This window comes from Asterias amurensis, chromosome 6 (genome assembly GCF_032118995.1).
Source record: "Asterias amurensis chromosome 6, ASM3211899v1".
NCBI lineage: Eukaryota > Metazoa > Echinodermata > Asteroidea > Forcipulatida > Asteriidae > Asterias > Asterias amurensis.
In genome coordinates this window covers 18265180-18336464 of record NC_092653.1, presented here as the reverse complement: position 1 = coordinate 18336464, position 71285 = coordinate 18265180, and the positions used below count along the sequence as shown (strand labels likewise).

At 38.5% G+C, this 71285-nt stretch overlaps 3 protein-coding genes and 2 non-coding genes across 5 annotated transcripts in view; 2 read left to right on the top strand and 3 right to left on the bottom strand.

The window, feature by feature from the left end:
* Positions 1 to 856, bottom strand: part of LOC139938694 (neuropeptide Y receptor type 6-like) — a 1739-nt gene extending 883 nt beyond the window's left edge. Inside the window, exon 1 of the mRNA XM_071934310.1 lies at positions 154 to 856. Within this exon, the coding sequence (XP_071790411.1) occupies positions 154 to 856 (703 nt within the window). The remainder of the gene's footprint in view (positions 1 to 153) is intronic.
* Positions 857 to 22324: 21468 nt separating this feature from the next.
* LOC139939055 (uncharacterized) lies at positions 22325 to 30404 on the bottom strand. The gene is made up of 2 exons (XM_071934775.1): positions 30207 to 30404; positions 22325 to 22835 (listed from the first exon to the last, which is right to left on the bottom strand). Exons 1-2 carry the CDS (start codon positions 30307 to 30309, stop codon positions 22585 to 22587), a joined length of 354 nt encoding a protein of 117 aa, XP_071790876.1. The 5' UTR covers positions 30310 to 30404; the 3' UTR covers positions 22325 to 22584.
* Positions 30405 to 33222: 2818 nt separating this feature from the next.
* LOC139938521 (vacuole membrane protein 1-like) lies at positions 33223 to 61781 on the top strand. The gene is made up of 13 exons (XM_071934091.1): positions 33223 to 33393; positions 34622 to 34881; positions 41011 to 41101; positions 43752 to 43862; positions 44709 to 44788; positions 46293 to 46377; positions 47353 to 47404; positions 48459 to 48547; positions 50500 to 50580; positions 51958 to 52074; positions 54045 to 54106; positions 55066 to 55168; positions 56044 to 61781. Exons 1-13 carry the CDS (start codon positions 33307 to 33309, stop codon positions 56182 to 56184), a joined length of 1359 nt encoding a protein of 452 aa, XP_071790192.1. The 5' UTR covers positions 33223 to 33306; the 3' UTR covers positions 56185 to 61781.
* On the bottom strand, positions 35763 to 35835 carry Trnat-ggu (transfer RNA threonine (anticodon GGU)). The gene has a single exon. It is a non-coding gene; the product is annotated as a tRNA-Thr (tRNA).
* Positions 45580 to 45653, top strand: Trnas-aga (transfer RNA serine (anticodon AGA)). Its single transcript has one exon. It is a non-coding gene; the product is annotated as a tRNA-Ser (tRNA).
* Positions 61782 to 71285: the final 9504 nt, after the last annotated feature.

Genomic DNA, 71285 nt, shown 5'->3' with positions numbered 1-71285 from the left:
GGACGCCTGAAAAATATTGTCCAAACAATGGGAGAACAAAGAGAAGTCCTCGGTTTACACTCGGGTAGCATTGACTGCACTATTCGAGCCCTGGATCTGAGTAATTAATGTTGAGGGAATACCTGAAGCATTGTGACGTATGGCAAAACTCACCTGCACGGTCGGGTTGATTGTTGAGCCGGGAAATCTGTTTCTTCAGGCTGTTGACCATCTTCCAATTGCTGGTCAGCATGAACCCGAGCGGCCCAGCGTAATACACGAAATAATGGTAGAACGAGAACACAATTTGTACCTCCAAGCTCGGGAAGCCGATGTACTGGCAGACGTCTGGACCTTTAAGCTCATACACGGCAAAGAAAAAAGAGTTGTGTACAAGGGCGAAGAGCCAGCACCCCAAGAGCATCATGGTGATCTTACGGGTGGTGTACAGTCTCTTGTACTTCATTGGGTACACGATAGCCACGAAGCGCTCCAGGTTAATGAGCACCAGACTACCCACGGAGACCAGGATGCAGGTCCACATGACATACTTGCTGACGTAGAAGCGGCAGACGAAATCACCGAACTTCCCGGCCATCGATGGCGGGGACGGGAAGAGGTGAACCGGTACCACCATAATGCAGGACAGGAGATCCACCACGGAGAGGTGCACCACGAAGTAACTCGTGCTCGTTCGCATCTGACGGAAACGCAGTAGTATTAAGCAGATGAGAGTGTTTCCTATGATACCGGTGATGCTGATAATGCCGTATGCTGTACGGACTACGGCGCTATCCTCAATACCTCCAACTGACCAACCGGCATCCGAGTCCCGGGCAACGGTAAACGTAGGGTTGGAGCTTACAGTGTCGTTCATTTTTCTTTGAAGTGCCCAGTCGGTGCCTTGCCTGATGGAACAAAAGTTAAAACGTTTTAATCTTTTACATAAAGCGGGCGCAAGCGCTTTGTACCGATTTGCCCATAGCGGCAACTAAGGGCCGCAATATTATTTTTTTTGTGCCGTAAAAAAACGATTCCTGACATTTCATTAAAAATAAAGGAGTCAAAACATAAACAAGATAAGCAATGTATGGGTAGGACGCCTACTGTCGCATAGAACGGACATTGCAAATTGCACCATCACAAATAATTGCACACTTGCAATTTGAGATGTCCGACCAGCGCCACCACACTAATAATGTGAAAACTTCCGATTTTAAGACTGTATAAAATCATCCAGTACTCCAGATCTAAATACACCTCTCGGGCTTGATTTCTGTTTTTACATGGTTTTACGTGACTCTGGCAATTGTACTGAGGGTACAGTGCTTTCACACACATCGGTGTAAAACCATAAAGTAGTATTCATAAATACCTCAGACGGTTTCGCTATTCCTATTGGTGGAGAGCGCGTCAAGTGGGTGTGTATAAACCTTTGTTTATGACCAGTAAAAAGTGTTGAAACATGGGCATGACACGCGAACTTGCGCCTGTGTTTATAAGACAGTTTCTTCATTCCTATTGGTCGAGAGCAACGGCCGGGACAGCGTGCCACATCACGCAATACGCGCGACGCCCACAGCATTCCCTTATAAGGAGTTGTTTACCCGAGGGCCTTACCATTTCGTAGCTGGAGGGGTGTTGTGTTGAAAGAAATCATTGAACAATTATAATTTTTGCATTTATTTTACTTTTTTAACAAAAAAGTGTTGTGTTTTTTGACTGAAAAGTTATTTATGAATGGGAATCAAAGTGTGTTGAAGAGGTTTTAAATAGTGGTTTAAACCCGCCGAGGCCTGGTTCTTGATCATTTACCTCGACTTCGTCTCGGTAAAATGATCAAGAACCAGGCCTCGTTGGCTTTAAACCACTAGTTGAAAACCTCTTCATTGATTCCCTTATTCTTAATATTCTTTATCTGATGCAAATTTAATATAGGTTTTCTCGGCCAATTTCAGCGAAAGAGCAGCCAATTTAACCATCAAGCTATTCTATTTCGCGCGAAATCGAATGCTACTGAAAAGGGTCTTTCGATTTCGTTTTATGATTAGTCAAATGTAATGTTGCGTCATTCGATTTAACAAAATAATCATTCAATTTAACAGTTCATCAAAGCAGCGTTCAAATTCGCAGTCGCTTCTTGAGGCGTGTGTGTCTCGAAAAAGAATGACGATACACTAAATTGAACATAGTGCTAAAGGAATTTGACTCGACTCAAAACGAAATTGAATGGCCGAATTCTGGATTTGAAACGCAGTAACAACTTGAGAGGCAAAACAGCTTTAATTCGAACGCATGAAAATGAAATTGTCTGTTGATTTGCCGAATCTGAACGAGAAAACCTATATCTAAGCCTAAAATTTAATATCTAATGGACGTTCTTTTTCGGTCCATATTACATTTTGGGAAGAACTATTTAATAAATGGAAATATGTACCGTTGGCTTTTGAATCGTTTGATTGATTGATTTAATTCTGAAGAAATTACGGAAATTACTGTCAAATACAATTATTCTTTGAGAGTTTTGCCTGCGTGGACATAATCACTCCAGATTTTCGGCAATATAAAAAACAAATCCGACCTTTTGAAATGAAATTTCCACAGGATAGTTTTTATCGTATATTATCTATATTTGTATAGGAATAAAGGCCCGGTCACACAGGCCACGATAACGAGAACGAAAACGAGAACGATAAAAATGCACGCCCTCGATTGGTTGAATTGCTCCACGCAGAAACGCCCACGCTTATTCAACCAATCCAGGGCGTGCATTTTTATCGTTCTCGTTCTCGTTCTCGTTATCGGGGCCTGTGTGACCGGGCCTTAATGCAATCGGATGAATCCAATGACCAAATGAATACTTTGCCTTTAAATCCTGTTATTTTGATATTAGCCATCCTCTAAGTGATAAGCACAGTATACTCAGTGCTTCAAGACACTGTAAATACAGATCATGTTTGTATTTTTTTGAAGACTTATTTGGGGAACGTGTTTTTTAAAACGAATGGGTCTGCGGAAAGACGATTGCAGTCGGCGTTTTTAACCATTATTCCATATCAGCCGATCAAAAACACGCACACAACCTTGTCCAATTTCATGGCTGTGCTTATTACCACAAACTTTTCACTTATACGATCACCATTCTCCGCTTACTGTCAATATAGCTGTGTCTGCTGTTTACGATCACCATTCTCTACACAGTGTAGCTATGTATTAAATGAACACTTTGCCTTGGATCGGTCGAGTTGGTCTTTGAAAAGCGTTTGTATTCATTTGTTATAAAATGCATATGATCAGAAAGATATTTTAAAAGTAGAATGTAATGATCCACACAAGTATCACTCGAAATTGCGTGGTTTACCCTTTACCTCGTCGACAAATATGGTCGGACATTTTATGAGAGTCAATTTTGACTCCCATAAATTGCCGACCGTGTTAGTTCGCAAAGTACATGGAAAACCACACAATTTCGAGGCAAATGTGTGATAACTTTCCGTATGGCGCCACCACTTTTTCACTCATTTTTACAAAAAGGATATATCAATCAGGTAAATTAGATACTATATTATTTTATTTCGAATGAAAAAGTGGTGCACTGCAAAAACTGTGGTGTTAAAATGTACACCATCGGTGTTGATTTTAATTCTTTTCCGTCATTCATATTGGGCAAGAATTTCGGTGTTAAATAGCTCCTATTTTGGAATCAAAATAAGTTAACACCAATATCGGTGTAGAAGTCTAACACCAAATGGGGAGTAATTTAATTCTAAATTGGTGTTTATATTGGGCAAGAATGCTGGTGTTAAACAACCCCGATTTTGGAGTTAAATTAATTTAACACCAATCGCGGTGTAGAAATCTAACACCAAAGGGGGATTAAATTAATTCCAAAGTGGTGTAAATAAAAACAACACAAGTAATGACAAGACAATTTGTTCTGGTATATAAACTTTTGATATTATTGCTTCAAAAATATAAATCTGAAATAAATCATTCATTATTTAAACAATAATCATACAAATAATACTGATCAAATCCAAAAGTAATAAATGGAAATTTTCTGAAAGTGTCTAAACCATCAATAAAAGGCATTTGACATCATCAATTGGCAAGAATAAAATTGCACTTTGATTTCAAGGATCAAGAAAATTAGCACTACTGATTATAGTATGAAAAACACAAACTAGCGTAACACCCTAACACCATAACAAGAACAAACTGTATAAAACAGCTGTGAAAGCTGTAATGTACTTCCGAAAGCTATCCAGTATGAAAACAATCTTTAGTAGTCACACAACATGAGATTACCAATCTGTTAAGTAGTTTCTATATTTAATGAATAATCATTGACATTACTTTAGCCTCTTGAATAATCATGACAATACTGAAAAGATCATTGTCTTTTCCTTTCTCCGTCTTGTTTCTATTCAAAAAATAAAAAGGTTTCATAAAATAACAAAAAAATGTCTTTTAGCTGTAGGATATGCCCAATAAAGAAAACTTCTTTGTACTTATCTATAGCTAACATGTTATTGTCGTTTGAGTTTTACATTTTCAGGGTGGAAGGGAAGGTTTACACACTTTACTTTGATTTGATCCCAGTAAAAAACCTGTAAGGGAGATACTATAAACATGCAAATGAGTCACACACAATAATTACATAAATCATTGTAAATTTTCTGGATAATCTCAAACATCAACCCCAAACATTTTATAAATTGGCAAGAAGCTACATACAATAAATATCATAAAACTGCACTTTGATTTCAAGGATCACAACAATTAGCACAACTGATTTTCCCCAACTGATTACATTATGAGAAAAACACGAATTAACATCAAATCATAACAGGAACAATGTACATACATCAATCTGCTCATCAAATCATGGAATGTACTTTAATTCCAACCAAACCAAAACCATAGATTTACAAACAAATATGATCTTATGCTAATTGCTCTTCAGTATGACAGCAAAAGGTTTCATTTGTCTTTTTTCTGTCTTTTTCTTTTCAGATGAAAAAAAAGTTTAGGAACATGAAATAAAATACTTGGAAGCCCCTGAAGTAAAATAAATCATTCCTTTTGTTTTTTAACTGCAGGGTATAGGGTATGCCCAATAACATCATGTGAAAAATAACATATTATCTCAGAATGACAGAAAAAGTCTACATTTTAATTTTGATTTGACAGATGAGCATTCCCTATACTTCCTGCCATGTTGATTAAAAAGATGGACTCATGAACCTCTCTGCTCCTAAAATTACCCCATTTGGCAACGTACAGGGTAAGAATGAAGTTCTAAACAAAGTAATGGACATAGAGGTGGGTTACAATGTTTCAAAAACCTTCAATACAAAATACACCTTGTACTTAAACACCACAAGATGATGAATTTTGACAAATAAGGGTACTTCATTAGCATGATAGCACAAAACCTGGGATGATTTGTACCTACTTCCACAAAGTTTTACCCATGTAACATCATACACTTCAGACAGAAGATCAACACTAGGTAGTCTACCCGTCAGAAGCTCAACACAGCCAGCTGCTAAATTTTAAACCACACTTTCTTTGTCGAATCATGGTTGAATGTGTACCTCCTTAGCTTCAGCTTCTTCACCAACATAGTTTGTGTCCTTCGGGTTGGTGATATGAATCTCGCTCTCTTTGGTTGATATGGGGGGCTACTTTCTGATGAACCGTCATCACTGGGGCTGATAATTCTAGTTGTGTCACTGATGATGCTTGGCTCACGACTACAGGGAGCTGAAAAATAGAACGTACATTGACTTCGGGTTTCAGGTTCAGGTTTATTTTTCATAGCATTAGCAATACAATAGAAGGGTATTAAAAATAGATGTAAAAATACACATCAGGGGAAATGAATATAATTTTTGCTGTTACCCTTCACCGCTATGTGATAAGCACTATCTCTTTGCATTTTGGGTCCTGCAGAAGAAAAAAACATGCACTGAGTAAACAGTGCTTATCACACATCGGTGAACGGCAAAGAAAATGTATAGTTATAGTAGACATGGGTCTTTGTTTTTGTCCCATTAGCTTGTTGACAAAGTTCGTCCATGCAGCCAAATTAGATTGTTATACTTACTAATATTAAAATAAAATGACGGTTTCAGTTCGGGCCCAGTACAAAGTTGCTAAAATATTTATGCTTAGTACTCACCCCCACTCCTCCCCTTCCTTTAGCACCATCATCGTTATCCCCTGATCTGATTGGAGAACATCATTTATGACATCAGCATCAATGCCGGCACCATCTTTGTCATCAACAAAATAAACATCTTGATCTTTATCTATTTGAAATTTTGTTTTTACTGTGGATGAAAAGAAAGAAAATAGACAACAATTATTTTGTTATCGAAATTCATGAAGGAGCTTTTGTTTAATAAGTTGTGTCCAAATAGTGTTTACTAGGCATGTTAGGCCTAACAGTGTACATGTACTTAATGTAAATGCACTGACGAGCCCTGGCAAGTCAATACACACATGGTGCTACCGCAAAACAAATAAATATCAATTTTTTTGTCCACAAAATAACCGCAATATTTTTATGTAATTATTCATCTCTATTTTCTTATAGTTTTTTTTTTTTTTAAGTTTGTGACAAGTCTTTTAATTGGAAATATTACACTCTGCTAACAAAATAAAAAATAACACCCTCGAGTTGGCCCACCCTCTTGTCGGTGTTAAATCTATCATACGTATCTATGTATTAAAATTAGCACAATGGAATACTCCAAACACGTAAGCCAGTAACGGCCGACTAAAGTTGGTTTTCATGGTTTGACCTATGTTTCAATAAATATTTAAAAAATTATGAACTTTTGCCTTATTCGTCCCTCCTATCCTAAGTTACCAAATCACTCGGCCGGCCGGGTCTCGTTTGAGGAGAAAAGCTAAAGCAAAAATTCCTCAGTTTTTATGGAACTTCGGAAGTTTTGTAGAATTAGACTCCATGATTAAACAATTTCTAGCTAGGCTAAACGTACGTCTACATACATTACTTCCATATTTTGAGTACGCCATTGTAAGCCAATCCACTATGCATGAGACCACAAACTGACATTAACGTACTGTTTATTATGGGACGTGTTCTACATGACAATTGTGTTGCACCAATCGCCCCACACACTTTAGATCGTTAATTCGCCCCGCACCGCTCAGGCAAAACTGACAAAAAAAGCTTCTCATTTGGATGCCATAAATGACTTACCAAGATCCACAAACTCGTCGTGGTCCCCCCTGAATGGGACTAACTTCCGGATGGTCCTTTGAGCGTCACTCACTCTTGCTATAGGCATGTTGATTATCAAAAACAATTGATCAGAACACTATTTCTTGGTATAATTCTGTGTGGCAGCAACTTTCTCTGACACGCTGTCTGTTCTCGCCAGCGGCCGGCAGCGCATCCCATAATTTCGCCTTGACCAATCACAGGCCCCCATTCGACACACGCATGCGCTTTAGCTCGAAATTAACACCACTATTAGGTAACACCAGCGTTTGGAGTTCAAATTAATGCCGATGGTGTCAATATGACACCGACTTTAATTCCAAAAGAATAAATAAAACTTGGTGTTGAAAATTTAACACCACAGTTTTTGCAGTGTGGCGCCATACGGAATCTTTTCCCAAATGTGTGTGACTCATTGTATTCTACTTTTAAAACATCTTTCAAACCATATGCATTTTGTAACAAACGGTTACAAACGCTTTTCAAAGACCAACTCGACCGATCCAAGGCAACGTGTTCCTTTAACCTTTATTTTGCATATCACAGCCCGATAATTGTTCGGAAAATCCCATTCTTCGTCACTGTAAAAAAACACTTGTGCACATGAGTAAGTCCATATATTATTTCAAAAACCTGCCTCGTGTGGACATCTCAAGCCTCATTTACCCGAGAGGAAAAACAGTGTAAACCTTTGCTAACCAAACTTAGGCCTGCCATAAAAAAGCATCTTGAAAATTGTGTTCTAATTTCTTTGTCAGATGGAGAAAAACTTACCAGAATTCTCATTCACGGGTCCAGATCATGTGCGAGTCCACTTATTTTCCCGCGAACATGTTCGTCGTGACCGAGTCGAGTAGCTTTAAACAGTGGGGCTAAAATGCACCACAGCCGGGGGGAGTGGAGGAAGGAAATCAACGCTGCGTTTTCCCTGTCTCTTTGTTCGCCACTTTGCTATCGCCAAGCCTTTAAAATGAGAGTTTTACTGACATGGTCGACCAATCAACGGCTCCGGGTACCGTCTCAAGATGTATCCTTTCAATTCAACAGCCAATGGTTGTTGAACCTGAGTTTCCATGGCAACACCGGCTGACATCGCAGGAATATTTTGCCTTGTTCTGTAATATGATGTTTTTCTTTCGCCCACCCCCCACCCCCCCCCCCTCTCTCCCTCCTTTAGAATTAGGAATTTAATAAGCACTTGAAACCGTCAAATGGCATAGTTACGCAGTCCATTAATCCATAAATCTCACGTAGTGCTTTGTATAGCCCGTCATCATGACTTGAGTGTATGACTGTAGCAACAAAGATGCAGTTATCCCACGAGATTCCGCCGATAGCATTCGATTATATAGTTTTGAGCGTAAAGCCCCCCCCCCCCTGCCCTCCCCATTAACTGATTAAGCACGAAGTCTCTTCTTATTGTTTGTTGGACGAGATTACGAGAAATTAAGTGCATCTTTGGATGCCGACAAAGCAAGTCGACTAGCAGGAATAATGCCAGCGGAAACCGTAAGAAAGATACTTGAAACCATTATTGCTGCATCATTAGGATGTGACCATAGAGCATACAGCTATTTATAACACCCCTTGCAAGTATTCTGCTGCTCATTGGTTTAGAGCGCGTCACATGACATGTCTTAGTTTTGCTAGACGACGGCCGTGTGATAGTGCGTCGGTTTGCCATGCGCTAGTCCGAAGACTAGCACACGGCGTGCAGTACCCAGACGTCCGTTGCGTGTACGAGGATGATAAATTAATAGTCTGTAACCATTTCGGATTGCACGACACTACATGCAGCACAGTAAAAGTGTTTGCAATCTGTATTCGCGTCGTCCGTGGATTGTAGCATTCAGGTCTGTAACTTAATAATAATAGTACAGTATTTATAAATGTTTGGGGTGTTATAAAACAAATATTGACTGCTTTTACTCGTGCAATGGTTAAAAACTATGACTCCCTCGGTGATCCCCGGGAAAATAGAACGCTCCGGGGATCACCTCGGGAGTCATAGTTTTAACCATAGCACTCGAAGCAGTCAATATTTGTATACTAGAGGGCGCACGAGTGATGCTCTTCGTGCACAAACGCCACGGGACCGCAAGATGACAAGCGCGTCATTCTGCACGCGCGTTGAATATGAAATACACGTGTGAGGTTTTATTTTTACTGAACGCTCACGCGATGCTGTTTGTTCAACTTACAAAATGGCTGCACAAACACACGCTGTGAGATAGGCCGTGTCCGAAACGGCGACTTCGGCTACAGCTACGGCTAGATCGCGCGCGTCTGCTATTCTTCAACACTGGTAGACGCGCTGATCTAGACGTAGCTGTAGCCGAAGTCGTCCTTTCGGACACGGCCATAGCTGTTTTGTCAACTTAGAAAATGGCCGCCTGCTCGCATACCGGGGCGCGTATATAGGCCAGTGCGCCCTCTAGTTCTTATATATAACTCAATAGACCTTATCGCAAATACCAATGCGCAAGCGCAGACTGTTGAATGAGGTGCATTGTGGGATATATGAATCAAATTTTGCTACCAGCTAGACCACAATGCACCTAATTTCAAGCTTTACGCGCGCGCCCCAGTATTTGCGAAAAGGTCTATGCTCTATGCAGTTTTGTCAACTTAGAAAATGGCCGCCTGTGCGCATGCCGGAGCGCGTATATAGGCCAGTGCGCCCTCTAGTTCTTATGGATGGGACCATTGATCTCCATTACTAATGGAGATCAATGGATGGGACGTAGGTCTCGTATGTTGTGTCATGCACTCAAAAGAAATGGGTTAATGGCAGTGGCTGCTGAATGCCCCGCAGCACCTTATAAATCTTTAGACGGTGCTACATTAACGGGTAGTTCACAATGTCTATTTCAGTCTTAAATGAATTACGGGGCATTTTGATTCTCAAAATTACCTTTTTTCAGGGCATGACGTCATTTGAACTAGATGGATCTTTTAGGAAATTTTCCTCTGTCAAAATCAAAATGAATAAAAAGTCAAATTCAAGGCCGTTTCAATAACTTTATCAAAAGACAGGAACGAACCAGCACATCCCAGTACAAAGAATGTACAGACCTTTCTCAGAATGTAGTCATCTGATGTTTTGGGTTTTGACACATTTTGAACCGAATGCAAGGATATTGTACGCAATAATGGCATTGACGACATCATTTTCACATAAGGACTCTTACCATTGGAAAATGAGTACATCACAAAGTTGAATTGTTCATTACCCTTGCTTTTTAACATTCAAACTAGGTCATTTTATATTTAAAAAAATCGTCTACGGACCTAGAAGGTTGTATGTAAAGAGACAAAATGTAGATAAGCGTATTACATGGTATAATATGCCTCTCTACGGGTGCGTTCGTTTAGCTTCCCTGGGTCGACCACGGTCTGCCCCCGGTTAGTTCGAATTGCTTTGACGTCGTTCCAGGGGCTCACCCGGGCACCCGTGTCAGCCCCCAGTGCCCTGCTTGTGGAGTGGGTCACTTGGGGGTGACCCGAGGTGCATTACGTCACCACGAGAGGGCGAGTGTGATCGTTCGATTAGCAGATTGTCATCAGGGGCCCACCCGAGTGAGCACCTCGGGGTCGACCTAGGGAAGCTGATCGAACGCACCCTATATTGACTTGCTTAATATTTATGCATGATGTTATCATTGTATTCCAAAATGTGGCTTGTGATTGGTCAATGACAATGGGCAGGCTTACTGTGTATAGATGGCAATGCGCTGGCGGCCTCCTTTTGGAATACGACGACGTCATGCACAAAAATTTTAAAGGCACACTGAACTGATACTTATATAAATTAATTATATTAATTAATTAGCTGTTTCGTAGCGAAGCGCAGCGAAACAGCTCTTGTTTTTGTTAAAGTTTTTTTTATTAGCTGTTTCGTAGCGAAGCGCAGCGAAACAGCTCTTGTTTTTGTTAAAGTTTTTTTAGCTGTTTCGTAGCGAAGCGCAGCGAAACAGCTCTTGTTTTTGTTAAAGTTTTTTTTATTAGCTGTTTCGTAGCGAAGCGCAGCGAAACAGCTCTTGTTTTTGTTAAAGTTTTTTTTATTATTATTATTATTATTATTATTATTATTTTTTTTTTTATTTGTCATCTTCAGAAAAATTTCATATAAGTGCTGATTTGCAATGTTCCCAAAGAGCAATTGCAATGAAATTTTCAGGGATGAAAGGTATTGGTGCAATGATCATTGCGAAACAAGGATGTCATTATGACATAATCAGAAGTCACGTGACGTCATCTTAAAGGTGTTGTATTTTAAATGTTTGAAAATTTATAACAAATCAGCCACAAGAGACCGTAGGTTTCTGTTTGCGGGATTGGGGAGGGATAAATAAGGTCTTCATTTTGTTTCGTGTGCGTGACCTCACATGACCTCTACTTCCGGTCGAAACCGGAAGTGGCCCTCTAATTCAAAATTGGAAAAAGATATGAAGTTGCTTTTAACGATGTTAGTGCGTGGCAAGGGTGGGCAGTTCAAAAAAAATACCAATGACGTCTCAAAATGCAACAGCGCCCTCTAGCGGCAGGTTGAAAACTCGTCAAAATGGACTTTTTGAAGATGTGTGTGGTGAAGTTTTTTGTAATCACTTCAAATTTTACACACACGTTAACTGTCAGGCAGCCATCATATGTGTGAAGTTTCAGATCAATGACGTCATCGGGGGTCACGTGACGCGGCCTTAAAGGTGCACTTTTTGAACTAATATAACTCCCTAAGTAATTATGCGATCATGTTGAAACTTGGTAGGTTGTTGGATATTGACAAGTTCTTATGAAATATTAAAGGACGTCATGATGACGTCATCACATGATTTTTTATAATTTTTTCAATTTTTGCACCTTTAACACATAAATTGCTATCTGAATATGGTATAATCCAAATTATTTTTTATTTATGCCACACTGGGCAAAATTGCTTTGAATACCCAACAAATTTAAAACTCAGTTGAGAAATTTGAATTTTTTTTTGACGAAACAGCTCTGCATTTGTGCACAAATGCAATTTAGCTCTAGTTATTATTATTATTATTATTATTATTTTTTTTTTTATTTGTCATCTTCAGAAAAATTTCATATAAGTGCTGATTTGCAATGTTCCCAAAGAGCAATTGCAATGAAATTTTCAGGGATGAAAGGTATTGGTGCAATGATCATTGCGAAACAAGGATGTCATTATGACATAATCAGAAGTCACGTGACGTCATCTTAAAGGTGTTGTATTTTAAATGTTTGAAAATTTATAACAAATCAGCCACAAGAGACCGTAGGTTTCTGTTTGCGGGATTGGGGAGGAATAAATAAGGTCTTTATTTTGTTTCGTGTGCGTGACCTCACATGACCTCTACTTCCGGTCGAAACCGGAAGTGGCCCTCTAATTCAAAATTGGAAAAAGATATGAAGTTGCTTATAACGATGTTAGGTGTGGCAAGGGTGGGCAGTTCAAAAAAAAAATACCAATGACGTCACAAAATGCAACGGCGCCCTCTAGCGGCAGGTTGAAAACTCGTCAAAATGGACTTTTTGAAGATGTGTGTGGTGAAGTTTTTTGTAATCACTTCAAATTTTACACACATGTTAACTGTCAGGCAGCCATCATATGTGTGAAGTTTCAGATCAATGACGTCATTGGGGGTCACGTGACGCGGCCTTAAAGGTGCACTTTGTGAACTAATATAACTCTCTAAGTAATTATGCGATTATGTTGAAACTTGGTAGGTTGTTAGATATTGGCAAGCTCTCGTGAATTGTGAAATGACGTCATAGTGACGTCATCACACGATATTTTATGATTTTTTCAATTTTTGCACCTTTAACGAATAAATTGCTATCCGAACATGGTATAATCCAAATTTTTTTTGTTTTAATAGCCTGGATTAGTCATAACTGCTTTAAAAAAAGAATAAATTTCAAATTCAGTTGACAAAATTTAAATTGTTATTAACGAAACAGCTCTGCATTTGTGCACAAATGCAATCATGTCTAGTTTATTATTATTAGCTGTTTCGTAGCGAAGCGCAGCGAAACAGCTCTTGTTTTTGTTAAAGTTTTTTTTATTAGCTGTTTCGTAGCGAAGCGCAGCGAAACAGCTCTTGTTTTTGTTAAAGTTTTTTTAGCTGTTTCGTAGCGAAGCGCAGCGAAACAGCTCTTGTTTTTGTTAAAGTTTTTTTTATTATTATTATTTTTTTTTTTATTTGTCATCTTCAGAAAAATTTCATATAAGTGCTGATTTGCAATGTTCCCAAAGAGCAATTGCAATGAAATTTTCAGGGATGAAAGGTATTGGTGCAATGATCATTGCGAAACAAGGATGTCATTATGACATAATCAGAAGTCACGTGACGTCATCTTAAAGGTGTTGTATTTTAAATGTTTGAAAATTTATAACAAATCAGCCACAAGAGACCGTAGGTTTCTGTTTGCGGGATTGGGGAGGAACAAATAAGGTCTTCATTTTGTTTCGTGTGCGTGACCTCACATGACCTCTACTTCCGGTCGAAACTGGAAGTGGCCCTCTAATTCAAAATTGGAAAAAGATATGAAGTTGCTTTTAACGATGTTAGTGCGTGGCAAGGGTGGGCAGTTCAAAAAAAATACCAATGACGTCACAAATTGCAACGGCGCCCTCTAGCGGCAGGATGAAAACTCTTCAAAATGGACTTTTTGAAGATGTCTGTGGTGAAGTTTTTTGTAATCACTTTAAATTTTACACACAAGTTAACTGTCAGGCAGCCATCATATGTGTGAAGTTTCAGATCATTGACGTCATCGGGGGTCACGTGACGCGGCCTTAAAGGTGCACTTTTTGAACTAATATAACTCCCTAAGTCATTATGCGATCATGTTGAAACTTGGTAGGTTGTTGGATATTGACAAGTTCTTATCAAATATTAAAGGACGTCATGATGACGTCATCACATGATTTTTTATGATTTTTTCAATTTTTGCACCTTTAACACATAAATTGCTATCTGAATATGGTATAATCCAAATTATTTTTTATTTATGCCACATTGGGTAAAATTGCTTTGAATACCCAACAAATTTAAAACTCAGTTGAGAAATTTGAAATTTTTGTTGACGAAACAGCTCTGCATTTGTGCACAAATGCAATTTAGCTCTAGTTTATTATTATTATTATTATTTTTTTTTTTATTTGTCATCTTCAGAAAAATTTCATATAAGTGCTGATTTGCAATGTTCCCAAAGAGCAATTGCAATGAAATTTTCAGGGATGAAAGGTATTGGTGCAATGATCATTGCGAAACAAGGATGTCATTATGACATAATCAGAAGTCACGTGACGTCATCTTAAAGGTGTTGTATTTTAAATGTTTGAAAATTTATAACAAATCAGCCACAAGAGACCGTAGGTTTCTGTTTGCGGGATTGGGGAGGAATAAATAAGGTCTTCATTTTGTTTCGTGTGCGTGACCTCACATGACCTCTACTTCCGGTCGAAACCGGAAGTGGCCCTCTAATTCAAAATTGGAAAAAGATATGAAGTTGCTTTTAACGATGTTAGTGCGTGGCAAGGGTGGGCAGTTCAAAAAAAATACCAATGACGTCACAAATTGCAACGGCGCCCTCTAGCGGCAGGATGAAAACTCTTCAAAATGGACTTTTTGAAGATGTCTGTGGTGAAGTTTTTTATAATCACTTTAAATTTTACACACAAGTTAACTGTCAGGCAGCCATCATATGTGTGAAGTTTCAGATCAATGACGTCATCGGGGGTCACGTGACGCGGCCTTAAAGGTGCACTTTTTGAACTAATATAACTCCCTAAGTAATTATGCGATCATGTTGAAACTTGGTAGGTTGTTGGATATTGACAAGTTCTTATGAAATATGAAAGGACGTCATGATGACGTTATCACATGATTTTTTATGATTTTTTCAATTTTTGCACCTTTAACACATAAATTGCTATCTGAATATGGTATAATCCAAATTATTTTTTATTTATGCCACATTGGGTAAAATTGCTTTGAATACCCAACAAATTTAAAACTCAGTTGAGAAATTTGAAATTTTTGTTGACGAAACAGCTCTGCATTTGTGCACAAATGCAATTTAGCTCTAGTTATTAGCTGTTTCGTAGCGAAGCGCAGCGAAACAGCTCTTGTTTTTGTTAAAGTTTTTTTTATTATTATTATTATTTTTTTTTTTATTTGTCATCTTCAGAAAAATTTCATATAAGTGCTGATTTGCAATGTTCCCAAAGAGCAATTGCAATGAAATTTTCAGGGATGAAAGGTATTGGTGCAATGATCATTGCGAAACAAGGATGTCATTATGACATAATCAGAAGTCACGTGACGTCATCTTAAAGGTGTTGTATTTTAAATGTTTGAAAATTTATAACAAATCAGCCACAAGAGACCGTAGGTTTCTGTTTGCGGGATTGGGGGGGAATAAATAAGGTCTTCATTTTGTTTCGTGTGCGTGACCTCACATGACCTCTACTTCCGGTCGAAACCGGAAGTGGCCCTCTAATTCAAAATTGGAAAAAGATATGAAGTTGCTTTTAACGATGTTAGTGCGTGGCAAGGGTGGGCAGTTCAAAAAAAATACCAATGACGTCACAAATTGCAACGGCGCCCTCTAGCGGCAGGATGAAAACTCTTCAAAATGGACTTTTTGAAGATGTCTGTGGTGAAGTTTTTTGTAATCACTTTAAATTTTACACACAAGTTAACTGTCAGGCAGCCATCATATGTGTGAAGTTTCAGATCAATGACGTCATCGGGGGTCACGTGACGCGGCCTTAAAGGTGCACTTTTTGAACTAATATAACTCCCTAAGTAATTATGCGATCATGTTGAAACTTGGTAGGTTGTTGGATATTGACAAGTTCTTATGAAATATTAAAGGACGTCATGATGACGTCATCACATGATTTTTTATGATTTTTTCAATTTTTGCACCTTTAACGCATAAATTGCTATCTGAATATGGTATAATCCAAATTATTTTTTATTTATGCCACATTGGGTAAAATTGCTTTGAATACCCAACAAATTTAAAACTCAGTTGAGAAATTTGAAATTTTTGTTGACGAAACAGCTCTGCATTTGTGCACAAATGCAATTTAGCTCTAGTTATTATTATTATTATTATTTTTTTTTTTATTTGTCATCTTCAGAAAAATTTCATATAAGTGCTGATTTGCAATGTTCCCAAAGAGCAATTGCAATGAAATTTTCAGGGATGAAAGGTATTGGTGCAATGATCATTGCGAAACAAGGATGTCATTATGGCATAATCAGAAGTCACGTGACGTCATCTTAAAGGTGTTGTATTTTAAATGTTTGAAAATTTATAACAAATCAGCCACAAGAGACCGTAGGTTTCTGTTTGCGGGATTGGGGAGGGATAAATAAGGTCTTCATTTTGTTTCGTGTGCGTGACCTCACATGACCTCTACTTCCGGTCGAAACCGGAAGTGGCCCTCTAATTCAAAATTGGAAAAAGATATGAAGTTGCTTTTAACAATGTTAGTGCCTGGCAAGGGTGGGCAGTTCAAAAAAAATACCAATGACGTCACAAAATGCAACGGCGCCCTCTAGCGGGAGGTTGAAAACTCGTCAAAATGGACTTTTTGAAGATGTGTGTGGTGAAGTTTTTTGTAATCACTTCAAATTTTACACACACGTTAACTGTCAGGCAGCCATCATACGTGTGAAGTTTCAGATCAATGACGTCATTGGGGGTCACGTGACGCGGCCTTAAAGGTACACTTTTTGAAATAATATAACTCTCTAAGTAATTATGCGATTATGTTGAAACTTGGTAGGTTGTTAGATATTGGCAAGCTCTCGTGAATTGTGAAACGACGTCATAGTGACGTCATCACACGATATTTTATGATTTTTTAAATTTTTGCACCTTTAACACATAAATTGCTATCCGAACATGGTATAATCCAAATTTTTTTTTTTTAATAGCCTGGATTAGTCATAACTGCTTTAAAAAAGAATAAATTTCAAATTCAGTTGACAAAATTTAAATTGTTATTAACGAAACAGCTCTGCATTTGTGCACAAATGCAATCATGTCTAGTTATTATTATTAGCTGTTTCGTAGCGAAGCGCAGCGAAACAGCTCTTGTTTTTGTTAAAGTTTTTTTTATTATTATTATTATTATTATTATTATTATTATTTTTTTTTTTATTTGTCATCTTCAGAAAAATCTCATATAAGTGCTGATTTGCAATGTTCCCAAAGAGCAATTGCAATGAAATTTTCAGGGATGAAAGGTATTGGTGCAATGATCATTGCGAAACAAGGATGTCATTATGACATAATCAGAAGTCACGTGACGTCATCTTAAAGGTGTTGTATTTTAAATGTTTGAAAATTTATAACAAATCAGCCACAAGAGACCGTAGGTTTCTGTTTGCGGGATTGGGGAGGGATAAATAAGGTCTTCATTTTGTTTTGTGTGCGTGACCTCACATGACCTCTACTTCCGGTCGAAACCGGAAGTGGCCCTCTAATTCAAAATTGGCAAAAGATATGAAGTTGCTTTGAACGATGTTAGTGCGTGGCAAGGGTGGGCAGTTCAAAAAAAATACCAATGACGTCACAAAATGCAACGGCGCCCTCTAGCGGCAGGTTGAAAACTCGTCAAAATGGACTTTTTGAAGATGTGTGTGGTGAAGTTTTTTGTAATCACTTCAAATTTTACACACATGTTAACTGTCAGGCAGCCATCATATGTGTGAAGTTTCAGATCAATGACGTCATTGGGGGTCACGTGACGCGGCCTTAAAGGTGCACTTTTTGAACTAATATAACTCTCTAAGTAATTATGCGATTATGTTGAAACTTGGTAGGTTGTTAGATATTGGCAAGCTCTCGTGAATTGTAAAATGACGTCATAGTGACGTCATCACACGATATTTTATGATTTTTTCAATTTTTGCACCTTTAACGAATAAATTGCTATCCGAACATGGTATAATCCAATTTTTTTTTTTTTAATAGCCTGGATTAGTCATAACTGCTTTAAAAAAAGAATAAATTTCAAATTCAGTTGACAAAATTTAAATTGTTATTTACGAAACAGCTCTGCATTTGTGCACAAATGCAATCATGTCTAGTTATTATTATTTTTTTTTTTTTTATTTGTCATCTTCAGAAAAATTTCGTATAAGTGCTGATTTGCAATGTTCCCAAAGAGCAATTGCAATGAAATTTTCAGGGATGAAAGGTATTGGTGCAATGATCATTGCGAAACAAGGATGTCATTATGACATAATCAGAAGTCACGTGACGTCATCTTAAAGGTGTTGTATTTTAAATGTTTGAAAATTTATAACAAATCAGCCACAAGAGACCGTAGGTTTCTGTTTGCGGGATTGGGGAGGGATAAATAAGGTCTTCATTTTGTTTCGTGTGCGTGACCTCACATGACCTCTACTTCCGGTCGAAACCGGAAGTGGCCCTCTAATTCAAAATTGGCAAAAGATATGAAGTTGCTTTGAACGATGTTAGTGCGTGGCAAGGGTGGGCAGTTCAAAAAAAATACCAATGACGTCACAAAATGCAACAGCGCCCTCTAGCGGCAGGTTGAAAACTCGTCAAAATGGACTTTTTGAAGATGTGTGTGGTGAAGTTTTTTGTAATCACTTCAAATTTTACAGACACGTTAACTGTCAGGCAGCCATCATATGTGTGAAGTTTCAGATCAATGACGTCATTGGGGGTCACGTGACGCGGCCTTAAAGGTGCACTTTTTGAACTAATATAACTCTCTAAGTAATTATGCGATTATGTTGAAACTTGGTAGGTTGTTAGATATTTGCAAGCTCTCGTGAATTGTGAAATGACGTCATAATGACGTCATCACACGATATTTTATGATTTTTTCAATTTTTGCACCTTTAACGAATAAATTGCTATCCGAACATGGTATAATCCCAAAAAAAAATTTTTAATAGCCTGGATTAGTCATAACTGCTTTAAAAAAAGAATAAATTTCAAATTCAGTTGACAAAATTTAACAAGGATGTCATTATGACATAATCAGAAGTCACGTGACGTCATCTTAAAGGTGTTGTATTTTAAATGTTTGAAAATTTATAACAAATCAGCCACATAAGACCGTAGGTTTCTGTTTGCGGGATTGGGGAGGGATAAATAAGGTCTTCATTTTGTTTCGTGTGCGTGACCTCACATGACCTCTACTTCCGGTCGAAATCGGAAGTGGCCCTCTAATTCAAAATTGGCAAAAGATATGAAGTTGCTTTTAACGATATTAGTGCCTGGCAAGGGTGGGCAGTTCACAAAAAATATCAATGACGTCACAAAATGCAACGGCGCCCTCTAGCGGCAGGTTGAAAACTCGTCAAAATGGACTTTTTGAAGATGTGTGTGGTGAAGTTTTTTGTAATCACTTCAAATTTTACACACACGTTAACTGTCAGGCAGCCATCATATGTGTGAAGTTTCAGATCAATGACGTCATTAGGGGTCACGTGACGCGGCCTTAAAGGTGCACTTTTTGAACTAATATAACTCTCTAAGTAATTATGCGATTATGTTGAAACTTGGTAGGTTGTTAGATATTGGAGCTCTCGTGAATTGTGAAATGACGTCATAGTGACGTCATCACATAATTTTTTATGATTTTTTCAATTTTTGCACCTTTAACGAATAAATTGCTATCCGAACATGGTATATCCAAATTTTTTTTTTTCAATAGCCTGGATTAGTCATAACTGCTTTAAAAAAAGAATAAATTTCAAATTCAGTTGACAAAATTTAAATTGTTATTAACGAAACAGCTCTGCATTTGTGCACAAATGCAATCATGTCTAGTTATTTAGTTATTTAGGGTTACTATTTGTGTAACTTATTTGTATACTTATATACAATTATTATATTAATTAATTATTTAGTTATTTAGGGTTAGTGTTTGTGTAACTGGTTGTCCGAGGGTAGTTTGTGAACTGAGAACTGGAGTGCGTTTTGGCGACCCCAACCAGAAACATTGGTTATCGGTTGAGCGTTTTCGCGTGTTCGGTTGAACGCGGTGACGATGCTGTTCAGACCAACCGGTAACCGACTTGTTGAGTTGGTTGGGCTTGGGTTGGGGTCGCCAAAACGCACTTCTGAACTGGCAGTATCGAGCAAGAGGGCGCCATTCTCTTTTAATACGGGCGTGGAAACTAGTAAGCCATTGAAAATATACATGAATTGACTGGTGTGTAGATGTAGGCCTACATGAACAGCATTACAATCACACACAGGGGGACTTAATCGTCTAACCATAAAGACATGTCATAACTATTCCTAAAAATAATGTCATCTCCCTTTTTGTGGTGCTTTATCTACCTCTTTTTACGTTTTTTGCGAACTAAAACGGTCGGCCATTGTATGGAGTCGAAAGCTTGACTCCACAAAATGGTGTGCTGTGTTAGTTCACGAAGATAAGGAAAACCATGCAATTTCGATGCATATTATGTGTGGATCGTTATATTCTACCTATAAAACATCTTTCCAACCATAGTGATTTCGTAACAAACTGTTACAAATGCTTTTCATAGACCAACTCGCCCGATCCAAGGCAACGTGTCCCTTTAATTGAATTGTCTTCAACCAGGAGTATAAATGGGTAATCTCTCTTTAATGTTAAAGAGTGAAAAAATACCACTCTTTACATTTCGAGAATTTCACTCTTTTAGAGAGGTTTCACTCCAGGACAGAGTGAAAAATCCCCCAAAAAGATGCAAACTTCAATCAAAAAGAGTGGAAGTCAGACCACTCGAAAAAGAGTTGTCCCTCATTATATGGCTCTTCATAGAGTGCCTTTTCACTCTTTTGCATTTAGGGAGTGAGGCTAGAGGTTAACACTGTGCTAAACAATAATGAAAGAAAAACTTCTCTTGGTGCACGAATTTATATGCTTTCGAACGACCAATTGCTATAGGCCTGAATTATTTCTTTATTTGAGTGAGAATATACCTCTTTCTTTAAAACTACGTTACTTCAGAGGGAGCCGTTTCTCACAATATTTTATCAACAGCTCTCCATTGCTCGTTACCAAGTAAGTTTTTATGTCACCAATTATTTTGAGTAACCAATACTGTCCAGTACCTTTAAGTCATCGGAGTGTGGGTTCGAATCCCGGTCATGACAATTGTGTCCTTGAGCAATTTTTTGTTTGTTTTAATTGCTTCTCTTCACCCAGGAGTATCAATGGACACCGTGTGAGCGCCACGGTAGCTCGGGACTAGCTGAACACTCCATAGGGAGCTGGAAAGATAAGAGCCTATAGTTTCATCGTTACATAATAATAATAATAATAATAGAGCACCGAATTCAAACTCTGGTGTTTCTGATCTACAACAATTTGGTTCGAGTCCCGATCGTAACTCTTGTGTCTTTAAGTAAGGCACTTAACCATTGCTTTGTCCTTCGAATGGGGCGTAAAACCGTTGGTCCCGTGTGTTGTAACGCACGTGATAGAATCCACTGCACTTATAGAAAAGAGAAGGTGTTTGCCCTTGTGTCCCTGACTGTGGTTGTTGAATGCGCCGTACTATAGCACTTTGTAAACCCTTTAAAGGTGCATGCCTCAGAATTCATAACTGCAATAACCTATATTTCTGTAAAAATGTATATTGAGCGCCTAGATGCGAGCGCTTATAAGACTACGATATTATTACACATAAAGGAACATTTGTTTTTGCTAACAAAACAGTTGCTGGCAGTGTAAGCACTCTATGTAATCCACCATATACATAAACTGACAAGCCTGTAGAAGTTTGAAATCGATCGGCCATCTGGGTCACGAGAGAATAGTGAAAATTAATGATTACAAATTTTGTACTACATCGATGCCAAAATAAAAATGAATAAAACGCTCACTGAGTGATAAGCTCCAAACGCGAAGTTACATTATTTATTTCCCGTCAAATATGACATTTCAGACAAAAATATTTCAAGGGATGTTTTCAACTATCATCATCATTAGACCGTGTAAGTTTAATGTTAATCTGTGATCTTCACGATTTGTGTTTCTTACCAAATCTGAAACACTCCTTTAAGCATCAAATTTGGCTTAAAAGTTTTCTGCTTAGCCGAAATGAGCAGGGTGCCAGTCACACATTTGAGCTTGTAAAATGGTGTTTTGACTGTTAACCGTATTCAGGTAAGTAATTGTTAGCTATGACTTTTTTTGGTTAAGCAGGTCTATGAAAGTGGGCCCATAAGGGCACTGATGTTTATTTTGCTTTAAAGGTGCATTGAGATGTTATTGTGAATTGCGCTTAAAAGCACATACCGTATATGTAGCATGATTTGACGTGTATTTCCCTTTATGGGTTAACAATTTCATAAACACGAAACTCGGCATCTTCACGCCACTCCAAACTGCTAGACCCGGCGTAAGCGTTACACACGCCCTCTTGAGACCAGTCGAAGATAACACAGTCTCGGTAGTTCACGCAGGACATTCCACAGTGAAACACACTTTTCTCTACCGTCGTAGACAGAGGCACCTGGTTCTTTATTGCGCATCTTTTGCAAAGCCTGTTGAAAGAGGTCGACTTATGAATGCTGGACTCGCCTGTAATAAAGACAAGTCAAAAGTGTTGAGTTAGATCCCTTCACTCTTGGAACTTAAAGTGTTCCACGCCACAGAGATAGCGGTTAGTGGCTGTACCCTTTGGAAATAATACCTTCTACAATTATGTAATCAGCCACCATCTTATAGTAGCCTGATCATCTGACGTCACACTTTGAGGCTCGTGAATAACGCCTGAGACCTGCCTCCAAACCGGCGTGTATATTCACCTTTGACCTCCTTTCATTTCGCATAGAGATACGCAGTCAAACTCTATTGTGGGGGTCGACCCAGGGAAGCTAAACGAACGCTCCCAGTGAAAACGCAACGGTATGGGGTGCATGTTGACCAATGAACCTCCATTTTAAACTGGTCCCCTGCCTTATACACATGTACGTCGAATTAAACTGCGAATCTTCAGATCCATGAAGGCCATGTGAAATGATGTGAGGTCAAAGGTGATTATATACCTGGGTCCAATGGGAGATCTATGGCGTAATTCACTAGTCTCTAAGTGTGACGTCAGATGTTCAAGCTGTACCTCCACTTGTCCTCTATAGGCGAGGGCGCCCTACTCAATTGACTTTTTCTCTTCTTTAAAGGCACCTGGAAATAGGATTTCTTTTCTTTTAAACATAAGAGTATATGTTTATTAACAATAAAACAATTTTTTTAGTAATTGTTTGTCACGATTTATATGTTAAAAAAATTAATTAAGTGACTGGGGGTTGACTCCGCCTACCCCTTTTGTGACGTAGGAAAAGGAAGACTTTGCCTCGATCAAACATAGACCCCCCTCGATGCGTAGATAAACACACTTGCAAAAGTACATGTAATTCTAAGACGTGAGTTTGTACGCTGCGAAAAAGGTTTTTTTCTGGCATTTTTCCGGCAATGCCGACCAGGTGTATTGCTGCTGGATGCAGCAAAACAATTAAAGATGGGGTCAGTCTTCATCTGTTTCCTGCAGATCCCAAGTACTGGCGGTTGTGGGCTGCGAAAGTCAGATTAACTAGAGCAAAGTGGTCCGGTCCGACGTTTTTTTCAGCGCTGCAGCGAACACTTAGAGCCGTCGTGCTTCGAATCCTGGACACACAACTCATTTGACATGACGAGAAGAGCCATTCTTAAACACGACGCCGTCCCAACAATTTTTCTAGCTAGTGGGAAGACGAAGAAGGTATCTGAAAGACGTGACGAACTCAGAGGAGCATTTGCTAAACGTGAAAAAATTCGGGTAAGTTTGAACTTTGAGGGTATGTTTTTAGCTTTTGCCAAGTGACACGATTTTTTGTTGGTACCGCATGCGATTCACCGTGCGTGCAGGTCCTATGTGACCGTCCGCCCATTATACAGCAGCCATAGTGCGTGCGTGCAGTCTGCTCCGTGGCCGTATTTCTATAATAATACGTAGGCAGACCCACATCTTACAACCCATTTGGTCACTAAAAAGTCGCATAGTTAAATAAAAATAGCAGCAATAGCTTTTGTAAAAACCACTAGGCGTTCAACATGTTCAAGTTTCAATGTACGTATGTGTGTAAAATCGTGTCTAAATTTGTTTTCATGTGCCATGTTCCCAGACGTAATGTACGGGGGCCCGACTACAAATTTTCTCTCCAAATATCGCGCCTTGAAATACGTCACGAACAGCGCCCTCTCGGGTCGGGGCCTACTCGTAAATTTGTAAATACAATCAAAACTAAGATTTTTAAACCTTAGTTAATTTTTTATTCACATTCCTCTCATAAAAACACATATTTTAGTGACAAAAGCTTTATTTAAAAAATACCACTTCCAGGTGACTTTAATTATTCTCGTGCAAATTCGATGACAAATTGAGCCAAAATTTTCACTGGTTTGTTATTATACACACATGTATACATATGTTGAGATACACAAAGTGAGATTACTGGTATTTGACAGTTACCAAACGTGTCCGGTGCCTTTAAAGGCAGTGGACACTATTGGTAATTACTCAAAATAATTATTAGCATAGAACCTGTGTTAGTGACGAGTAATGGGGAGAGGTTGATGGTATAAAACGTTGTGAGAAACAGCTCCCTCTGAAGTGCCATAGTTTTCGATAAAGAAGTAATTTTCCACGAATTTGATTTCGAGACCTTAGCTCAGATTTAGAACTTGAGGTCTCGAAATCAACCATCTAAACGCACACAACTTCGTGTGACAAGGGTGTTTTTTCTTTCATTATTATCTCGCAACTTCGATGACCGGTTGAGCTCAAATTTTCACAGGTTTGTTATTTTATGCATATGTTGAGATACACCAACTGTGAAGGCTAGTCTTTGACAATTACCATAGTGTCCAGTGTCTTTAAACGAAGCTTTCTCGAACGTGGTCATATCTAAAGCTATTAAAATTATCCGATTATCAAAAATAAATGTTTTAAGCTTCCAACCTGATCTCTTATACCTTTATCTTTTTGCCCTTGCTAGGTCTTTTAATGGATTATAATCCCCTGGTGTGCGTCGAAGTGTGATGTCAGATGTTCAGGTTAATCTTACGCCAGTTTCATACAAGCTTTGACAAAAACCGTTTGATCCCTTTAAAGGCACCGGACACCATTGATATTGCAAAGACCAGTATTCTCACTTATAGTGTATCCCAACATATTATTATATGCAGAAAATAACAAATCTGTAAACATTTGGGCTCATTTGTTCATCAACTTTGCAAGAGAAAGATGATAGAAAAACACCTTTGTATGTTATTATTTGGGTGAGAAGTTACCTCTTATATAGGATTTGAGGCATTGCATGGTGAGGTATCAATGTATATTTGGTTTGCGGTAACACCATGTGTGTATCTACTTGCCAGGTAGAGTTGTTCTTAGGGAACTGTCTTGCTTTATTCTACTGCCGTGGAGTAGATAATCGGAGGTTCGGGAGACTTCTCAGTTCTGAAAAGAACTGTCCTACTTTTTTAACTTTTACCAGGGCGAATGGTATAGAAATTAGACTGGACTACTACTTTAGCTTATAGGATCGTAATTAACTGTACTCCTGACGATGACTAGAGCAAGCTAGTCGAAACGTTGAGACCAATTTCAGAACTGACTCCGCGGCAGTACAGTTAATTACGCATATGTTGAGATACACCAACTGTGAAGGCTAGTCTTTGACAATTACCAATAGTGTCCACTGCCTTTAAATAACAGACGAGTAAAATAGAACAACTGTTTGAAAAGCAATGGTATGAGCAGTTATCTCAATGAACTTCATGTCAACTACTATCACCGTGTTAGTGATGAATACAAAGTTCTTGAATATGTTGAATATACAAAAATATATTCAAACAGTTATTTATGTTGTTCATTTGGTGTCTTTGTAACAAAAAGTGTACCCTTGATTGTGGCTCAAACAGAAACATATAAATTATTAAACTCGCCAAACGGCCACATCACAAGTTCATCCCAATCATTTTGCAATTTTGTATTTCTTATCAATAGTCAATATTATTTATTACATTATAAAGACCATATTAAACTTTCATACCGAACATTTCGTCCCTCTGTATTGTCACATCTATTTTTATCACAAGTTACCATGGTGATTAAAGACAATGGCCTCGTGCTTTAAGTTCCGTTCATGGTTTTTTAAACACCGGAGGAATTATTAATGGAAAATTCCATGTGATGTGTTTGCGCAAAATTATTCACAAAACTCAATGCATTCGTCGGTATTCATTATTTTTAGAAATTCACAGACTGTGTGGTGTGTCATCTTAAATTCCCAGATATACCAAGTTCTGATGTTGGTGGTATAATGTTCCAGGAGATACTAAGGGGACACTGTGTACACTTTGTGGTTAAATGCAAAGTACAGACCATCATGCTGTCACCATCTTGGTCATGTTCCCTGTTTCATTAACAGTAGGGAAGGGCAAAAGTCCAAAAACTATCATAAACTAGACATGATTGCATTTGTGCACAAATGCAGAGCTGTTTCGTTAATAAAAATTTAAATTTTGTCAACTGAATTTGAAATGTATTCTTTTTTTAAAGCAGTTATGACTAATCCAGGCTATTAAAAAAAAAAAAAAATGGATTATACCATGTTCGGATAGCAATTTATTCGTTAAAGGTGCAAAAATTGAAAAAAATCATAAAATATCGTGTGATGACGTCACTATGACGTCATTTCACAATTCACGAGAGCTTGCCAAAATCTAACAACCTACCAAGTTTCAACATAATCGCATAATCACTTAGAGAGTTATATTAGTTCAAAAAGTGCACCTTTAAGGCCGCGTCACGTGACCCCCAATGACGTCATTGATCTGAAACTTCACACATATGATGGCTGCCTGACAGTTAACGTGTGTGTAAAATTTGAAGTGATTACAAAAAACTTCACCACACACATCTTCAAAAAGTCCATTTTGACGAGTTTTCAACCTGCCGCTAGAGGGCGCCGTTGCATTTTGTGACGTCATTGGTATTTTTTTTTTAACTGCCCACCCTAGCCACGCACTAACATCGTTAAAAGCAACTTCATATCTTTTTCCAATTTTGAATTAGAGGGCCACTTCCGGTTTCGACCGGAAGTAGAGGTCATGTGAGGTCACGCACACGAAACAAAAAGAAGACCTTATTTATCCCTCCCCAATCCCGCAAACAGAAACCTACGGTCTCTTGTGGCTGATTTGTTATAAATTTTCAAACATTTAAAATACAACACCTTTAAGATGACGTCACGTGACTTCTGATTATGTCATAATGACATCCTTGTTTCGCAATGATCATTGCACCAATACCTTTCATCCCTGAAAATTTCATTGCAATTGCTCTTTGGGAACATTGCAAATCAGCCAGCACTTATATGAAATTTTTCTGAAGATGACAAATAAAAAAAATAATAACTAGACATGATTGCATTTGTGCACAAATGCAGAGCTGTTTCGTTAATAACAATTTAAATTATTTTTGTCAACTGAATTTGAAATTTATTCTTTTTTTAAAGCAGTTATGACTAATCCAGGCTATTGAAAAAAAAAAATTTGGATTATACCATGTTCGGATAGCAATTTATTCGTTAAAGGTGCAAAAATTGAAAAAATCATAAAAAATTATGTGATGACGTCACTATGACGTCATTTCACAATTCACGAGAGCTTGCCAATATCTAACAACCTACCAAGTTTCAACATAATCGCATAATTACTTAGAGAGTTATATTAGTTCAAAAAGTGCACCTTTAAGGCCGCGTCACGTGACCCCTAATGACGTCATTGATCTGAAACTTCACACATATGATGGCTGCCTGACAGTTAACGTGTGTGTAAAATTTGAAGTGATTACAAAAAACTTCACCACACACATCTTCAAAAAGTCCATTTTGACGAGTTTTCAACCTGCCGCTAGAGGGCGCCGTTGCATTTTGTGACGTCATTGATATTTTTTGTGAACTGCCCACCCTTGCCAGGCACTAATATCGTTAAAAGCAACTTCATATCTTTTGCCAATTTTGAATTAGAGGGCCACTTCCGATTTCGACCGGAAGTAGAGGTCATGTGAGGTCACGCACACGAAACAAAATGAAGACCTTATTTATCCCTCCCCAATCCCGCAAACAGAAACCTACGGTCTCTTGTGGCTGATTTGTTATAAATTTTCAAACATTTAAAATACAACACCTTTAAGATGACGTCACGTGACTTCTGATTATGTCATAATGACATCCTTGTTTCGCAATGATCATTGCACCAATACCTTTCATCCCTGAAAATTTCATTGCAATTGCTCTTTGGGAACATTGCAAATGTTTCGCTGCGCTTCGCTACGAAACAGCTAATAATAATAATAATAAAAAAAACTTTAACAAAAACAAGAGCTGTTTCGCTGCGCTTCGCTACGAAACAGCTAATAATAAAAAAAACTTTAACAAAAACAAGAGCTGTTTCGCTGCGCTTCGCTACGAAACAGCTAATAATAATAAAAACTTTAACAAAAACAAGAGCTGTTTCGCTGCGCTTCGCTACGAAACAGCTAATAATAATAATAATAATAAAAAAAACTTTAACAAAAACAAGAGCTGTTTCGCTGCGCTTCGCTACGAAACAGCTTATAATAATAAAAAAAACTTTAACAAAAACAAGAGCTGTTTCGCTGCGCTGCGCTACGAAACAGCTAAAAAAGATGTGCTCTCCCAGACCTAGCTCATAAAAAGTACACATTTATATACTATACATTGAACACTCTAAAACCTTACTTGGTAACGAGTAATGGAGAGAATTTGGCAGTTTAAAACACTGTGAGAAACGGCTCCCTCTGAAGTGGAGTAGTTTTCGAGAAAGAAGTCATTTTCCACGAGTTTGATTTCAAGACCTAAGATTTAGAATTTGAGGTCTAGATATTCAAGCATCTGAATGCACACAACTTCGTGTGACAAGGGTGTTTTTTCTTTCATTATTATCTCGCAACTTCGACGACCGATTGAGCTGAAATTTTCACAGGTTTGTTATTATATGCATATGTTGAGATACACCAAGTGAGAAGACAGGCCTTCGTTCATTACAATAGAGTCCAGTGTCTTTAAAGCAGCTCTATGAAATTGGGCCCTGGCGCTTATCCATCCATTAATTGAAAGCAGAATGAAAAAGAACGTCTTAATAAAGGTTTTCTCGGTCAAATTCGGCAAATGAGCAGCCAGTTTCATTTTCATGCGTTCGAATTAAAGCTGTTTTGCCTCTACAGTTGTTACTGCGTTTCAAATTCAGAATTCGGCCATTCAATTTCATTTTGAATCGAGTCAAATTCCTTTAGTACTCTGTTCAATTTAGCGTAGCGTCATTCTTTTTCGTGACACACACGCCTTAAGAAGCGTCTGCGAATTTGAATGCTGCTTTGGTGAATTGTTAAATTGAATGATTATTTTGTTAAATCGAATCACGCAACATCACATTTTGACTAATCAAAAACGAAATCGAATGACCCTATTTTAGAAGCATTCGTTTTCGCGCGAAAAAGAATAGCTTGGGGGTAAAATTGGCCGCTCATTTGTAGAAATTGACAGAGAAAACCTATATGTTCGAAAGTCACAATTATCATTCGTTCGTTGACACTCTGTTCTTTGTCAATTGTGTAACAGGGGCACAATTTCATAGAGCTGCCTCAGCAAAAAAAAATGATTTAACGCGAAATACACATAATACTGGCCAAAATTACATCCCATCTAAATCGCTCGTAACTGGTATTTAGCTTTTATAAGGTATTTTGCTGATGTTTACTTTTTTTTTAGCTCTAGGAAATTTTTCTGCTTAGGACAAAGCAGTTCTATAAATTGTGGCCCAGTTGCTTGCAATAAGTGCAAAACTCCAAACGCCATGACGGTTCCCAAAAAAATGACAACTTACCCATTGTGATTTCCAGGGTCACTAAGACAACCATCAGGGACAGTAAGCGGCGGTTCCATCCACTCCTTGTAGCCTTCCGAGAATAACATTTTCCCATCTCCATTTTTTATGACTTTCTGATACTCCTCCAAAATACTCCGTCAATAATACAAACGCGGACGAGCAGCAGCCTGTTTGCAGAAATGTAAGCTGAGTATTTTGATCTACTTCGCAACCAAAGGTGTGTCGTGTCCGTGTGCTTGTAACCTACTGTGAACACCTCATTTACAAATTGTAACCTGGCAGAATTGCAATGTTAAAGGCACTGGACATTATTGGTAATTACTCTTGTGTTCTGTACCGATGACAAATTATACTAACATGGATGATCATACAATCTCATTTGTGTCCGAGTTGGTATTTTGTTTGTTAAAGGCAATGTCAGACACTATTGGTAATTACTCAAAACAGGTATTGTTAGCAAACAAACTTTACTTGGTACTGATAAACGAAGAGCTGTTGATAGAATATAAAAAATTGAGAAACGGCTCCTCCATGTGGAGTTACGGTATTATTTTTGAGAAATGGGTAATTCGCTGACAGAAGCGTTGTTGAGGGGAAGCCATTTATAATACGTCTGAAAGCAGCCAAGGTAATGCAACAAGGGTTTTCTCTTTCCTTTATTTCTTTTCTTGCAAATTCAATTGAGCCCGAATTTTCACAGGTTTGTTATTCTATAGATGAAGACTGAGAGTGTTGGTCTTTGACAATCCAAACGTGTCCAGTGCTAGGGAGGGTGTAGCTTTCAATAATTCCATGACCATAAAAACTTGCTGGGTACCTACGACAAGCACTGCAGCTATTGATAATTATGTTGAGAAACATTTCTCTGCAGAGGAATGTGGTCTAAGTGATGAGAGAGGAATGCAAAAACATTCCAATCTGAGAAACGTGTCTGACTGAAACATGTCTCAGATTGTATATTATTCCAGTTGCGGATTATTCCTACTCGGTGACGTAACCGCTCCAGGTTTTCGGCAATTATCTCAAATCTACATTTAAGACAAGATTATTTAAAGGTGGCAAAAAACAATGGTTATGTAGGCCTACATCCCCTTTAAAATGGTGCGGTAATTACGGGCGGAGAGGACAAAAAGGGATTTGACCCCTTTTGATTAATGACTTAGGTTTTACATGAGACGGATGAACGGATGAGACCAGTTGTAATTATCTGGGTGTGTGTGCGGGGGGGGGGGGCTGGTAGGCTAACTCCGATTCCGATATGACTGATATTGACCTATAGTTTCGTAAAAACCGTTTTTAAGCAAAATATTGTGAAGGTAGCAAACTCCTTTGCTATATAAGAAAGAAATGAGTCGGGTACCAGTCACAGCAGCGTTCGGTATTTGGCCGGTAAGCTATTTGTGTATGAGCAAGAGTTATCTGTGCTCAGCAAGGTTTTGTTGTGCTTACATGATTTGTGCAAATTAGCCGCGGGAAGTGATCAAGGCGCTACAGCCAGCCGCGACCTGCAAAATCCCATGAGTACCCATCACTGAATTCCGCCAGCGCACCCCCATACATAACAGAGAAAAATATAATACGTGTACAGCGTATGTACACATACGTACTGTACATGTACATGTACCATCTGTATATGTACACTTACGGTACATGGGTTCTTGTTGAAAATACAAAGACACGACCGTACTCACGACTTCGCTATACTGTTCTCGCTGTACAATGTATGGTAATGTACATATGTATGCACTGCATGCGTGTGCAGCGAACTGGGCCGGGGAACAGTACGTCAACAGCCTTGATCAAGGCTACGCGGGAAGCGAATCAAAGACAGATCTTAATTTTGGTTTTTACCCATACACCGATGTGTGTTAGCACTGTATACTCAATACACATCGGTGTATGGGTAAAAACCAAAATTAATATTCTTTATCCCCGATGCAAATTTAACATCTATCAAAGACAGATCGCTGTACTGTTAGCCTACATGTTGAAAGATTGTGTTGATTTTGTAGAAAACGAAATGGGAGGTATTTCATCGGCAATGTTTACAGAAATCGTGAATTTTGGTGAAAACATCTGGGTTTTAGTGGGGGATTTTGTTTTACAAACATTCGGCCGTCCATGTCGACCCAGGAAGGTCTATAGACCTTTCTTTTGCAACGTCACAGCCCGAGTTTTTGCCAACCCAGATTGGACAACTATGGAAAGCCATAGATGAAAATCAAGAAAAGATCGCTATTTTTAGTAACAATGTAACAGAGTTTGTTGATTTTGTTTAAAGGCAGTGGTCACTATTGGTAATACTCGACTAATTTTTAGCAGAAAACCTCACTTGGTAATGAGTAACGGGGAGAGGTTGTGAGAAACGGCTCCCTCTGAAGTGACGTAGTTTTCGAGAAAGAAGTAAATTTCAACGAATTTGATTGCGAGACCTCAAGTGTAAAGTTTGAGGTCTTGAAATCAATCATCTGAAAGCACACAACTTTGTGTCCAACCAAAGCGTTTTGTCTATTGTTAAAGGAACACGTTGCCTTGGATCGGACGAGTTGGTCAAAACAAAAGCGTTTGTAACCGTTTTTTATAAAATGCATATGGTTGGAAAGGTGTTTTAAAAGTAGAATACAATGTTCCACACAAGTTTGCCTCGAAATTGCGTGGTTTTCCTTCTACTGTGCGAACTAACATGGTCGGCCATTTATGGGAGTCAAAATTTTGACCCCCATAAATGGCCGACGTGTTTAGTCGACGAGGTAAAAGGAAAACCACGCAATTTCGAGGCATGTTTGTGTGGATTATTGTATTCTACTTTTACAACAGCTTTCTACTCATATGCATTTTATAAAAAACGGTTACAAAGGCTTTTCAAAGACCAACTCGACCGATCCAAGGCAACGTGTTCCTTTAATGTCAAAAATAAAATAATGATTACCGTAAACGAATAATAGCGCCCTCTATTCTGCGTGCTCAATGCGCGCACTGAGTTTTGTGACAAAAAGGACTTGTGCTACTCTAATTTACGATGGCCGACCAGTGTTGAACACGTTTCATACGATTTTAAGCCGATAGTTCCTGATTCCATTGCAAGAAAATTTTCGCTATGGACTACTCAAAGTATAAAGTTTCACAGCTAAAGACAGAGTTAAAGAAACGTGGCTTAAGAGTCAAGGGTCTGAAACGTGAAATGGTAATGAAATTCTTGTTTTGAGTGTTTGTATTGTTAGTATAAAAAGCCGGGTGGGTGTGTGTACACTGTGTGTGTGTAGCAACGCAAACGCCCGAATAATCATCATGTATTTTGTACACAAAATATACCAAAAATAATAAGAATTTGATTCCACTATTGTTTGTGTAGATTCCCGTATCACGTTTTGTCAATTTTAAATTTAAGTGTTATTCTTCTGATGGTCACCATTGGCATAATTATCATAGTTTGGCAGTGCAATATGCAAACTTCAATGTTATTTGATTTTGAGTGAATTTTTAAATTTATACAAATTTTAACTGAAAAAAAAAATTAAATAAAAATTACATATCAGAATTCAGACAAACCTTTTGAATTTTTTACTTTTGTAAAGGATGGATCACTTTCTATAGGCCTGGATATTTTTCCATATCACACCACCACTTATTCACTCATTTTTACACAAAGTTGACAAAGGGATATCTTATATTGAAATAAACTCGGTCGCACTAAAAACCGACAACTCACGACCCCTCACGACAACTCACGACAACAATTTTTAAATAAGGGAATAACAGTGTTCGTACCCGGTCTTCACTGCGTGGTAATGACCGGGTTGGTGGCTGGCACTGTTAACGGACCTAGCCGAAGAAAGCCGAAAGAAAAAGAGGTGGCGTGATACAGAAACTTTTCCGTTGGCCTATAAATAATATAGAAATGAGCATAGCACCATAAATATTGTGTGGCCAATACACTGGACTACCTCTGCTTGTTTGTCCTAAACGTACACCCCAACCCTTCCAGTTCAAAATATTTTGTACTACCACTCAATCTCAAGTCGAGAAAGAGGTAAATTAGTTTTTTGAATAGAAATACGCTTATATTCCAAGATTTGTCCCTAAGTTATCAGATTGTGTCGCTCATGACTATATTCAAGTCAACATAAGTTACCACTGAAATTTAAAACCATTGGACACTTTCGGTAAACAGCATTGTCCAAAGGCAATACTTTGTGTTTCAGAACTTGTATATTTATATAAAATAATAAAACCTGTGAAAATTTAGGCTCAATCGGTCATAATTTCCACAAAAATCCAAGAGTTATGAAAGTAAAAGCTGTAGACAAATTTTGAGGTGTGCCCCCTTTCATAATTTCAAAAGTTGATAAACATTGGACTAGGGCTTACATGTAGTTACTCTTAAGCCCTAATTTGTTTCATTTCACTTGCAGATAAATCGTCTTAAAGAAACCGACGAGATGTTTCAGCAGAACAACATAACACCTGGCATAGGGGAGTTAATCAAGGGACCGCAGCAGTCTCAAGCCCAGACTCCTAGCCCATTAGAATCTGAAGATCATCACATAATTAGGGAGCAACATCGTTTGGACCGGGAAGAAAGAGCCAAGATCACCCTGTGGAAGAAGCCTATAACCACCTTGGCGTATTTTGTACTGGAGACTTGGGTCATCCTGGTTGGATGGTGTCATAGGTGAGATGAAGTTTGGAATATTCAGGCCTGTATAAGGGCAAGGGCACCAAGGCATTTTCTCCTTGGTAAAGGGCACCCTATGAGGAAATTTTTAACTTCTACTTAAAGGCAGTGGACACTATTGGTAATTACTCAAAATAATTATCAGCATTAAACCAAACTTGGTAACGAGTAATGGGACAGTATAAAACATTGTGAGAAACGGCTTCCTCTAAAGTGATGTACATGTAGTCTTGGAGAAAGAAGTACATGTAGTTTTCCACGAATTTATTTCGAGAACTCAAGTTTAGAATTTGAGGTCTCGAAATCAATCATCTAAAAGCACACAACTTCGTGTGACAAGGTTATTTTTTATTTCATCTCGCAACTTTGACGCCCAAATGAGCTCAAATTTTCACAGGTTTGTTATTTTATGCATAATGTTTAGATAACAAAGTGAGGACACTGGTCTTTGACAATTACCAATAGTGTCTACTGTCTTTGAGCATTTAAAGGGCACACTAAGGCAATGACCAGTGGGCATGGAGGCAGTCGCCTTTGTTGCCTCCATGAAGTATCAGGCCTGGGATCAGTGGTTTTGTTCGAGCTGAAACTATTTGTACAAAAATGTTTGCACAATCAGTCGATCTTGTAGGATTAGTTTACTTGCAAGTGGCAATTGTGTAGAATAGTTTGCGTAGTTTGCTGATAGTGCAGGAATGGTCTGCGCGACATGCCAATCAAGCAGGAGTACTTTGCGCAATTTGTTGATATTTGCTGAAATCAATTCCTACTATGTTTGAGTTGTTTTTGATTTAGGGATCCACAGTGTGTCTTTGCCGAGCGGTCTACACTGTGTAGTTCATTAGACCCAAGCTGATTTTTGGGGTTGAACAAAGAATTGACTAGAATGGGATTCGAACCAATGACCTCCGGATTACCGTGCCGGCGCTCTACCAACTGAGCTATCTAGCCCTATATTGGCGGTGTCCCTATTTTGTCAATATCTTTGTTCGGGGGTGCCAGTCAGAAGCCATACAACCGTTAACTGCCATGTAGCCAGGGATCACACCCAAATTACGATACAACCTGGGAAGCGGCAGCCAGGGGATCAAGTGTGTACATGTACCTTACTGATTAAGGCAAATGCGGTTACGTTTTTGTTCTTATCGCGGTATTGGAATTGTAAACGGACCAGACCTGCAGACTAGTGAACTGACAAGCTTATTGGTCCTCCTGGCAAGTCACTGAACAAGTTACAGGCCAAACCCTGCAGGTACCATGCAGATTTGCAAACATGGAATTGATAATTACATTATGTAAATGTCAGTGTTTATGATGTACATGTACTGGTAGGTATTGTACTATGCGTGCTTTACCATTGGAAGTCCAGAAGACTAAAAGGCTTGTACATGTATGTACATAACTCAAAATGGTTGTACATGTAGAACAAAATTTCACAAGGATCAAAAGAACACTTTTCACATGAACATAGTCAACATGATCCAATGAAAACAGTGTTGAAATTTGTACTTTCCTTCGTATGAACCAGCACAAACACTGACAAAGAAAACATATTAATCTCATTTATCTTCTGGTTACAACTTCCATACAGAATTAAAGACACTGGACGCTTTTGGTAATTGTCAAAGACCAGTCTTCTCTCTTGGTGTATCTCAACATGCATAAATAACAAGAAAAAACACCCTTGTCACACGTAGTTGTAAGCTTTCAGATGCTTGATTTCAAGACTGCAAAATCTAATTTTGAGGTCTTGAAATCAAGTTCAAATATTTTAGTTGAAAATAACTTCTATCTAGAAAACTATGTTACTTCAGAGGGAACCGTTTCTCACAATAATATTAATTATAACACCCCTTACCAATATTCTGCCTTTTCATTGGTTTAGAGTGCGTCACATGATATGGCGTCTTAGTTTTACTATACGGCAGCCGTGTGATAGTGCATCGGTTTGCCGTGCGCTAGTCCGAAGACTAGCACACGGCGTGCAGTACCCAGACGTCCATTGCATGTACGAGGATGATAAATTAATAGTCTGTAACCATTTCGGATTACATGACACTACACGCAGCACAGTAAAAGTTTTTGCAGTCTGTATTCGCGTCGTCCGTGGATTCTAGCATTCAGGTCTGTACATGTAACTCCCTCGGTGATCCCCGGAGCGTTCTATTTTCCCTCGGCTTCGCCTAAGGAAAATAGAACGCTCCGGGGATCACCTCGGAGTCATATGTAGTTTTAACCATAGCACTCGAAGCAGTCAATATTTGTATACTATCAACAGCTTCCCATTACTCATTACCAAGTAAGGTTTCATGCTGATAATTATTTGAGTACATGTAATTACCAATAGTGTCCAGTGCCTTTATAAGAAACTTCATAGTTTATTGTTCACTCAGCATACGCATGCATTTGTTAATTAAACATTAGAAAGTATTTAAAGGGTGGCTGCAGTGTTTTTTTTTATTCATTTAAACGATTAAACATGACTTTTTAAACCTGAAATATTTTTTCTATTTTTTTATTAAATGCGCAAGTATTTTAAAAATGGTTTTCAAGAGATTTAACGTTTGCATAAACGTGACGTCATGTCGGTAACCCGAGCCGTCGGGCCCCCTGACTGTGTGCATATAGAGACGTGTGCACTGTGTGGCCTGGTACCTAGGCGCGTGTAGTTAGAGACCAGACTCTTTTTGCCGACGATATGTTTGAATTCCCGATGTGACGTCGATGGTAGGGGCGGTAACAATCAACTATTAGCTCATTACGCAAGTTAGATATGTTAGGAATAAACAAACACATTTTATTGATGTTCAATACATATATCAGAAATAAATGACTGTAAATTAACTGTTTTATTTTAATGCACTGCAGCATCCCTTTAAAAGACCACCAGACATGTCTGTTTGTACATTGTACGTTTACTGGCCTGATGCTAAAAACACTGGCCTGGGGCCTGCGACTCAGTGTTTATTTCAAGCTCTTGCGTCATTGTTCAGTGACTTTAAAAGAATTTGAGACAGCCACGTACATTCATTTCTTGAAATTCCACAGTTGCATTGCATCAGTAGGAGTCCCTAGGACACTGATTTTATAATTGCCTTTAGTCATGACGGTCGTAGGGCTGTAATTTGTACAACTAATCTTTGCAGTACATGCAGTGAGCAGTGAAATTAGATACTGAAGCGTGGGTTTCCTTTATTAATGTTGTTGGCCCAAACTACAATGTGTAAATGCTACTCTTTTATCCATCTCAACTAAAAACAGAAATGACATTTGAGCGGTGGTTGTCGCAGGCAGACAAAAATAGTCTGGTTTTTCGATGGGCTTTGTCAGTTAAAAAACACCTTTAATATTCGGTGAATGCTACATACATACATGTACAATGATAGGAGATACACTATAGACCAATATAGAAATATGGCTGTGTCCAAATAACAAGCGTGGAATTTCATGTATGAGGAGAGCAGGCCATTTTCATTTTGCAAAGGGTACTTCCATTGGAAAATCTTAAAAAGTCTGTGGGAAACCTGTTTCAGGCACTGGACACTATTGGTAATTATTCAAAATAATTATTAGCATAAAAACTTACTTGGTAACAAGCAATGAAGAGCTGTTGATAGTCTGGCTCCCTCTAAACTAATGTAGATTTCGAGAAAGAAATAAATGTAATTTTTCTCGAATTTGATTTTGTGACCTCAGAATTAGATTTTGAGGTCTCGAAATCAAGCATCTGAAAGCACACAATTTGGTGTGACAAGGGTGTTCTTTCTTCAAATATTATCTCGCAACTTCGACGCCCAATTGAATTCAAGTTTATACAGGTTTGTTTTTTTATGCATATGTTGAGATACACAAAGTGAGAAGACTGGTCTTTGACAATTACCAATAGTGTCCAGTGTCTTTAAGTTTAGAGGGCACAAAGGCCAGGACATTGGGAAAAAGAAGCCTACATGTACAGTGTAATTCCAGGCCTGCCAACAAATCTACCCTTACAGCTCTGGCAATGGCCACAGTATTATCAATAATTAGCATTATAATGCCCATTGCACACCATCTACAAAATGCTTGTATCCGAATGAGAAAACCACTGAAACAAAAAACTGATCAGGGGTCGATTTCACAAAGAGGCTAGTCCTAACTTAGGACTAGTCCTACGAGATATTCAAAACATGGGTAGCCCTAAGTTAGGACGAGTAACTTGTCTTAAGTCAAGATAGGACTAGTCTTAACTCTTTGTGAAATCCACCCCAGATACAGTAGAGACTGAAAACCCAATAATTTCCATGATTCACTCTATCCATGTTTTGATGAACAAATTTTGAAATCTCCCTGATGATGGAAAATTTCCCCCTTTATGTTGAATGTAATTCTAAGTATCTCCCTGATTGCAAGATGTAATTGTTGGCAGCTTTGCATACATTATCGGAATGTATGCAGGTACAGGCTGGTATGTTTTTTTAATGTAACTTGGTGCCAGCATTATCTGTACATAGTTGAAAGCTTTAAAAGCACATTTTGGAAGTTATTTCTGTCTGCGTAAACAGTTTAAATGCAATGTAACAACAATATCAAATATGATAATCTTATCCCAATAGGTGCTCAAGGCCCCATACAAGATTACAGAAAATATTCATGATGACGACTCAAGCTCTGCTGTTTCTGATTGCAGCAGAGTTTGGGTTTGAGTCCTGGTCATGACACTTGATGTTAATAAAGAGGCAAAACCATTAGTGCTGCGTCTTCCAGATGGGACAGAAAGCCTTGTGTTGTGTAATGCACATTCATAAGTACCTACATGTACGACAGTTTTTTTATCCATTCTGATTGGTCGAGAGGGCATCACGTGGGGGTGTTTAAACAGATGATATAATACCAGTAAAAAGTGTTAAAACATGGGCGTGACTCGCAAGCTTGCACCTGTGCTTACAATGTACAAGACAGTTTATTCATTCCTATTGGTCGAGAGCAACGGCTGGAAAACCTGGGCCACATCGGGCGATTTGCTTGACGCGCACGCAATCTCCTTATAAGGAGTTTTTACCAGAGGGTCTAACCATTTCATAGCTGGAAGGGTGTTTTGTTGAAAGAAATCATTGAACAATTATTTTAAAAAATGCATTTTTTTTACTTTTGGACCAAAAAGTTTTGATGTTTTTGACCGAAAAGGTATTTATGAATGGGAATAAAAATGTGCTTGGCCGGTATTAAACACTCTGTTTAAAACCAGTTGCAGTCTGGATTTTATTAAAAAGGGTGTTTAAAACAGGCCAAGCACATACATTGTATTTATTCCCTTAACAGTACACGTATCAAAAAGACAAGGGGTTTGCCCCGGTGTTCCTTGTTTGATTAGCTGCATATTGCACCACAGAACCTTGTAGACCATCATGATGTTTTATAAAGGAATGGATAATCATATTCTACAGAGGCTGACAGGGCTCTACAGGGTGTCTCAAAAAACTATACACTTTTGAAAAAATATATGATTCTTGCGGAAAAGGTTTATAATGTATGGATAGCTTATGGACTCAACTTTCAAATGACACCAAAAAGTCTGAAAATGAGTCATGATTGGGTGAACACTTAGGTCATGTAGGTTGCGCAGTACTTGGCCCATAGAATCATATATTTTTTTATTCGGCACCCATTTTAAAAGTGTATAGTTTTTTTTGAGACACACGGTATAACCAATACTTTGCAGGAAAATACTGACTGTTGAAGCGTCTTAAGCTTTACTGAGTGACAGATACATGTATGAGCACAACATGTACATGGCAAGCGCCCGCGACTTGGTGTCTTTTTGGAGCATGACAAAGGGCAGAGTCGGAGGCATTCGTGGTTGAGTGCTCATGGGGGCCACGGCGCTCCGTGCCCCACGAGCATGCAGTGAAGACACGGTCTGTTATTAAAGTACGATCGAGGAGGCTGGCGGGACTCTAGCCGGGCTGCCTGTTGGGCCTGGCAAGAGGCCCTGACTTGGTGGGAAGACGGTTTACATAAAATGAGAAGCAACTATATTATTATTTTTTTTTGTAAATGCGCAGTAGGCAATGTACCACAGTTGCTGTTTAGCGTTGGTGTTCACAGCTAATGGAGCTTAACGTATTCCCTGTCTTCTCTCTACATTAGGTTATGGCTTAACAGGAGGAAGGTAGCTGGTACCAGTCTACTTGCAGCCTGCATTCTTGTGTTGTACCACATTGAAGGATCACATCAAGTAGTAAGCTATGATTTATAATTTCAGGGCCCTATTTCATGACTCTGCTTACCGCCAAATTCTGCGCTTACGATCACCATCCTCCACTTACGTGCAAGCAATTTCTGCGCTAGCTGTTTAAGCATAGAATGCCTAGTAACGTGGAGTACACACGCACACAAGCCAAAGTTACCGCTAGCTTGTGACATAAGCACAGAATTCCTTGCTTCCGTGAGCACTGATTCTTTGCTAATTGTAAGCAGCATGAAGTTGGGCCCTGGTCATGAAGTGCCCCGATACTTTTCTGCTTAAAGGCACTGGACACTATTGGTAATTACTCAAAATAATTGTTAGCATAAAAACTTGCTAGTAAACGAGCAATGGACAGCTATTGATAGTATAAAACATTGTGAGAAACGGCTCCCTCTGAAGTAACGTAGTTTTCGAGAAAGAAGTAATTTCTCACTAAAATATTTGAATTGAATTTGAGACTTCGGCTGAGGTCCCGAATTCAAGCATCTAAAAGCACACAATTTGTGCGACAGGGGCATTTTTTCTTCCATTATTCTCTTGCAACTTCGACATTCACTTGAGCTCAAATTTTCACAGGTTTGTTATTTTGTGCATATGTTGAAATACACCAAGTGAGAAGACTGGTCTTTGACAATTACCAATAGTGTCCAGTGTCTTTAAAGGGAAGGTACATGTACACGTTTGGTAATTGTCAAAGACCAGTCTTCTCACTTGGTGTATCCCATCATAACCATAAAATAACAAGCCTGTGAAAATTTGGGCTCAATTGGTCATCGAAGTTGCAAGAATATGATGAAAGAAAAAACACCCTTGTTGGACGAAGTGGTGTGCTTCCATATAAGAACAAAAGACTTCTAGCTAGAAGTCTTTTGTTATTTTAGTGAGAAATTACCTCTTTCTCAAAAACTACATTACTTCAGAGGGAGTCGTTTCCCACAATGTTTTATACTATCAACAGCTCTCTAATGCTTGATACCAAGTCAGTTTTTAAGTTAATATTTGTTTTGAGTTAATACCAAACGTGTACTTTCCCTTTTAACCACAGCATGGCAATTGCCCTGGGTGCTGGGTGCTTTTGCTGTGGTGCCCTTTGTAAAGTTCCAAAACAAATATTGTACATGAGGCCCTTTATTACCAGAGGAACATTGCTGTGCCCATTCAATTCAAGAGCGAAGTTGAAAGTCCTGCACGGCAAACCTCACCTGATTGTTCTCCCACCATGCAACTTTTCAAATTCTACATTTTTAATTTTTAAACCTCATTTTCTTTTACATCATTTTCTCATTACATGAATATGCCAGAAACAGCATTGTAGCCACGGTGGGTGGTTGTGGGAGGGCCTGCCCAGCACTTGACAATTTCTGCCCGCCGCAAAGGAGACTACCACCAACCACAAAATTTACCCAGAAATTAATACAAAATTAAAAATACTGCCGATATTGATCACATTGATATATTAAAAAGAAATTTTTCCATATTTTGTAACTTTAGATGCGAATTGTAATTCTTTTGAGCAGGAAATTTGGGAGATAAAAATACGAACGTATTCACATGATACTTGTTTCTACGGACGAACAGTACAGTACGGTCCCAGGGTTCGAAATTAGCGGTCGCCCGATCGCCAAATGCGAGTGAAAATAGCAGCGGGCGACTGAAAACCCTTTCTCACTAGCCCGCTGGGTGAGTCAAATAATTATTCCTTTTCACATATAAATGAGGGTTCAGTGGCAAAATCCCACAGAAAACTTTTACTAAAGCTTTTAAATTAGTAAGTTTGACACGTCTAGATACTTGCTAGATTTAATTTTGTCGTGATCGGGACCGGAATTGCTGTCGTTCGTTTCAGAAAACACGTACAATCAATTGAAAACACGATGCACAAACCACATGGTGCCGAGTATCCTCTCACAGTACACGGTCGCCCACTGGTGGTACATCCTTGCAGTATGCACAGCACATACACAACGCACACAGTCGTCCAAAGTCCATTCTGACCAACTCTCTGCACGCTGTGATTGGCCGTTGATGGCTTTTATTAATTCCATATTCATGATGTTCTTGACTAGACTTCAATGCAGTACACGTTCACGAACGGAGTAAAGAATTGCCGAACGTTGTGCATAATGACTGCAGACTGTGCTCAATGTACAGCCTTGGACAACCAATAACATGGACAACTTTTGCCAACAGAGGGCGTTGCGGGGCAAAGTTCATTGAATTATTTCTCGATGTGCGTTGTTGACTGATCGTTGATTCATGAAGATTTTGTTTCAAACGGAGTTCAAAACATGTTCAAATCAACCGACCCCCTAACCACGAAGTCATTAAAGTTGTTGTTGATGGAAAAAGGATAGTTTAAGGTAAAAATTCAGATTAAAATCCTAAAAAAAAAAAAACTTTAAGGGCTTCACTTTCGTGTGTTTTTTTGTGTTTTTTTTTTTTCGTTTTGAAAATTTTGTGTATAATAACATGCGGGCTAGTGAAAAAACCTGCGGGCGATCGAGAACTTTGGTTGACTCGCCCAGCGGGCGATTGAAAAAAAAAGTTAAGGGAAACCCCTGGGTCCCCTATTATGTACTTCTTTCCCTGAGGTTTTTAGTGATGAGTTTACTAACTGTTTTCTTTTTTGGTACTTTTCCAGTATGTACAGCGTGTTAGGAAGCAGGCAGTCTGGTGCCTGTATTGGGTGGGCCTTGGTATTCTATCCTCAGTGGGACTAGGAACCGGACTTCATACTTTCCTGCTTTATCTGGTGAGTTGCAATCAATAAATCAAATGGAAATTGAATTTTAAAATGGAGTTAATTGGAACTCTACTCCAAGTTTCACCCCAGTTTGCCAATTATGCAATTTTAATGTAACGCTGGTTGGTTATCATGGTTATCATGGTAAGGAACGTTTGAAGTACCTTATATGACCTGCGGTACCCTGTAAACAATTTCTCCTTTGTACAGTTGTATTGTGAAAAGAATTGTTCAACTCTCTTATGATGTGTCTTGGCCGAGTAGATAAGAGCAACGAACTCAAGCTCTGGTGATTCTGATTGTGGGTTCGAGTTCCTGTCTTGACACTTGTGCCCTTATTGTTGCTTCCTTAAAATGGGGCGTGAAGCAGTTGGTCCTACATTTGTACATGTTTGTGTTGTGTAAAAGAACCTGTAAACCTGCGGACCACCTGCGGTACCCTGTAAACAATTTCTCCTTTGTACAGTTGTATTGTGAAAAGAATTGTTCAACTCTCTTATGATGTGTCTTGGCCGAGTAGATAAGAGCAACGAACTCAAGCTCTGGTGATTCTGATTGTGGGTTCGAGTTCCTGTCTTGACACTTGTGCCCTTATTGTTGCTTCCTTGAAATGGGGCGTAAAGCAGTTGGTCCTACATTTGTACATGTTTGTGTTGTGTAAAAGAACCCAGTGCAAGGGTTTACCCCCCGGTGGTTTGATTGCCAGTATATTGTGCCACAGCACCTTGTAAACCTTGCAGGATAATTCTGAATGTCGGAGCACCATGAGCATCACTGAGTGACGAATTTGAGAGCTATAGATAGGAAGCCCATATTATTGTTTCTATAATGTTGTTGTAACTGTATTTTTTACAGGGACCTCATATAGCATCAGTCACCCTAGCTGCCTTTGAGTGTCAATCAGTAGACTTTCCTGAACCACCCTACCCAGACGAGTAAGTTAAACATACTCAAAAGGTTCTCTCTTTTCAATCCTTTCATATTGTATTCACCTCAGCCATTCAAAATCCAACTGCATGTTTTGGACTCAAAACTCCATGTGGAAGTGTTGTGGCAGAGCGGTTAAAAGCATCGAATTCAAGCTCTGGTGTTTCTGGGGTGGATTTCACAAAGAGTTAAGACTACTTTTATCTCTAGTTAGGACGAGTTACTCGTTTAGACTAAGCGCCTTGAGTTCATTGTTGGTAGATACGTGCGCTATATAAGACTTTGATATTATTAATATTGTGTAGTACACTGGGCCCAATTTGATGGCTCTACTGAAGGGAGGATATTGCGCTTACACCCCATGGAAATATGTGTGTTTTACAGGGACCTGTAAGCGCAGCGTTCCCCAGCAAGCAGAGCCATGAAAGTGGACTGTGATCATACTTCACCATAGGCTGAACATCTGACGTCATGCTTCGAGGCTTGTGAATAACGCCAGTCTGCCTTGAGCACCTGGCCGGATTCCTGCCAGATGTATCTTTGACCTTGCCTCCGTTTCTCACGAAGATTCGTAGTCAATTCACCCGTATGTACATGTACACGTATTATAGTGTATTATAGTGTATTATAGTGTACACTACATGTACATGCAATATACAAACAAGCACATTTTGCATGCAAACAACAAAAAGCACAGGCTAACAAACTACATCACCGATGCAAATTTAACATCTATTAAATCGTTTGCAGTACCCGCTGCTAAAACATAGGATTCGAACTGCCTCTAACTACTGGGCAATCTCGGTGGTCTAGTTGGTATGACACTGCTCTAGAATTGCAAAGGTCGTGGGTTCGAATCCCACCCGAGTAAAAATGCCTGTGATTTTCACAGGACTCGGGAAAGTACTGAGTATACAGTCCTACACACATCGGTGTATTTGGGTAAAAACCAAAAATTAATAAACTACATCACCTCGCACCAATCATACATGTAACACAGATATGGAAAGCTTATTGTACGTACTTCTCAGCATGATTATCCAATGAAGACCAGTGCCTGTCTTTATCCTCGTGGCTGAGCGGTTAAGAGCACCGAATTCAAGCTCTGCTGATTCTGTTCAGCAGAGTGTGGGTTTGAATCCCGGTCGTGACACTTGTGTCCCTGAGCAAGACACTTAACTATTATTGCTTCTCTCCACCCAGGGGTAAATGGGGACCTGTGAGGGCAGAGATGGTTCTTGTGATTGATTTAGTCGAGTAGCGCATTTGTTGCACGAGGCTGTATACTCCCCAGGGAGCTGAGATGGTTTAAGGAGTGAATTAAGGCCCAGTGACCAGGGGTAATAATTTGAAGCGCTTTGAGACACCCATTCGGGAGTGAAAAAGCGCCATATAAACTCAAATATTATTAAATATTATTGTGGAAAGACCCATGGACATGTATGAAAGGTCTTGTAGTAAATCTGATTTACATTGAAAAGCTAATGGTGGATATTTTTGATTTAATTTCAGAATTATGTGTCCAGATTCACATAGCGACTATCCAATGTCAATATGGTCCGTTATTAGTAAAGTCAGATTAGAAGCGTTTATGTGGGTAAGTTAAGAGGATCATTTACTCACCTTTAGGTAATCTGGTCATTCTTTTAAGATGTACATTCTTTTGATAATTAAAAGTACCTCTTTCGCGTCATTTAAAGGCAGTGGATACTATTGATAATTACTCAAAATAATTATCATGATAAACCTTTCTTGATTACCAGTAATGGAGAGGTCGATAGTATAAAACATTGCGAGAAATAGCTCCCTCTGAAGTGACGTAGTTTTCAAGAAATCAGTAATTTTCCACGAATTTGATTTCGAGACCTCAAGTTTAGAACTTTAGGTCTCAAAATCATGCATCAGAAAGCACACAACTTCGTGTGACGGAGGGTGTTTTTTCTTTCATTATTATCTCGCAACTGCGACAACCGATTGAGCTCAAATTTTCACAGGTTTGTTATTTTATGCATATGTTGAGATACACCAACTGTGAAGACTAGTCTTTGACAATTACCAATAGTGTCCACTGTCTTTAATTTAGTTTGGTTGTGAAGAAAAGCAAACTGGATCACTGTACTTGCTTAGAATCCTTAGAAGAGAGGAAAAAGGAGGAAGTTTTTCAAGAGAAAACCCATGCAATTAGGAAGGGACTGAAACAAAACCCTATCCACATGGTCTTTGAGGTGCAAGGCAAGGAAATATATTCACTCGGCCCAGTATCCTGGGTCTATCCAGGACTGCTGGGATGGGCTTATCAGCTTGCACAGATTCTTGTTCAGGAAGTACGTCATGTGTGCAGTGCATAGAAATATGGCGCAGTGTGAGTGTGATGCATGATGGGACTGAGCATAGACCAATGAGCGTGCCCATCCCAGCGCCTTTGGATAAGGAAAGGTGCTGGGGACGAGGGATTAAAATATACCACTATGACAACCTGAATGATGCTTCATATGTATTGTAGCTGTGTGTACAATTTTGTTCAATTCCTTAACTAAATTGTATGAACATTTGTTCTTTGCTTTTTATTTAGGGAGCCGGTACTGCTCTGGGTGAACTACCTCCATACTTCATGGCAAAAGCTGGTAATTTAACAATAGAATAGGCATTACAAACATTACAAGTTTAATTTTGCGGATTTCTATGCTACATGTAGCTGTGTTTTATTTACATTATCTGTTTTTAAACTATTTCTGTGACGTCAGTCAATTGTTGAAAGTGTAGATTATTTTCACGAATGTACACTTAGTGTAGATTCGTAAAATAATGTACAGTTGAGTGTAGATTCATTACAAACTTTAGTAAATAGTTAAACTTGAAAATTACTGTCTTTCCAAACTGACAGATAGCATGAAGTGCAACAAAACATAACTGAAAATATGCTATCTTTCAATTTACAAAAACATTTTCCCGTTGAGAAAAATCACTTTAGTATCTCAATTTATTTTTAGCTGAAGAAACTGACGTTGTACTTGATAATGTTGCAAGCACTTTAGTATGCCTGCCTACGTATGTATTATTTATTTTTGTCCAACCGTCGTTGGCACTGTATATGAAATTAGATAGAAATTAGATAGACTACCTAGTGTTGTTACTGTCAAGAAATCTGTTTACATAACCAATGGGGGAAATAGTTTAAAGGGAAGGTAAACGTTTGGTAATTACTCAAAACAAATATTAACTTAAAAACTGACTTGGTAACGAGCATTGGAGAGCTGTTGATAGTTTAAAACATTGTGGGAAACGACTCCCTCTGAAGTAATGTAGTTTTTGAGAAAGAGGTATTTTCTCACTAAAATAATAAAAGACTTCTAGCTAGAAGTCTTTTATTCCTATCTGAAAGCACACAAATTCGTCCAACAAGGGTGTTTTTTCTTTCATCATTTTCTCGCAACTTTGATGACCGATTGAGCCCAAATTTTCACAGGCTTGTTATTTTATGCTTATGATGGGATACACCAAGTGAGAACACTGGTCTTTGACAATTACCAAACGTGTACAGTGCATTTAAGTCAGAGAATACATGTAGACTCCAGTGTAGTTTCATGATTACTTTGTACAGTGTACTCGCCTTTGGAATGACATTCTATTCACAATCTACACTTTCTCATCCATTCTCCTTTTTGTGTTCCTTACCAGCTCGGTTGTCAGGATATGAACCTGATAATGAAGACTATGAAGAGTTTGAAGCCTTCATGGAACACATTGGTGAAGATCCTAAAGAACAGGTACAGTGCATGTACATGTGCATGTAATTACTTCCAACAGTTGCCTTGGATCGGTCGAGTTGGTCTTTGAAAAGCATTTGTAACCGTTTTTTTAAAAATGCTAATGAGTAGAAAGATGATGTAAAAGTAGAATACAATGATTCACACAAACATGCCTCGAAATTGCGTGGTTTTCCTTTTACCTCGTCGACTAAACACGTCTGCCATTTATGGGAGTCAAAATTTTGACTCCCATAAATGGCCGACCGTGTTAGTTCGCACAGTAGAAGGAAAACCACGCATTTTCGAGGCAAACTTGTGTGGATCATTGTATCCTACTTTTAAAACATCTTTCCAACCATATGCATTATACACAAAACGGTTACAAACGCTTTTGTTTTGACCAACTCGTCCGATCCAAGGCAACGTGTTCCTTTAAAACACTCAACGTACTGTGGGCTTAATTTGAGTAGAAAGTTGTGTAAATCTCTTTTGAGTAGCGTTGGTTGTGAAAAGAACTGATGTATGCTTTGATGACTTCAGGAGAATGGCGACAATTAGAGCATAAGAGATGTTAATTTTGCATCGGGGATAAAGAATATTATTATAATTATTTTTTTTTACCCATACACCGATGTGTGTTAGCACTGTATACTCGGTACTTTTCCTGAGTTCTGTGAACAAATATCACAGGCATGTTACTCGGGTGGGATTCGAACCCATGACCCTTGCAATTCTAGAGCAGTGTCTTACCAACTAGACTAACGAGGTTGCCCGGTAGCTAGAGGCAGCTTGAATCCTATCTTTTGGCAGCGGGGTATTAGAGCATACCAAACGAAAAGTTGAGTTGTCAACCACTGGTTCTTTTTAGAACCAACGCTACACTTACACGTAAGGTTTGATGGGATTTTTAGTATTGTAGGCTTATGCCTTTTAACACCCCATATCCATTTTCAACTCGGGTAATTGTCAAAGCTGTTTCTGAACTGATTTGTTGTCCTAGCATAGACCACTTTGCCTGGGAGTCCATTCCCGTTATCAACAACTCGCTGTGTGAAGAAGTGTTTTCTGAGATTGAGCTCTTTGTTTAGTCTTTTCTTGAAGAGCTTCATGTCATGTCCTCTTGTACTACTTGTTTTTGAGAGTGTGAAAAGACTACTGGCATCTATATCCACGAGCCCCTTTAGAATCTTGAATGTTTTGATGGGGTCCCCTTGCACCCTTCTTACTTCCAGGGGAAAGAGGTCAAGTCCCCTCAATCTTTCTTTATACACCTTCTCTCTCAGACTAGGTACTAGCTTGGTGGCTCTTCTCTGCACTTTCTCCAGACACTTTATATCTTTCTGTAGGTATGGGCACCATGCTTGAACGCAATAAGCCTTTTTGAGGTATGGCAGACGTGATATGCGTGCGTCACACGCCGCGACTGATGCCACGCTCACCATGTTGGTGGTCATTAGGTTTATGTGTAAACGTCGCGTCGCCTAAAATGCGTACTTCACTGAAATAACATCTGTTCTATTTCTATGGTCAATACGCACAAACTTACCACAACTTTACAGTGTTGTAGCATTGTGTCCACCATACCTTAAAAAGGCTGATACTCAAGGTGTAGTCTGATGTAAGTTTTGTACAGGATAGCAAAACTTTCCCTATCGATGTACTTGAAGGTCCTACTGATGATTAAGGCTCTGCATTGCTATACCAGCAGCTGTTGTACTCGTGGTGCAACCACAAACCTCACATTATTATACTCCCACTATGCAAAGATTTTACTCCTACTCATCCATGATGTGTGGAACCAATTGATATAATAACATGTAAATTAAATTTCTAATAATAATAATAATAATAATAATAATAATAATAATAATTGTGGCTTCTTATATAGCGCACATGTCCGTCACTCAGTGACGCTCCTGGCGCTGTAATCATACTATTAAATTTCTTAATGGCTGTAATTTTGTTGACAGGACTTTGCGACCCGTTTGAAGCTTGGAATCCAGAAACTGGTTCAGCGAGTTGGGTTCTTTGGCATCCTAGCTTGTGCATCTGTGAGTTGCATCTTTCTTTGTCATTCTTAATTAAAGACACTGGACCCTATTGGTATTTGTCAAAGACCAGTCTTCTCACTTGGTGTATCTCAACATATGTATAAGATAACAAACCTGTAAACATTTGAGCTCATTCGGTCATCGAAGTTGCGAGATAATAATGAAAGAAAAAACACCCTTGCCTTGTCACATGAAAATGTGTGCTTTCGGATGCTTTATTTTGAGACCTCAAATTCTAAATCTGAGGTCTCGAAATCAAACTCGTGAAAAAGTACTTCTTTCTCAAAAACTATGTTACTTCAGAGGGAGCCGTTTCTCACAATGTTTTATACTATCAGCAGCTCCCCATTCCTCGTAACCAAGTAAATTTTTATGCTAATAAATATTTTGAGTAATTACCAATAGTGTCCACTGCCTTTAAAGGCAGAGTGTACTTTAGATAATCACTTCATAACTTAATAGCCATACAAACTTACTATGTAATGACTGCTGGAGAGATGTATCATAAAACACAACCCCCTTTGAAGTCAATGTAGCTTAGAGAAAGAGGTATATTTTTCGCCAACAAATTTTAATTTGAAAAAGGATTTAGGCATCTGAAAGCACCAAAATCTATTGTTTCATTGTTTCTTGCAACTTCAATGACCAATTGAGCAAAGATTTTCACAGGTTTATTATTGCATGCATATGTTGGGATAACCAAGTGAGGATACTGGTCTTTGACAACTTTACCAAAAGTATACATTTAAGTAATAACTGTAATTTAACTGTAATAAAGAGGTTCTGTTTAAAGGGTCTATGTAACTTTTGTAGGACAAAAAACACAATGTCCACAGGTTTACACTAAACTTACACAGTTTGAAGATAATGATAGTAGAAAGCTTCCCTGAAAATATTACGTGCTGAGGTGCTGTAGTTTTTGGGAAATGAGTAAAACAATGTCATGAAAGTAATTTTCGTCTCATGAGACGAAAATTATTTTAATCATTTACAAACGTATTTTCATGACATTGTTTTACTCATTTCTCAAAAACCACAGCACCTCAGTAAGTAATATTTGAAGGGAAGCTTTCCACTATCATTATCTTCAAACCCTGTAATTTTAATGTAAATCTATGGACATTTTGAAAAAGTACCCAAATCCTTTAATATAAAGAGAACATTCTGAAGTCCAAAGTTTCAGTTCTGCTTTGTTTTTCTTTGGTTGTTATCTTCTTACATGTATTACAGCATTCCTGTTATAAAGAGGTGATTTGTGCAGTCCTAGCGATCTTGGTTCAATGAGAATCCACTGTACTTTGCTTTTTTTTATTGTGCATTTGAATATGCCTTGATGTTTTGTCAATGAAACAAACTTGTATTTTTCTCTATTTCTAGATTCCTAACCCATTATTTGACCTCGCCGGCATCACCTGTGGTCATTTTCTCGTTCCATTCTGGACATTCTTCGGTGCCACACTCATTGGTAAAGCTGTTATTAAGATGCATATACAGGTAAGATTACTGCATCTGTCCCAGTTTAGTTGTGTATACAGTCTGCATTTACGATTGTTTTCCTGGGGTGTTGTGGTCGAGCGGTCGTGTTCACCGACCAAAGCTCTGGTGTTGTCAGCAGCAGAGAGTGGGTTTCGAATCTTGGTCACAACACTTGTGCGGGGGGCACGGTTGGCTTGTGTGTAAAGCGCTCGCCTCTCACCAAGGTGACCCCGGTTCGATTCCCGGTCGGGGCCATATGTGAGTTGAGTTGTGCGTTGGTTCTCTGCTGTGCCACGAGGGTTTTCCAGACCAGTCGGTTTTTCTACCCTGGGAAAAATCGAACACATTCGATCTCTGGCCGTACTCTGTGGTCATAATGGGTTGATGTGGCTGGCAGCTGAATGCGCCTTTGCATGCCTGCTTCTCGAACACGTTGAAGCCGCGTCCTTCACAATTCAGCTCTTAGCTGCGAGTAAGGATGATTAGCCCCCCAAATTATTATTATTATTGAGGCACTTAACCATAATTGCTTCAAATATAAATTACCAGCCATGCTCCTAGTGGTTGATACTCAAGCCTACATCTGTATGGACTGTGAAGGGGGTAACCCTGTTTCAGCCCAAGGAGTAGGTGGCAATGTGTCCCTGGTGGCAGTTGATTTGGGTCTATTGCGTTATGATGTTGGGCAAAGTCTCATAAAAAAAATTCATAGCTATTAGTAACAGCGCGTAATCTACTTCTAAGCGCGCGCGTAATCTATTTCTAAGTGCGCTCGCATACACACAACCATGTGCAACAGACAGACTCTTCATAAAGTTTTTTAACAAAATATTACAAACCTCGAATTTTCAACTGTCAAAGTGTCTGTAATTGCATTTGTTTTTTAACAAAAGGGCATTCATAAATGGGAATAAAAGAGTAGTGACTCTTTTTTAAACGTCGGTTTAAAACCTTGCAGGGTCGTTGCCGTGCGCTAAAGGCCCCCGGGCCTTCCTCACACGGCAATTCGGACCTGCCGGCTTTAAACGGCTGTGTATAAGAACTGGTCGCTACCCTGTTATTCCCTTAATCAGAACAATAAGCCAATCTGTTTGGTTAAAAGACGTCAACACACTCTCAAGGTTAAAAACGAAAAAACCTGTAGTTCAGTCTCTACAGTCACAGACCACACTAGGGTGGCTGGCTAGGCAACAGATACATAGTAATAGTAATACTTGATTCTTATTGGCTCTTTATCTAAAGGGGAACAAAGGGCACAGTATTTTTCCTGCAAGGTATGATCTGAGACCTATTTATTTAAAACACTGTGTAATGGTTAACAAGGTGCTGTAGTGCAATATGCAGCCAATCAAACCAGGCACACCGGGCGAGCCCCCTTTTCTTTTTGATAAGTGCACTGGGTTCTTTTACGTGCGTTACAAAACACACAGAACCAACAACTTTGCGTCCCATCTGAACGACGAATGGTTAAGTGTCTTGCTTAAGGACACAAGTGTCACGACTGGGACTTGAACCCACACTGCTGATCAGACACCAGAGTTTGAGTAGGGGATTTGAGGTAATGGATTCTGAAAGAAACAATAGGATTCTGAAAGAAACAATTCCCCAGCGAGTATGACAAGAGGGAAGTTAATCTCCTATTTGGACATTGGTTTATTGATGCCTTTTTTTGGTTATTTACACAAAAACAATTTTTGGGTTTTTTTTTCCTCTTTTTTTTTAATTCAACTTTATGTTTTGTAGATTGCACTGTCTAGTTGTTATTAATTTTGGAGACGACAGGGGGCCCATCTCAAAACTTGCTCAGCTTTTAAACTCCTTGATTATGTGGAAACTACATGTATGAAAACAAATGTAAAATTCACACATGACCAGTGCAGTATCTTGCCTGCCAGATTGGCCTAAGAATGTACATGGCCACTCTTTTTTTGTAAACATAGGTCACATGCTCATGAATCTAACTTTAATTTCACTTGTTTGTTTTTCAGAAATTGTTTGTTATTTTGACGTTTAGTGAACATCATGTTGAAGTTCTCGTTGAATTACTAGGGTAAGAACACTTGATATTTTTCTTGCAGTTTTCAAGTCTCAAATTTCAAAATAATATATAGTGTTTTAAATACGCCATTTGCATGTTAGATTTTGTTATTGTCTGGTACAATGACGTGAGTGATTACAAATTACCACTTAAAATTGAATTCCTCAGACTATCGAGACAGTTGATATATCACATGATTAGGGGCAAGCTTTTGCTAAGTTAGGTAAGAGATGGTGAGCACCCATACATAATTCTGAATGGATGTGTATGGCACAACGGTACCAGGGTTTGCTCATCTGGAGGTTGCTATACAAAGCTTGCCCTGAACCATTTGACATAGCAACTGTCTCTAGTCTGAGGAATTCAAATGTAAACGGTACATTGTGACTAAGCAAGTAATTGTACCAGACATTATTCAAATCTAACTCGCAAATTGCTGATTCACAATCATTTGTTGTACAGCTATTTGATTTATATGAGTACAATGTAGCAGAATGTAATCATGAGATTTAAAGCATCCAAAATTTCATTATGCAAAAGCTCCATTAAAAAGAATAAACACCCTTTTCAACTCACACCTGTTATCTCCATGTCATTCCTTTTCCAAACAATGGATCATAATTTTTCTATTGGATCATATACAAGCCAGTAGTGATGCTGTCTGTTCTCAAAACCCCTCATGAAAGGCGGAGTGTGATCTTGTTCCAAGTGTATTGTTCTCTGGTCGTGTTCTCATAGATATGGCGTGCGAACAGCGCACTTGGACCAAGGACGCATCGCTTGAACTCAGCCAAAGTTCTATTGTAATATCGAAGTAAGCCTCAACAGTGACGTTACGTCAAAAAAAAACTCTCCACACACACTCTCCACTCAGGTCTATGTTCTTTTGTTTGAAACAGTATTATCTTATCGTATTGTAAAATTTACTTTGCTAATATGAAGTTTTCTTTGGCTTTTTTTTTTTTCTATAGTAAAATTCCCAAAGTAGGACCACCTCTTCAAGTGCCTTTCAGAGACTACCTTGAGAAGCAGAAAAATAAGCTCCACCACAAAACTGGAGAAACTGTCGCTCAGGTAAGAGCAGCAGATTCTAATCATTTCTGTTGGAAGATTATAATATTAATAATAATACTGAGTAAATAATAATAATAATAAAAGAGAATTTATATAGCGCCTTATGCCAGGCCTCAAGGGGCTTAACACAAAATAAAAACAATAATTTAAAAGGCAACACTAATTATAGAAACGGCAATTTAAAAACCATAAGAAAGAAAATAAGTTTAAAAACTATACAAAAAACCAGGAGCACTTTGTCACACCCAGTTGGTGTCTCAAAATGCCCAGTCATTTTATTCTGCAAGATATGTGCAGATTTAAGTGCATTACACAACACTAGGAACCAACGGCTTTACATCCCATCTGAAGGACACAGCATAATGTCTAATTGTCTCCTTAAAGGCAGTGGACACTATTGGTAATTACTCAAGATAATTATTAGCATAAAACCTTACTTGGTAACGTGTAGTGAGGAGAGGTTGGTAGTATAAAACATTGTGAGAAACAGCTCCCTCTGAAGTGGAGTAGTTTTCAAGAAAGAAGTAACTTTCCACGAATTTGATTTCGAGACCTCAAGTTAAGAATTTGAGGTCCCGAAATCAAGCATCTGAAAGCACACAACTTCGTGTGACAAGGGTGTTTTTTTCTTTCATAGTTATCTCGCAACTCCGACAACCAATCAGGCTCAAATTTTCACAAGTTTGTTATTTTATGCAGATGTTGAGATACAGCAAGTGGGAAGACTGGTCTTTGACAATTACCAATAGTGTCCACTGGCTTTAAAGCACTTTGTGAAATCTGCTCCAGTTCTTCCAAAATGCATTCTTTGTTCACTTTTTGTTTTTATTTCTCCATGTTATTGACTGCGTGCTATTGATTCTGATTGAAACCAGGGTACCAACTGGCTGTCCTGGGTGTTTGAGAAGCTCATCATCATCATGGTAGTCTACTTTATAATCTCAATAGTCAACTCACTGGCTCAGAGGTACGCAAAGAGACTACATGACAAGAAGAACGACGCCAAGCAGACATGAGTTCTACTGGCTCTCTGAGCATTCTCAGTACATCCCAACACCAAAGGGTTCCTCTAAGGGCCTTGTCACAGGAGGCAGGTCTTTGCAGGAGACTTGGGGTCACCTTGGTCAAGTGGTTAGACTACAGCAGCCGATTTCATGAAAATGTAAAATGCAACTGCTTAAGTCCATTGCGCAACGTTGATGGCGCAACTTGTGTAAAGTTTTGTGAAATCGGCTGCAGGACTTGCAATCATAAGGTTGTGCACGAGTTTTTTTCCGTTTAGTGTGGTGCATCCATAGTGATAACCATATTTTTGTTTAGTTCACCATGTACACATTTTTGTTACACTGTTTGCTTAAGGAAAACAGAGTTCACGGGGCTGGAATATTTTGGGGAAACTCCAGGGCTTCTGGCTCAAAATGTGTACTAGACCAGAATTGTTTTTACAAGACTTGAATCACAACAAGAATAAACTTCTTGGCACAGCGCAACAAGCATTTTATTACACATGTTATACCACTCTGACTCAATATAAGTGAACAGTATTTTACCTGACTCGAAGTCAACATTTGAATATAATTTGTTTTAGTCTCTCTTAATGTAAAAGAGTGAAAAACACCACTCTTTACATTTTGAGTTGTCCCTCAAATGCCTCTTTAAAAAGAGTGGTGGTTATTTCACTCTTTTAGAGGGGTTCACTCCAGGACAGAGTGAAAAATCACTCAAGAAGATGCAAACTTCAATCTAAAAGAGTGGAAGACCACTCGAAAATAGTTTTGTCCCTCATTTGGCTCTTCAAAGAGTGCATTTTCACTCTTGCATTTAGATATTACACATTGAGGATTTTTGTATTCAATTGAAAAATGCAAGACCACCAGACTTGTTCAGTCAAGTTTACTGGCCCGATGCTTAAAACTACTGGCCTGAGGCTTTTGGTCCAGTGTTGTTTTCGAGCCCTGGAACTATTTACTGTCTGTTGCAATGGATATGGCCATGTTTGGTGGCTTGAAGAGACTTGGGGGGGACCACATTGGCTGATAATTGTTGTATCCAAAACCCTTATAGACCTTTATCACGGTGTGGCCATCTTGATTTTACTCCATTCAAACTCATTGTAACCAAACTGAGGCTGGACGAAATAATAGTCTGGTGCCAGCAATGAATGTTAGCATTCATTACTGTTATGGGAACAGGGAATATGACCAAGATGGTGACAGCGTGATAAAGGTTTATTGGGGACTTCAGTAGGATTTGTATAATTCATTTATAATGGAAGTATTAATTTGATAACTTGTTTTTATGATTAGTAATGGTGATTTTGTTGTAGTTTTTTATGAGGATACCAATTCATGCAGCTGCTGACTTAGGAAGTACATTAGTATACACATATTGACTGGCAATGAGGTAACTAATGCCCGTCTATTCCTCCGAGGGACTTTAAGTGACCAGAAGAGGGACCTATTTCCCAAGGCCGAAGGTCGAGGGAAATAGGCCCTTCTTATGGTCACTCACAGTCCCGAGGGGGAATTGATGGCACTAGTTGCGGAATTATGCCAGTCAATATGTGTTTTATAACACACCTCGGTCTTAAATGTGATAAGAACAGCAATTTGGAAAAGAAAGGAAGTATTGTAGTTGCTGTTCACGGTTCACGCCAAGAGAGGGCGCTGTAACCAGGCACTGTTTTCGAAGACTAGTGCCTGATTCCCGCAATACACACCGCGCAATCATTTGACTGAATTAGTTCACCCCACGTGACCGTGCTTCAGCCAACCAGAATACAGAAAAAGCAAGAGGTGTGTTATAATCTAACTTGTCATATGCTGGCCCAAGGGTACAAACTGTGGCCATGTTGTTAAGTGTCATCATGACTTGCTTGTTGACCAGTTCAGTTCAACCTCGTTCCCAGTTGTGTCAATCTCGCCGCGTTTTTTTTTTCTTTCTTGCTCAATCATAACCCACGAAAATGTGACTTTGAAATACCCAAATTAGTGGATTTTTTCATTATTCCTATGTTTGATCATTTCTTTGATACAGATTCTGCAGGTTAATGAAGAGAGGTATCGATATGATAGGTGCCTGTGGTGGCGAGGTTGGGGTTCAGTTGTTATTGATTAAAGACCCTGGACACTATTTGTCAAAGACCAGTCTTCTCACTAGGTGTATCTCAACATATGCATAAAATATAAAAAGCTGTGAAAATTTTAACTCAATTGGTCGTCAAAGAAAAAAACCTTGTCACATGAAGTTGTGTGCTTTCATATGCTTGATTTGGAGACCTCAAAATCTAATTCTGAGGTCTTGAAATCAAATTCATAGAAAATTACTTCTTTTCTCAAAACTACGACACTTCAGATGGAGCTGTTTCTCACAATGTTTTATACCATCAATCTCTCCCCACTTCTCGTTACCAAATAAAGTTTTATGCCATTAATTATTTTGAGTAATTACCAATAGTGTCCACTGCCTTTAAGTACATGTACACAGGCATGACAGGGTGGAGCTTAATGTATCAAGTCATTGTTAGTGCATTATTGTTTATTGATGAAAAAATTTTTTTATAATTTAATAGTTTACTGGTCTGTATTATGTTAATTTTCATTTATTACAAATCCACCGTGATAAAGTTACTAATGTTTCAATCCTTATTAGGCATGGTACAGGATAAACCTCACTTACAAATGTTTCTTCACATTTCTCTAACACATACATGTACCAAGAGAGACCAACTCTTGCTAATAAAGTAAACCAAGCTTTCCATGTTCTATATTAGAAAATTCCCTGATTATGGAAAACATTTCACTCATGTTAATAAAGCCATTGGACACTTTCGGTAAACAGTATTGTCCAAGGCCCACACTTCGTGTATCACAACTTCTATATAAAATAACAAACCTGTGGAAATAAAGGTTCAATCGGTCATCAGAATCGGGAGAAAATAACGGGAAAAGACAACCTTGTTTCCGCACGTTTCGCCGTGTCATGACATGTGTTTAAAATAAATCCGTAATTCTCTATATCGAGAATTGATATTGTTTTAATGTTTTCTCAAAGCATGTAAAGCATGTCATGGAAAAAATTTTCAAGAGAAGTCTTTTACCATTACCTTCTGTAAACCCTGTAAGTTATTTGTAAATCTGTGAACTTTTAATTTTTGTTCTGTACCGAAAGTGTCCAATGGCTTTAAATGTCTGAATATCTCACTGGTTTTTGTACAAAATCTTTCCAATTGTATGATGCAACTGTTGGTAGCTCTAAAACCACTTTTAAGACAAAATAATTGAGATTAAAAAGCTCGACAAGTTCTCAGAGAACAAATCTACACAGGTGTTACCGCAACCCGTAGATTTACCACAATTAAGTTTAGTTTGTCGTTTATAGCTGAAACGCTTTGTGGAAAATTTGAAGATTTTACAACTACATTATTTTAGTGAATGTTGTTTTCTATGTTCAGCATTTACGTAGAAATTTTGAAAACCATGCCAAATTTGTCATGTTGATGATGGCACAGCATACATTGTATGTAACAAAAATGTACCTGGTAAAAGGTCGCAAGCAATTACTATACCCCAAAAAGTAAGCTCCTGTAGTTATGGATTGAAACTATCGAACTTTAAAAGTAGATCAGTAAATAGTAACTCGGTGAAGAATAATTGAGAAATGTATTTCACTTGTAACAAGATGAAAGAAAATGACAAATTCAAATACTGTAGTGCAAATATAACAATCTTATTGTATTCAACACCAGAAAATGTGTATCTGTTAAACGCGTTCTCCCCAAGAATTGAGCAAATCTATCTGTGAAATATGTTTAGTTTCTTAAAACTAAATATAATAATTAATTTCTTCACAAATCAATGCTTTTTTGACCCATTTATAGACAACCTGTGTGAATACTTATGTAAAACTAATTAACAAGTTGGTGAAATAATTCCATTGAGTTTGACTGCCTTGCCTGTCACCTGTTGCCATCCCTTATTAAGCCATGTCCTTGATGGCTACGGCTAGATTTCTGTGCCATCATCCCTTGAGGTATAAGACGTCCTTAGCAACACCCTTAGCAACATTCGAAGCCAGAGCTGTATCCACCAATTCAGACTGTCTGCCTGCCAGGTCTTGCCCATCGCCATTATTCTCAGAGTTTATTTCTAATAAATTTCTTGATTTGAATCAAATTGCAGACACAATTCGTAGAATCAATCAAGAGGCAGTTCGAATCCTATCACAAATACATAGGATTCGAACTGCCTCTAGCTGCCGGGCAACCTTGGTAGTCTAGTTGGTAAGACACTGCTCTAGAATTGCAAGGGTTGTGTGTTCGAATCCCACCCGAGTAACATGCCTGTGAAATCTTTTTACAGGACTCGGGGAAAGTACTGAGTATGTAGTGCCAACACACATCGGTGTATGGGTAAAAACCAAAATTAATATTCTTTATCCCCGATGCAAATTTAACATCTCTTATTATCGTTGCGGTAACCACTGCCAAAACATAGGATTCGAACTGCCTCTAGCTGCCGGGCAACCTTGGTAGTCTAGTTGGTAAAACACTGCTCTAGAATTGCATTGGCGGTGGGTCCGAATCCCACCCGAGTAGCATGTCTGTGAAATCATTTCACAGGACTCTGGAAAGTACTGAGTGCTAAGAGTGCTAACACACATCAGTGTATGGGTGAAAACCCAAATTAATAAAACTAAACACTGATGTTTTTATCATTACTAACAGACCAATCCTGTATATTACCTTTAATTGTAATGTGTTTAAAGTTATTGCAATGTTGCACTATACTTTATACCCTGGGACCATGCAAAGTGTCAACAATTTGGTTATTTTTAATCACATAAAACATTTTAAAATATCCACAACGTATATCCACTTGCACTGGGGCATTATGATCAAGCGTTATGTTTATACTATATTGTGGTCCAATGTATAAGACTTTTTAATCTGTATATTTTGATGGTATTGAACTCACAACCCTGTTTGATTAAGGTAGCATTTCCATTGTGTTTTTTTTTTTTCATTGTTTATGAAGTCAATAAATAACAAGATTTATTGACAGAATAAGACGGTGTGGATGATTGTTTAGTAGTTGGAGATGTTTGAACACTTGGTGGCAGCAGAGACTTTAACCTGCCTCCATCTTGCTCACGTTTCTCGTATAGAAAACAATAATGAATGCTTATAATCGTTTTGCAAATAGGAACCAGACTATTTTGTTCTTCCAGCCTCGGTTTGGTAACATTGATACCAATGGGAGAAATTCAAGATGGCTGCACCATGATAAAGGTCTATTGCAAACACTTGGTACGCGCGCATTTGGCATGGAATAAGGTGCATGCTGGTCTATATTACCTTTAATTGTAATGTGTTTGAAGTAATTGCAATGTTGCAATATACTTTATACCATAGGCACATGCAAAGTGCCAACAATTTGGTTATTTTTAATCACATAAAACATTTTTAAAATATCCACAACGTATATCCACTTGCACTGGGGCATTATGATCAAGCGTTATGTTTATACTATATTGGGGTCCAATGTATAAGACTTTTAATCTGTATATTTTGATGGTATTGAACTCACAACCCTGTTTGATTAAGGTAGCATTTCCATTGTGTTTTTTTTTTCATTGTTTATGAAGTCAATAAATAACAAGATTTATTGACAGAATAAGACGGTGTGGATGATTGTTTAGTAGTTGGAGATGTTTGAACACTTGGTGGCAGCAGAGACCTTAACCTGCCTCCATCTTGCTCACGTTTCTCGTATAGAAAACAATAATGAATGCTTATAATCGTTTTGCAAATAGGAACCAGACTATTTTGTTCTTCCAGCCTCGGTTTGGTAACATTGATACCAATGGGAGAAATTCAAGATGGCTGCACCATGATAAAGGTCTATTGCAAATACTTGGTACGCGCGCATTTGGCATGGAATAAGGTGCATGCTGGTCTATAGCTAGCGATCGAGTTTGATCCATAACTAGGCCAGCATGCACCTCATCAAACAGCAAAGGGTGATGGCGAAAAGGTCTATGTCCACTGTTTAAAGGCATTGGACACTATCGGTAATTACTCAAAATAATTATTAGCATAAAAACCTTTCTTGGTGACGAGTATTGGGGAAAGATTGATGGTATAAAACATTGTGAGAAACGGCTCCCTCTGAAGTGGCATAGTTTTCGAGAAAGAAGTCATTTTCCACGATTTTGATTTCGAGACCTCAGATTTAGAATTTGAGGTCTCGAAATCAAGCATCTAAATGCACAAAACTTCGTGTGGCAAGGGTGTTTTTTCTTTCATTATTATCTCGCAACTTAGACGACCGATTGAGCTCAATTTTTTTTATTTTCACAGGTTTGTTATTTCATGCATATGTTGAGATACACCAACTGTGAAGACTAGTCTTTGACAATTACCAATAGTGTCCACTGCCTTTAAATAGTTCTGGGCATGCTAATAACTATTTCCCAGACTAATGTGTTTCCTTGGAAGTCGGTCTTCTGTAAAGCCCCGTTTCAAAGCCCAATTTGACAAGTGCATAATATTTGTTTTATTGAATGAGATGTATTTCAGTCGCAGTATGCCAGTCGCAGTTATTGTCTCAATGCATAAAATAACAGATCTGTGGGGGAGGGGATGGCTCAATAGTCATCAAAATTGCCAGAAAATAATACAAATTAAAATTAAAACTTGGTGCACAAATTTGTGTGCTTTCAGATGCCGGAGAGGTTTCAGGGCTGATTCAAATATCTGAGTTAGAAATTACCTCTTTGTCAAAAACTACGCGTATTCGGTGGGAGTCGATTCTCACACATTTCGTTCAATTAACTTCTCTCCGTTTCTCGCTAGTCGCTACTGAGTAAGTTTTTTATGTTAATATAAAAAATTATTTTGAGTAATTACCACACGTCCAGTGCCTTTAAAGCTTTGTCTATGTTACAACAACTGAAGCTCTATTTGCTAATTATTGCCTTGTTTCTTTTGATGTAGCCGTTGGTGTAATGCAATATGGCCATAGACCGCAAGATTGTATGCACAAGCCTAGTGTAGAACTGAATACACTATCAGTTAGCATTTTGGTGCAGTATACAGCATTCATAATGTTAGCATAAAAAGAAACCGCCTTATTTCATAATCACCTCATGGCCATTTAGACTGTAAATGAGCTGAATATATCTTCACCGTTTCAGTTTACCCCTCGGTGGTCAACCCGCCCCAACCCTACACAGCAGAACACCATTGTCATATCTCATAACCCTATCATCATTCCACATTATATCAAAGCCTAAAATTGTTATCAAATCTGGATGGATTTTTTTTCCTTTCTCTCCCAACAGTGAAACTAGATCAGGTTTAATCCTTTTGTACTTTTATACATCCAAGCAATCCAGAAGCCCTGGGCGCAATACAACTTGTCGGCACGTTTCTTTGAAATGTGAAACCGCGCCACTAATTGCTTCCCAGGCATGAATTGGTTGAGTGGCTGGGCTAGGGCTAAATGATCCATGCTAAATATTAAATTGCATTACAAGCCTAGAGGATACTACAGTATTGAGCTCTGCGCGGAAAATCCCTGTTTAGCGTGAATGTTCTGTTATTCAGATGCAGCTTGAACTGGAAATTTGATTTTGAATCTCAAATGCATCACATCGAACCACTAGACCTTTGTCACGATGCCTCCATCTTGGTCATGTTCCTCATATCAAATAACAGTAACGTATGCTAGTAATCATTTTGCTAAAAAGAATCAGACTATTTTGTTCTTCCAGCCTCGGTTTGGTGACATTGATTGCAATGGTAGAAATTCAAGATGGCTGCACCATGATAACGGTCTGCACATCACAACAGTAGTCTGGGAACAAAAAGAATTAACACTAACCTTCTCTCAGCTGTAATCAATCCCAATACTTTAGTCTTCAATTGCTTTCTTTATATTAACAACAGAGCAATAATATTACAATAAATAGTTTGTTTTTCAAACGCAAAGAAAACCAGAAATCAGACCAAAGTAGGAAGTACTAAATCTTATTGGCTAGACGGAGGTGTATAAATTAAAGTAAAGTCTAGGAATAGTGGTCATGGACTAGCATCAAGACTGATTTCTTTTTGTTTAAAGATAGAGAACTATTTTCTTTGTTGTCAAAGTTATTACATTATTATTTGAGTCTGACTCAAATAAAAATGTAATAACTTTGACAACAAAGAAAATAGTTCTCTATCTTTAAACAAAAAGAAAATTTATCTTTAAAAAACTTAATAAAAGCAAACTTTACTTGCACACCATATACAAGTAGGGCCCTACCAACTATAAATCATTCCACACACCAGTGAGCATACCACTTTAAACGCAAAGTACACCTTTGGTTTTTGGAAACATGCAATTGTTTTAATCCTATATACAAGTATCCAATAAAACTAGCCTGTGAAAATTTCATTTGAAGAGTCGGTAACCTTTTTGAGATATCGCCGGAAATCTATAGAGCAGTTAGACATTTGTGCATGCAAGAATAATAATCCGTAATGGGAATAACCAATCTGAGAAATTCATCTGCATGAAATGATTCTCATATTGAACATTTTTTGAAATCCCTTTCTCTAAAACCACATTCTTTAGAAGGGAATTGTTTTTCAAATTGTTATACATAAACAACAGCAATGCTTCATTGGATAGCGATGTGGGGCCGTAGCTACATGAAGTGCGAACTGGCTGAGAGCTACGAGACCCGGGTTCTATTCCCGGAAGTGATTCTTTTTTATTTTGCTTCAAATAGACGCCAGTGGATTATATAAGTAGTATACAAACCAACTTCAAACACCAACGGGCACTGTGGCGACACGGTGCACTGGAGAGTTCAATTGCGTGCTTTCCAGAGCTGGGACACCCGGTTCGAATCCCGTCCTGTACCAACAGGGACATGACTTTTACTGCTGGCACCAGTAACGGATTGGGGTCCGTCATGTCTCTCCCCAAATTAGGATAGGGTGATTATTCCGGGTGGGAAAGTAAAGGAGGGATCGGAAATAGCCACCCCTGAAAGGTTCTAATGGGTGATCACCACGCTGGTTTCGACCAGACTTTGAGTCCCCTGAATGCCTGGTCTTCACTCCGACTAACTTTCTGCACAAATTTACTTTACATTTAAACTTTAACTTTATGTATTGAGACCGTGTTTCTCTTGGATTTCGGCCTAAAATTGATTTAAATGCTGGACCTACACCTTGTGTTTTTTTTTTGTTTTCGGATAAAATTTGATAAAAATGTTGGACTTACCGCTTGTGTTTTTCTTGGTTTTCGACCTAAGTTAATTTGATAAAAATGCCGAAAATTTATTAAAATGCTGGCCTTCCCCTGGTGTTTTTGTTGGTTTTCGGCAAAAATTTGATAAAACGGCTGGACTTACCCCTTGTGTTTTTCTTGATTTTCGGCCTAAATTTGATAAAAATGCTGGACTTACCCCTTGTGTTTTTCTTGGTTTTCGGCCTAAATTTGATAAAAATGCTGGACTTACCCCTTGTGTTTTTCTTTGTTTTCGGCCTAAATTTGATAAAAATGCTGGACTTTTCCCTTGTGTTTTTCTTGATTTTCGGCCTAAATTTGATAAAAATGCTGGACTTACCCCTTGTGTTTTTCTTGGTCGTCAGGCAAAACTTGATGAAAATGCTGGATCCACTTGTGTTTTTCTTGGTCTTCGGGCAAAACTTGATGAAAATGCTGGATCCACTTGTGTTTTTCTTGATTTTCGGCCTAAATTTGATAAAAATGCTGGACTTACCCCTTGTGTTTTCTTGGTTTTCGGCCCAAATTTGATAAAAATGCTGGACTTACCCCTTGTGTTTTTCTTGGTTTTCGGCCTAAATTTGAAAAAAAAATGCTGGACTTACCCCTTGTGTTTTCTTGGTTTTCGGCCCAAATTTGATAAAATGCTGGACTTACCCCTTGTGTTTTTCTTGATTTTCGGCCTAAATTTGATAAAAATGCTGGACTTACCCCTTGTGTTTTTCTTGGTTTTCGGCCTAAATTTGATAAAAATGCTGGACTTACCCCTTGTGTTTTTCTTGATTTTCGGCCTAAATTTGATAAAAATGCTGGACTTACCCCTTGTGTTTTTCTTGATTTTCAGCCTAAATTTGATAAAAATGCTTGACTTACCCCTTGTGTTTTTCTTGATTTTCAGCCTAAATTTGATAAAAATGCTGGACTTACCCCTTGTGTTTTTCTTGATTTTCAGCCTAAATTTGATAAAAATGCTGGACCTACCCCTTGTGTTTTTCTTGATTTTCGGCCTAAATTTGATAAAAATGCTGGACTTACCCCTTGTGTTTTTCTTGGTCGTCAGGCAAAACTTGATGAAAATGCTGGACTTACCCCTTGTGCTTTTCTTGATTTTTGGCCGTAATTTGAAAAACAAAAGCTGGACTTACCCCTTGTGTTTTCTTGGTTTTCGGCCCAAATTTGATAAAAATGCTGGACTTACCCCTTGAGTGTTTCTTGATTTTCGGCCTAAATGTGATAAAAATGCTGGACTTACCCCTTGTGTTTTTCTTGATTTTCGGCCTAAATTTGATAAAAATGATGGACCTACCACTTGTGTTTTTCTTGATTTTCGGCCTAAATTTGATAAAAATGCTAGACTTACCCCTTGTGTTTTTCTTGGTTTTCGGCCTAAATTTGATAAAAATGCTGGACTTACCCCTTGTGTTTTTCTTGATTTTCGGCCTAAATCTGATAAAATGCTGGACTTTACCCTTGTGTTTTTCTTATTTTTGGCCTTAGTATTTGATAAAAATGCTGGACTTACCCCTTGTGTATTTCTTGATTTTTGGCCTAAATTTGATTAAAATGCTGGACTTACCCTTTGTGTATTTCTAGATTTTCGGCCTAAATTTGATAAAAATGCTGGACTTACCCCTTGTGTTTTTCTTGATTTTCGGCCTAAATTTGATAAAAATGCTGGACTTACCCCTTGTGTTTTTCTTGATTTTCGGCCTAAATTTGAAGAAAAAAAATGCTGGACTTACCCCTTGTGTTTTTCTTGATTTTCGGCCTAAATTTGAAGAAAAAAAATGCTGGACTTACCCCTTGTGTTTTTCTTGATTTTCGGCCTAAATTTGATAAAAATGCTGGACTTACCCCTTGTGTTTTTCTTGATTTCGGCCTAAATTAGATAAAAACGCTGGACTTACCCCTTGTGTTTTTCTTGGTCGTCAGGCAAAACTTGATGAAAATGCTGGACTTACCCCTTGTGTTTTTCTTGATTTCGGCCTAAATTAGATAAAAACGCTGGACTTACCCCTTGTGTTTTTCTTGGTCGTCAGGCAAAACTTGATGAAAATGCTTGACTTACCCCTTGTGTTGTTCTTGATTTTCGGCCTAAATTTGATAAAAATGCTGGACTTACCCCTTGTGTTTTTCTTGATTTTCGGCCTAAATTTGAAGAAAAAAAATGCTGGACTTACCCCTTGTGTTTTTCTTGATTTTCGGCCTAAATTTGATAAAAATGCTGGACTTACCCCTTGTGTTTTTCTTGATTTCGGCCTAAATTTGATAAAAACGCTGGACTTACCCCTTGAGTTTTTCTTGATTTCGGCCTAAATTTGATAAAAATGCTGGACTTACCCCTTGTGTTTTTCTTGGTCGTCAGGCAAAACTTGATGAAAATGCTGGACTTACCCCTTGTGTTTTTCTTGATTTTCGGCCTAAATTTGATAAAAATGCTGGACTTACCCCTTGTGTTTTTCTTGATTTTCGGCCTAAATTTGATAAAAATGCTGGACATACCCCTTGTGTTTTTCTTGATTTTCGGCCTAAATTTGATAAAAATGCTGGACTTACCCCTTGAGTTTTTCTTGGTTTTCGGCCTAAATTTGATAAAAATGCTGGACTTACCCCTTGTGGTTTTCTTGGTTTTCGGCCTAAATTTGATAAAAATGCTGGACTTACCCCTTGTGTTTTTCTTGATTTTCGGCCTAAATTTGATAAAAATGCTGGACTTACCCCTTGTGTTATTCTTGATTTTCAGCCTAAATTTGATAAAAATGCTGGACTTACCCCTGGTGTTTTTCTTGATTTTCGGCCTAAATTTGATAAAAATGCTGGACTTACCCCTTGTGTTTTTCTTGATTTTCGGTCTAAATTTGATAAAAATGCTGGACTTACCCCTTGTGTTTTTCTTGATTTTCGGCCTAAATTTGATAAAAATGCTGGACTTACCCCTTGTGTTTTTCTTGGTCGTCGGGCAAAACTTGATGAAAATGCTGGACTTACCCCTTGTGCTTTTCTTGATTTTTGGCCGTAATTTGAAAAACAAAAGCTGGACTTACCCCTTGTGTTTTCTTGGTTTTCGGCCCAAATTTGATAAAAATGCTGGACTTACCCCTTGTGTTTTTCTTGATTTTCGGCCTAAATTTGATAAAAATGCTGGACTTACCCCTTGTGTTTTTCTTGATTTTTTGCCTAAATTTGAAAAAAAATGCTGGACTTACCCCTTGTGTTTTTCCAGCATTTTAAACCATTAAGGCCTAAAACCAAGAAAAAGTCCAGCATTTTTATCAAATTAACTTAGGTCGAAAACCAAGAAAAACACAAGGGGTAAGTCCAGCATTCTTATCAAATTTAATCCTAAAACCCAGAAAAACACAAGGGGCAAGTCCAGCATTTTTATCAAATTTTATCCGAAAACCAAGAAAAACACAAGGGGTAGGTCCAGCATTTTAATCCATTTTAGGCCGAAATCCAAGAGAAACACGGTCTCAATACATAATGTTAAAGTTTAAATGTAAAGTAAATTTGTGCAGAAAGTTAGTCGGAGTGAAGACCAGGCATTCAGGGGACTCAAAGTCTGATCGAAACCAGCGTGGTGATCACCCATTAGAACCTTTCAGGGGTGGCTATTTCCGATCCCTCCTTTACTTTCCCACCCGGAATAATCACCCTATCCTAATTTGGGGAGAGACATGACGGACCCCAATCCGTTACTGGTGCCAGCAGTAAAAGTCATGTCCCTGTTGGTACAGGACGGGATTCGAACCGGGTGTCCCAGCTCTGGAAAGCACGCAATTGAACTCTCCAGTGCACCGTGTCGCCACAGTGCCCGTTGGTGTTTGAAACTGGTTTTTATACTAAACTGCGCCAATAAAGTATCTAAACACTTACAAATAGTCAGATTTATCGGAACCTGAATTAGTATGCCAAAGAATAATTATTAATTTCTATTCACCGTTAATTTCTGCACATTTTGACACATCTTGTGTTGCGCTACGATGTTGTTTGGTGGATTTATGGGCCCTTGAGTAGCTTAAGGTCGAATTTCAAAAGTTGCAAAAGCCCCTATTCACCCCAATTCCAGAAGGGAACTCACACAAGCCTCACACACAGACAAAATCAAGACAAAAGACACAAACTCGTTTCGTTTACTTGACCATGAAATTTATGGCCGTATCTTTAACTCTAAAACTGCTGATATCCTGTCCTCAATACTTGGTGTGTCCTCCATTACTGTTAACGGCAAGGAGTCGTCTTCTCATACTCCAAACGAGACATCTGATCTGTCCCTGGTCAATCCCCTGCCATTTCCTGATCAGGATGCGTCGCAATCCCTCGAGCGCTACGATGTTTGTTTGGTGGATTTATGGGCCCTTGAGTAGCTTAAGGTCGAATTTCAAAAGTTGCAAAAGCCCCTATTCACCCCAATTCCAGAAGGGAACTCACACAAGCCTCACACACAGACAAAATCAAGACAAAAGACACAAACTCGTTTCGTTTACTTGACCATGAAATTTATGGCCGTATCTTTAACTCTAAAACTGCTGATATCCTGTCCTCAATACTTGGTGTGTCCTCCATTACTGTTAACGGCAAGGAGTCGTCTTCTCATACTCCAAACGAGACATCTGATCTGTCCCTGGTCAATCCCCTGCCATTTCCTGATCAGGATGCGTCGCAATACCTCGAGAGTGGTGTCAGGCTTGATGGACTTGTTCACTTTCTTCTGCTGCAGAAGTCACACTCGGGCGGCCACTCCTTGGCAGGTTGTCCACATTTCCCTGAGCTTGGTAGCCATTCCACCATTACTCTATGATTTTACTGACCGTCGCTGGTGACGTTCCAAGTTGATGAGCTGCAGCTCGAATCGACATACCGGCTTCTATCAAACCAACGATCCGTCCTCTTTCCTGTTTGGTCAGTTGAGCCATCTTTCCTGTTATCTTGAAACACCTTTCCCTGTCTTACCATAATCAGGGATTCTGGCTGTTAACCCATTTTGTTGTATGCCTCCCATCTTTGACCCCTTTGCTTGGTTACTGACAATTATTGCTGATGTTCATCGCAACCGATTTATCCAAAACGCGACAAACAAATCATTTATAAAGGGCGGGCAAAAGAAACGCTGATCTTACTCGTCACAATACAACGATTTAACTTGAATAGGGGCTTTTGCAACTTTTGAAATTCGACCTTAAGCCACTCAAGTGCCCATAAATCCACTAAACAACATCGTAGCGCAACACAAGATGTGTCAAAATGTGCAGAAATTAACGGTGAATAGAAATGAATAATTATTTTTTGGCATACTATTTCAGGTTCCGATATATCTGACCATTTGTAAGTGTTTAGATACTTTATTGGCGCAGTTTACTTATATAATTCACTGGCGTCTATTTGAAGAAAAATGGAAAAGAATCACCACCGGGAATTGAACCCGGGTCTGGTGGCTCTCAGGCAATTCGCACTTCATGTAGCTACGGCGCCACATGATCAAAAGTACAGGATGATGACATTACAACCAAATTTAAGCAAACCAAATTAAACACTTTACTATAGAGGGTAATAACTTGTGCTTCTTGTATATACAAAAGGGAATATCGTGGAAACAGTTTAAACAAAATAGACAAAATAAATCTTGAGAAATCGAATGAGAAACAATAAAAATGTGTTAATCCAGCATAAATTGTGAGATTTTGGTCGAAATTAAGAAAACACAGGGGTTCTCTCATTTTTCTCAAGTTTGGGCCAAAATTGAAACAATAACAAGGGATAAGTTCAGCATTTTTACTAAACTTGGGCCGAACATTAACAATAACAAGGGGTAAGTACGGCATAATTATCAAATT

Excerpts from the sequence above, each read along its gene's own strand:
- LOC139939055 (XM_071934775.1), bottom strand. The coding sequence starts at position 30,309 with ATGGAGATGGGAAAATGTTATTCTCGGAAGGCTACAAGGAGTGGATGG. Across the intron at positions 22,836-30,206 it reads GACCCTGGAAATCACAATGG|GCGAGTCCAGCATTCATAAG; the intron begins GTAAGTTGTCAT and ends TCTTTATTACAG.
- LOC139938521 (XM_071934091.1), top strand. The coding sequence starts at position 33,307 with ATGGACTACTCAAAGTATAAAGTTTCACAGCTAAAGACAGAGTTAAAG. Across the intron at positions 41,102-43,751 it reads TTGAAGGATCACATCAAGTA|TATGTACAGCGTGTTAGGAA; the intron begins GTAAGCTATGAT and ends GTACTTTTCCAG. Across the intron at positions 55,169-56,043 it reads CTGGAGAAACTGTCGCTCAG|GGTACCAACTGGCTGTCCTG; the intron begins GTAAGAGCAGCA and ends GATTGAAACCAG.